Source organism: Ammospiza nelsoni, chromosome 2 (assembly GCF_027579445.1).
Source record: "Ammospiza nelsoni isolate bAmmNel1 chromosome 2, bAmmNel1.pri, whole genome shotgun sequence".
NCBI lineage: Eukaryota > Metazoa > Chordata > Aves > Passeriformes > Passerellidae > Ammospiza > Ammospiza nelsoni.
In genome coordinates, this window is record NC_080634.1 from 51,287,157 (window position 1) to 51,359,245 (window position 72,089).

The following is a 72,089-nucleotide window of genomic DNA, read 5'->3' on the forward strand; positions in this document are numbered from 1 at the left end:
TTAGCTGTGGAGTCTCTGGTGCCAAGGCTGTGCTCCAGGTCCCATGCCTGTACTCCATGCTGCACCCCATGTCCACACTCCTGGTCACACAGGTATTTTAGGAAAGGCTATCTGAAGGTGCCGTGCGCTCTCTTGGGTAAGGGTTTCTGAGGGTTGGTCTAGAGAAGAATTAGGTCCCTTGCTTTGGTGGATGAGGTTCCTGTTGGAGTGCTGGGTAACATTTCACAGAATAACAGAGCCAATTAAGTTGGAAGAGACCTCTGAGATCATTGAGTCCAACCCACGACTGAACACCACCATGTCAACCCCACCAGGGCAGTCTTTCATTAAGCACCTCCAAAGTCGGTGACTCCACCACCTCCCTGGCAGCCCGTTCCAACGGCTGGTTAAGAAGAGTTAATGGCTGAGGAGAGCTGTGCTTACTGTGCTTGTTTGGGGCAGGACGCCCCGTCCCGGTCCCGGCGGCCGTCCCATGACGAGCGCCCCGGGAGCGCGGGAGCCGCGGGAGCGCGGGGCGCTGCCTGTCCCGCTGCTGCCGCCAGAGGGCGCCGCGGCCGCCGAGCGCCTCCCCCCGCTGCCGGCGCTGGCGGCCGGTCCTGCCGGGAGGAGGGAACGGGAAAGCGGCAGCAGCAGCAGGAGGAGGAGAAGGGCGGGCAGGCAGGCGGCGACCGCGGCACCGCCACCAGCCGGAGGCCGCTCGCCCGCGCTCCTGCGGCAGAGGCGGGCAGCCGGGCGCACCGTGCCCTCCGCCTCCGACCGCGCCGTGCGGCTCCGCGGCCCCCGCCAAGATGTCTCGGGAGCCCGGCTGCAGCCGCTGGCTCCTCTTCGCTGCCTGCGCCCACCTCGTCTTCCTTCTCCCGCCGCTCCGCGCCCGGGGTGAGTGGCGGGGGCCGGGCCGGGACGCCATGGCGAGGTGAAGGGAGGAGACCCGGGACGCTCGGCCCCTCCGAGGAGGGGATGGCAGGGAGGAGGGTACGGAGAGCTCGGAGTGGCGCCGGAGCCGCTTCCCGGCGGCCGTGTCCCGGCCGGCGCGGAGGCGAGCTGGGAGGCGAGGTGCCCCGTTCCCGAAGTTTGTTGGCGATCCGGGCTGGAGCGCGGCCGGGCGGCGCGGGGTCCCTGAGCGGCCCCGGCTGCGGGGGCAGCGCCGGGAGCGCCTCCCGCCCCCGGGGCGGCGTGCGGGGCCAGGGTGCGGGCAGGGACAGCCCGCTCCGGGAAACCGGCCCTGGGAGCCGGAACAGCTGCGCGGGGAGCACCCGGGCTTGTGACTGCGCCGCACGGACGGACTGCTCTGCTCAGGGCGGGGGAAAGGTAAAACCGCCCGCCCAAAATGCCAGCCGAGAGCAAGGAAATACATTACTGTGTTGTAGAGATGTTCTTCATGTGTCTAGTCAGCGGGGAGAAGATGAAAGGAGGAGGATTATTAGAATGTCAGAGACTGGGTTGCTACAGGCTCCTGCAGTTGGGAGCTGTTGGCGTGAGTGTAAGCGGCAGAAGTAAATGTTTACATCTGTTCTATGTCTCATTATTTCTATTCCTGAATATTTCCATCTCTTTCAGCATAGGCTTGTCAGCTTATTGTGAGCCTTTGGATTTGATTCTCTTCCACTGCTATGGCTTGTGCATCAAAATCATGCCGGGGAAAACTGGTGCTAATAAATCACATTTCCAGCAAAGTAAAACTGTGATATTTTGGTTTTCCTTCTGCTAAACACTTTTCCTTTCACAGACACAGCTTAGTTTTTGGAGAGTGCTAATACTCTACAGCTCTTCCTTAAGCTGCATTTCATTCTTTCCAGGATGGGTAATTTTGCTCCAGTAAGGTACTATAGCATTTCTGATGGCAAACAGATTGTAATCACAGTCAGAGAATAGCAGATTCAGTTTTTCCTTTATCTGTATTTAATGTACATGCATAGATACCTACCTACGTGCAGGTAGAAAGCAGAAATGGAAACCTTTGTGTTCTTGTTAGTAGGTCTTGATTAATCCTTGTATGGGATTTATTCACCAGAAGCTTCCTGCAGTATCATGGTTTTCTTTTGGTTTTTTAATACCCATTTTTGTTACTGATCTGTCCTTTCCCAAATATCCCATGCTTTTGAGATGGCCTGGATAGTAAATTTGTTCTTCGAAAACAGAAATAATTGGAATTGCCTTCCACAGAAGCAAACAGTTTGTCTGTCAGTAGTTAGGTAATTTCATAAATTCCAACTTGCAAGTGGCAGCTTACAGAATGGGAAAATGTATTCAGATGATTTTGTATGGACTAACTTCTAGGCAATCAGAAGAGATCATGATGATGCTTTTTCTTCTACTGTTTTTGCTTGCCTTTTATAAAGACAGTGGTGTACACAGTACTCATTTAGCCATTCCAGTGGTTCAAAGTGGTGATTTCAGCTGCCTTCTTCCCATATGTGCCATTTGTGTAAAGAAATATAAGTAGTTGCTTTTATTTTATGAAAAGCTTCAGATGCTGCAAATTTGCTTGCATCAGCCTCTCCTCTTCCTCCTCCCCCTGCTCTCTCCCCATTTTGTGCTGATGAATCTGTAATACATTCTTATCTGGCTAGACCAGAGTCTTTGATGCTGATAGGGTGGCAACAGTGAAGAAATATTATAAAAGCTTGCATATAAATACACAGAACTAATTTATAGTGCTCACAGGCTGTCTCATAATGGAAGATCCCATCTCTTTGACTGACAATATCAGTGCCGATTGTGTCTGCAATCATGTCAATTCATATAACCTTATGTTCTTTGAAAACTTGTAAGGGGAAAGAAACCCAACCAAAACAAAAATAGGCCTTTCATTAAGTTATTATTAGGAGTGTAAAGAAATTCTGTTTTAAATATTTTCTCTACTGCATACAATGTAATCACTGGCTGTCATTATTTGAAGTGGTTTTTATTATCGCAGTTTTGCCATACATTGTCGTAGAATTGTTACTTCTTTGTAGCTCATTGAAACTGACCCACAGCTCAGCGAGGTGGTTGGAACAACACTGGGGTCAGTCAACCTTGAATCAGACTGTGAAAGAGGAATATAACAGAGGTATTGCTTTTCTGTCTCAGGTGGATTAGTCTGTGAAAGCAAAGAGTTAACTCCTCAGTTTTAACATCCTTGGTACTTCAAGGACATATAATTTTAAACATTTGGAAGTTGTTTATGCATGAGAGTATTACCAAAGAGAGGATTGCTTCTACATATAAAATGTGACATTGTATAATTGTATGTATTTATACAGTGTATTGTGTTTTAATGCTGCAGTGTTTACATCCATTTTTCTATCCTGCACATATTCCTGCTGAACAATGAAAATAATTGCTGAGTTTTACATTCCAGTGTTATAAGCAAATCTATTTACCTATTAAAATTTTAATGGAAATAATGGAACACTTGACAAAAATAAATAAGAATTGAAGGAATTGAACAGGAAATCTCATATTACATGTCTGGGTTTTGAATGGATCAAAAAATGTTGTCTAGCTCTTCCAGTGGATTCTAGTCATGCTCTCAAAAGACATAAAGATAAAATCGGTAGTAGTATAGAACTTTAAAGTCCGTCTAAAATTTCTGTCCTTTTCTTATCCTCAGTTCTTGGCCATTTAGCAAAAGGAGGGGAGGGCTGGTGATTGACACGTTCTGCTTCTGTCTGCTTGTGCCAGATGACACGATGTTAATGCACAACATGTGTCAACCTTCAGAGTACACAATGCATTAAATAATGAAGTGGCAAATACAAGATTACAGTTGCATTTAAGATGGTGCCTTGCTGTTCTTTTCCTGCTTTGGATAGCTTTGTTTGCAAGAAACTGTATAGTTAATCACCCTGGTCTTTTGGTTACTGTGGTAGCTACAGGGCTTGAACTTTTACCAGCTTGAACTTTTACCAGTTTCTTCCAATGAATTGGAAGAATTCTTTCTTGCAATGAATTTTCTCTGTGCTCTGTGGCAAGTCCAACTGAGGTATGCTTACTTTGTATTACGAAACACAAAAGGGGCTTGGGGAAATTCTGGATTTTTCAAAGGTACCTCTAGTTCCAGAGATTGATATATGCTTTAGGGAGTTATACTGAAAGAAATCCATTACAATTGTCTGAATTAATAATGATGTTTGGGCATGAAAAGTTACTGGTTTGTTATAGTAGCATCTGATAGCTCCTAGACATAGGTCATCCTTCTTTGTGCATGTATGCCTTGCACACAACAAAAATGTATCCTTATCACAAAGAATTTAAAGTTTCTGCCTGTGTTGTGCAAGTGACCTGGCCATGAGCTGCATCTGGAGTTACAATTTTTCTATCAGTGGTCCACTCCTGGGAACATCTTTTTCAGAAACCTCTTGAAAGTGAATTGCATGTGAATGAATTAATCTTGGAGTTGTCCATTTGTTCCAAGGCACTGTATTTTCTACCTACCCTGTGGTCCCTTTGTTGATGTGTTGTAGGCCAGATAAATTTACCATGTTCTTTTCCTGCTGCCCTTTTCCCAGTAAATCCTTAGAAGAGGATATTTATTTCCATTCTGAGAGAACAGGTTGCTTAGCCAGAAGAGTCTTGGCCACAGCTGACTGCTGAAGACTGCTTTATCAAATTAGATGTGCAAAACAGATTTGCCAATCAGGTGGAAGAGTGTTGCTAAGATAAATTCATACAGTCTCTGTGCATGAAAAACTTCATTACTGTTGGGTGAAAACTCTGGAGGCTTTTTTGGTGGTGTCTTCAGGGGTTTGTTAGTCTCTTTTGTGAATCGTTCTTCAGTAGTTTAAAAATAGTCTGAACAGTTCTTGTCTTATTAAAATGTATTAGCTGGAAAGAGTCTTCCTGATATACTTAATGTAAAAGATACCAAGTCATTTTAATGTGTTTAATTGTTGAAAAAGGAGGGGAAGCTGCCTTAGTGAAGTCACAGGGAATAAGAATAATGATATAGCAAGGGACTTTAGCATTCATTGCCTGTATTGGTTTGTTGGATAAATTATATGTGTGAGTGTTGAAATTGCACTGTGTGATAGGGTCAGAGCTGGTTGGTTTTCAAGGCTCTTCTCCTACAATAATGATCCATCCCCACATGCAGGAGGCCCACATGCACAAACAGGAGCTCCTGACAAAGCTCAAACATAAAAAAGGAAGTGCACAAGAGATGGAAATACAATCAGGTAACATGGAGACACTGTCTGAGAGTGCAGTTATGCGATTAGGAAAGCCAGGGCCCACCAGGAGTTGAACCTGGTGAGAAATTCAACTTGTGAAATATAAGAAGAAGGGCTCCTGCAAGTGTATCAGTAAAAGGGAGACTAGTGAAAATAATAATGGGCCTTCTTGTGAATGGAGGACAGGGTTAAAAAAAAGAGGGCAAGGAACATGGAACCTTCTTTGCCTTGACCGATATTATTAAGACTCACCTTCAGCAAACCCAGGCCACTGAAACTCATGAGAAAGTCTGGAGTTAAGAAGAGTTATTCTCTCTGGGGGAGGACTGGTTTAGGGAACATTTAAACAAACTGGACATGCAGAAGTCCACAGGACCTGATGGCAGGCACATACAAGTGCTGGTGGAGTTTGATGATGCCAGTGCAAGACTTGATAATCTTTGAAAGGTGATGGTTGCTGGGGGAGATTCCTCAGGACTGGAAGAACATTGCCCTGGTCTTCTAGGAGGGCAAGGATAAGTTGGCTAGTGGTACCTCAGTCTCTGGGAGCAAATAATCCTCAGTATCACTGCCAAACAAGGAAGAACAAGACAAACATGTGAAGGACAAGAGGGTGACTGGGAGAAGTCACCATGTTTTTATGAATGGACAGTCGTGTTTAACCAACCCAAAGGACTTCTGTGATGACATGACTGCCTTCATGAATGTGGGGAAAACAGTGGATGTTGTTCATCTCAACTTCAGCAAGGAGTTTGAGCTCAATCCTGTCTCCTGTAATGTCACAACAAACTGATGGAAGTATGGGCTATGTCTGTGGACAGTGAAGTAGATAGAAAGCTGGCTGACTTGGTGGCTCTGATGAGCAGCATGGTGGCTCCAGTAGTGTTTAACCTTTCATTAATGACAACAGGATGTGCACCCTCAGGCAGTTTGCAGAGGATACACAATGTGCAGGGGGAGTTGATGCACCAGCTGGTGGTGCTGCCATTCAGAGGAAGCTCAGCAGGCTGGAGAAGCAGGCAGACAGGAAACTTGGGAAACTGAGTTCAGTGAAGGGAAATACAAAGCCCAGCCCCTGACAAGGAAGCACTCCATGCTGCATTGCACACGGGGGGCACGTTGTCTGGGAAACAGCTTTGCAGGGAAGGACTTGAGAGTCCAGGCATTCAGCAAACTGCTCATGCACCAGCAGTGTGCCATCGCAGCAAAAATGGCCAGCAGCCCCCTGAGCTGCAGGGGAAAAGTCTTGGCAGCAGGGCAAGGGAGGTGACCCCTCCTGTCTGCTCAGCACTGGTGTGACACATCTGGGGTGCTGCATCCACATCTGGGCTCTCCAGTACAAGAGAGACACGGACATACTGGAGTGAGTCCTGCAAAGGACCATGAACATCATTAATGGATGACAAGGAGAGGCTGAAGGAGCTGGGGCTGTTTAGCTTGGAGAAAAAAGGTTCAAGGAGAAGTTCCAATATGTAAATACCTGGTGGGATGCAATAAAGAAGACAGAGCCAGAGTGTGGTACTTAACAGGACATGAATCAATTTACACAAATTGAAATACAGGAAATTCTGTTTGAACATAATTACTTCTTTCTTTGGTTTTTGTTTATTTTGTTGTTTGGGGTTTTTTTTTTTTTGTTTTGTTTTTGGTTTTTTTTTTTTTTTTTTTAATCTAAGAATGAACACCGGAAGAGGTTGCTCAGAGAGTTTATGCAGTCTGTTGTAGGAAATAATCAAAACCTAACTAGACAAGGTCCTGAGGATCCAGTTCTGGAGGGTTGAACTAAATGACCATTAGGGATCCTTTCCAACCTCAACAAATCTTTGGTTCTGTAATACCAGGATGAATAGGTTGTTTAATTAATTCCCTGAAGAGCTTTATCTGTGCTCTCAAAGATGTGCTGTGAAATAGGCAATCTGATTATTGTTTGATTTGTTTGAAGGATCATGTGTGTTAATATTTTATAAAGCTTAGGAGCAGTGTGCATGGGTTATTGAATGCACTGTGGTGACAGAGGCAGCATCTCTTGTCAGTCACAGTTGTCTTAGGCTTCATGTGTCTTTCCTCAGGAGCATATTAAAAACTGAAAATAGGCTTGTGAATAAGCTGAATTTATGAGGTGACACTTCTTCAGGTTAATACTACTTAATTAATACATTTGCTGGAATAAGGATGTTATGTGTTAATCTTATAATTAGAATTGTGCCAAGAAGAAGGTGTGGATCTGGTTTGTGTAGGGGAGGTTATTCCTTGTCTGAATCTGTAAATACTGCTATATTGGGAGGCAAGGAGGAAAATGACCTTGAGGTTTGCTCAGTTGGTTAGTTCCTGGTGCTCATAAGATGGATTCAATCCCTGTACTGGCCATTCCTTTGAGAGTTGTGGGTCCCTTCCAGTGCTGAATATTTTGTGATTCTGATTTATGACCACCATGAGTCTGCTGTGTTAGGATGATTTTTGGGATGTCTGGATCTAGCTGTGTGGTTTGAGATGCAGGGTAATCAGGACCTGAGATGTCACTGTGAACCTCAGCTCCTGGACACTTGATGAAATTTGATCTCCACCTGGAAGAGCATAAGGATGTAGATGTTCAGAGATGGGGCACCCTAGACCCAGGACAATCTTGTCTTGCTGTCCTATAGTGTAGGTTTCTAGTGCATCAAGGGAATGATAATGGCTAACAATTCGCTCTGAAGTCAATTTCAAGCAATAAATAATTTAAATTTTGTTGCAGACATTTCTCCACAGAAATCCTTTCTTTCAGATTTCTGCGTCTTCGGGAGGCCAGAGGCCCCCGAAGAGAAGGTAAACAATTATTATCAGCTGCTGGGGAATGCAACAGGAACACCTTGATTGGCTCATTTTCTATGTTTATAATTAAGGGCCAATCACCAGTGCAAGCTAGGGGACTGAGTCCTTGAGCACAACTTTGTTGTAGATTCTTTTCTATCTCTTGCTAGCTAGCCTAGCTGCTCTGCAAAACCTCTCTCTATATTCTTTTTAGTATAACTATAATGTATTATATCTTATATTAATAAATCAAGCCTTCTGATTCAAGAAACAAGATTCACCGTCTCTCTCTCACCAGCTGTGCCCACTCAGGTGCGGTAATAAAATTTGTCGTGAGACAATCCACTTGAATCTGTTTTCTGCCCCAGTTTTTAAGAAAGCCGTCAATTTGACCATGAAGAATAGTGTCTTGAATTCCTTCCAAATTGCAACAATTTGCTTTCATTTGCATCTCTTTAGTGCTTTTAAGAAAAGGATTTCTTAAGAAGAATCTTAGCAAGGCTTTCTTATGTTAAATGGAACTTTTACAAATGAACAGGCTGAAACAAATTAAGTGACTACATCATCAACAAAAAAGTAGCACCAGAACCGATTTTATTATTATTTTTCCTAATACAAACCAGTGTATGCAAAGGGTGGTGTTGCTATAAATAGTTTAAGATAAAGCTACTTCTGTGCAGATTAGTTCTGTGGGGTCCCTCTTCTTTTTGTAAACATTTATTTGGGTCTCATACCTTTACAAGTTTGAATGTTGTTTAAAGGTGACATTCAAAGCCTGTGATGGGCATCTTTACTTTTGATAGAAATTTCTGTCAGCTGCTCTAAGTTTCTGTGGTTCCAAGAGAAGCTTTGGTAATCCAAACTTTAACCTAAAACCAGTGCACTGCAGGTCTCCCGTGTGGTAGCACATTAGGCTGTTACCAAGTGAGCTACTGGACTGAACAGATTTTATTTTTATAAGGGATTTATTTGCCTTGAAGCCAAGAAAAATTGGCTTCATATCAGAGTGATTTTTTTCAGTGATGGTGTGGGACTTGTCATGCAGCAAATATATAAATTCTATGAGAACAGACTCTCATGTTCACAAAGATTATTACAAATACAGTATGATTTAATGTGAAAAATCTGCCTAAATGTTGGGAAGAGAGGGAGGTTGTTGTTTTTTTTTTTTTGCTGCAGAACTTTATCAGTTGTGAAAGTGAGCTCCTGTAATATGAAAGAAGTCTGTTTTTTCTTTCAGCTTTTGCTGTAAGTGTAGTTTCTGAAGGTGCAGAAGATGAGACTGAACTTCCAGTGCTGCAGGTAATAAATTTTAGTTGCTAGAGCAGGAACATTTTACAGACATTATAAAATAAACTGGAGTAGGCCTGAGCAAAAAGCCTAAAATCTGTAGCATTGATTATTTTAATTATTGACTTCAGTAGTACCAAATTTCATGTGTTGTCTTTCTGTTCTAGGTCATATAAGTTCTTAGTGCTATTGCTGTTGAGAAAAGTTTATGAGTATATAACCTTTATTAATTCAAAGTTTTTGAGTATATAAACTTTATTAATTCAAATTAATTCATCTTCCTTCTTTCTTGGTTTTGTTAAATATAGCATATATGGAGAGGGAAATGGCTGCCTCTCTGCCAAATTAGCATTATTATATATTACCACTCAGGTCACGGCTCTAGCAAAGCTTGTGTATGAAATTTCAAATTAACCACATGAGGAGAACTAATGGTCAGAGCTAGCCCTGGCTTTCAATAGCATCCTGAGTGTTAGGTGTGTGTGCATGCATGTCCTTTCACAGACTTCTGACTACCATTTTTATATGAGTACATATTTGTAACAGATATTTGTGTATGTATAAAAGAAATGTAAGGGAGGAAAATAAAAAGAAATTGAATGAATCAATAGTTAGAATCTATAGCTGCCATTTAGATCTAGTGATTTTGACATCAAGTGCAACAGCAGTATAGTCAGAGGTATATATTTTGAAATAATTTTTGGTTTTGATGATGATTGCTTTAACTACAGTAATTTTTCTAGGTGAAAAATATCCCTATTGCAAACTGCTGATCTGCCACAGTGTCTGGGAGACTCTGTTGTCATTCTGTTGTCATTACTGATAGATTGCTGTTTGTTAAATTCCATTACTGTCTCAATCCAGCTGTTACCTTCTTATATAGGATATAATTTATGAAGGCTTCCCTAATATTTTAGAGTTTCAAAACCTCCCTTCAGATGAGATCAGAGGTGCTTCCTAGACCTCTTCAGGCCAAAATACCTTTTTTTCCTTTTTAAAAAAAATAATATTAACAGGACTATAACAGGCAACAATTGTTTTGTGTTTTAATAAAAGTAATTTTAAATATGGCTTATTCTTCACACAGTGTACCACAAAACACAAAGGTTTTTGTTTGCATGGAAAATCAATCTTCCTGTGTTTTTTTCTGATACAGGTTAGCTTTGAATGTTAACTGTGCTATATAACGACAGTGTTGTATATAAGTTAATATTATAACACATCTTTTAAACTTTTTTGACCCAGGCAGCAGGAAAAGGATCATAAGAATGGATGCAGTTGCAGTAATTTTTGGAAAGGTTTAACAGATGGCTACCAGGGAAGTTGGAGCTTATTCATTTCAATGTAAAAGTCAGAGGAAAGATCATCTGATGCAAGTAAAGCTAAAAGGATTACATATATCTGATATTTAAAAAAAGGAAGAGGGCTCAGTATTTAGAAATAGAACTTGTCTCAAGGGTAGGAAAACTTGTATGAGGTTATTACTAAGGAAGTGTTTGGCATTTCTGTCTGAAAGCCTTAAAACACTGGAACCGAGATAGATCCTGCAATATTCTTATGCAATTAGTAAAGATGAGTTTGATTTTCATATGGCCAAACAAAAGCACTGGGGTTCTGTCACCTGGGATAAATTGTGCAACAAATGAAGGCTCTGTTTTCCTTCCTAAAACTTTCTAAGGCAGTGCAGAGATACCTGATGTTTGTCATACCTGAGTAAATTCCAGTGGAGTTATGTGCTACAACCTGTTGATATTTGACTTGATATGAATTGCATTTGAGTCTTCCTTTAAGAATTGGCAGAAGATAGATTTGATAGCTAGAATTGATAGGTTCCTTTAGTTTTGAGAGAAGCTGGATAGTAGATTAAATTAATAGAGTGTGTTAGGTTTTTTTTCCCACACTGAACAGGTGTGTTTTTATTGCAGAACTCCATATTCCAAACCTAGTGCTCAGGAGATACATTATAAAGAAAAAAAAGACACTGTTAGTACTAATTTAAAGAGCTCTGGTATAAATTGATTAATGGAAAAGCATTTTCTCTTTTCTTACTCTTACTGTATTTTCTGAGTAATAGTATGCAAGCATATAGGGTATCTCCTGCAATTCTTGATGATGAATAACATTTTACTTTATTTTTCATATTAGTTTTTGAGTTAAAGCCTCTGTGTATACATTTATAATCTGATGAGTGCTTTGACTCCCCGTGTGTTTCTGTAGAAATATTTGAGGCTTTGTGTATATTCTTACTTGGTTTTTTTCCTTTCTTTCTTCTAGAACTCTGAAAAAAGTAGAACAATTAGTAAAATAGGCAGAGGTAAGTAGAGTATAGGGCTGTTTCACAAATACTTTTTTTTTTCTTTGTTCATGTAGTCTCATCAAACAGAAAATTCTAAATCTTTAATTGTACTTGCAGTTCTTGTAGTTGTTTTCTGTGAACATGTGCACTTGCACTGTGAAAAGAATGAATTGCTTTTTATAGTGCACTGTAGTTTAAAATAAAATTTTTTGATACTTAACTGTTCTTGTAACACTTTAAGATGAAACTGAATTTTACCATTCTGCTAGGCTCTAACTGTAGTTGTAATAACTAAGGTTATTGTAAATTGCTTGTAACAAAATATAATTACTTTGTAATATCTAGAAGCAAGTATTTAAGAAACACATCAAACATTAATAGGTAGAATAGTGGTAAAACCATTTCTTGCTGCTGGACAAGTGATAAATAATGAAAATAAAAATTCTGCAAGGTCCTGCCTTCTCTGAAGACCAGTCTGATGTCCTTCTGGCAAAAAGTTAACAGACCTGACTTGCACTGTAACTGTGGACTTTTCACCCTGTTAAACCCTCAGGACTTGGCTCTGCCTGTTCTAAAAGGACCCAGCTTAATTATGACTGTCTTCTGGCATTTCCTAATGTAATATTTGTCAGTACTGTGAGGGTATGAGGAGCACTGGAGAAAGTGAAGGTTTTGTGGTTTCTTTCCTGTTACTACTGTTAAAAAATGTAGTGGATTAGATGGACTGCTGGTCTGATGCAATACATCATTTTTTTGCCTCTTTGTAATAAAGTTATTTTGGTTTGAGGTTTGTTTTTTGGATTGTTTTTTGTTTTTTAGGTCTTTAACCCATTTCTTAGGTAAAATGTAAGGGCTTGAAACAGAATGTAGTTCTTGAGGGCTCTTAGTTCCTCTGATATTTCATTCTTCTCTTTTGAACTGTTATATACAGATCAGTAGCACTTTTGGAAATTAATCTTTCAAAAGACTGTTCTTTCTTTTGCTTCATTGGGTGTTTCTCAGTTTGGGAAACAATTGAGGTGTTCAATATTGTAACTATTCTCTGTTGACATTTTCATACATTGAATATGTCTTTTTATTAAGTACTTTAAACTACCTATAGCACAGGAAACTATTTCCATTTGATTTAATCATCAAAGTAGGTTTTATCTCACTCCTAGAAAGTATGCTGTTGTGGAATATCACAGGTGTTGTTAAATGTACCATAAGTGAAACTGAGTGTAGTTCAGATGCTTCCATATCTGTAAATATATTGGTACTAAAACAGCAATTACTAAAAACAAGGTAGTGTTTGCTTTTTGTCTCTGTTGGTGTTTTTGGAGTTGTGCATGTAGATTTAGCCCTTTGACTCTCATTAGCATCAACAAAGTGTAGTTTCAGTTTTCACACAGATTTTAATTTTTGCACAGGAAATCTAGCAAAGATCTTGCTAGGTAGCAATTAGTTGCTATTCAGAAGTTTTTATTATGCATGGGATTTTTAAGCAGTTTGTTTGGTGGTTCAGAGCATGAACACTGTGGATTCCTACACTGTGTAGGAAAAATGTGAAATGAATACTGCTATCTAAACCAATACTTTTTCCACCTCTGTAATATATCACCAGAAACCTCATACAATTTGACAATTGTCTTGATGAATAAGCTAATGAATTGATGGAAAATAATATTGAAGGAAAAGTAGTAAAATATCTAACTGCAGCTCTGAGCTGTCACAGGTCTAAATTAACAAATAACTGTTCAGAGCAACAAAGCAATGTAATCAATCCTCAGGTGTTGGACATAGCAATCTTCTCATAAGCTTAGTGCAGATATTTGTGGTTACTACTCTTTCTTTTCACAATGTTTTCCTTGTGATCCTTCTTTATGGGCTCAGTTTTACTCTTTTTCCTTGTGATTACTTGAAAGTCCTTCTTTGGACTTTCCTTCTTTCCTGCTTCCTTTTTTTTTTTTTTCCTTTTTTTTTTTTTTTTTGGTGAACTTTGTTCCCTCTCCACAATTTTCAACATTCTGTACAGATCTCCTGGGCATTAGTTCAGCCTTTTGTGACCAAGCAATTCTCCTCATTGATTGATGCTTAGTTAATGCCTTGAGTGGGTTAAACAGCATAGATCAAACTTGGTAAGAATTCTGGAAAAAGCATCTGTCCTCTTCCTTTTATTGTCTCATCCTCTGTTGTTGTCAGCTGTGCTCTGCTTCTGAATGAGGTCATATCTTCCTGTTTTCTAAGATTTCCAAGTATTGAGGGATTATTGTATCTCCTATTATCAAGAAAATTTGGCTACCTGCTTCATCATCTGCTTGTATTTTACAATAGGCACTTTTATAATCCATTAATGTTTGCAAAGCTATTTCACTATTTTCTTTTAAATTTCTTAGTCTTCTCTCCTGTTAAAAGTTTTTAGTTGTGATGCCTTTAAACCCTGTGAAGACACCTGTGAGATATTAGTGCTGACAGATAAGAGTATCAGCTCAGTATTCTTGTGCGTGTGTCTCTCCACCTGATGTTTGTTTCTAGGTAGGGTTTTAATCTCTTTGTTTGGGAAGCAGCTGTTTTGTTTCATGTTCATGTGTTTTCTGGTGAGGGGAGATGCTGGTCTGTGACAAACACCTTTTAACTCTGGTGACAAGGAGTGCTGGTGTATTGGAGAAAAAGCAACCTCATGAATGTGGCTGCTGTTAAACTGCTGCACATCTTCCAGTCATGCCTTGCTCTTTTTAAATGAATCTGGTAAAGGACTGGTTTGGATTTTTGTGTGTGTGTGTTTAATAATGAGTTTTACTATTTAGAGAAAATATTTATGTAACTAAAGGAATAGCTTACTATGTAATAGATTCCTACATACACCTGGGTTCTCACTAGCTTTGGAGCAAATCAGAAAATAATTTTTTTTATCTTTAAATCTTCTTATTTTCCTGCTTACAGAATTAAAAGGAATTGTATTTGTCATCCAGAGTCAAAGTAATTCTTTTCATTCCAAGAGAGCAGAAGATCTAAAAAGAGATATTTTGAAACAGGCTGTAGATCTTGGAAAGGTAAGTTGTGATAATATTAAGTGCGCCTTGTTATATATTCTGTTGCTGCATTTTACTAAAAATATTGGGATTTGTTGTGCCTTTTTTCAAATCCATTCTATTTCTTTTCTAATTGCTTTTTGTGTGCTTATAGAAAACTATTTCAGTGGTTATTTGCTGATTGTACACTGTGATTTATCACTACTTTAATTTCCACTATCCACCTTTTTGTGTTACGGCTGCTTTTGTTTGGACGGCATTTGATGCAAAAGTGATAAGAAAGACTTGCAAGAAGGCAATTTTTCAATATGACTGTAGTGTGTTTGCAAAGAAAAAAAGATGCATTCTTTATGAAGTGAAAAACATAACAATTTCATTATTAGTTTGAATAATTTTCATTGAGTATTTTAATAGAGCCAGTGAATGTGCTGTAAGGTAGATTTTGTCAGAATTCCATTGCACGGTTGTGACATGATGGCAGTAGAATGGAAATGTGTGTGGACATGAAATTCCTAAGGCAGGATTCCCACTTCCTGCAGCAGCAGTCCCCCACACCTCTCTTTACCCTGTCCCTGCATGATGCAGTGCCTTCCCTAACTATTCCTTGTTCCTCTGCCACCCCTCTGCAGACTGAGCACTGTCCCCTTGACCTGCTGAGGGGTCACACTGACCGGGGAGCTGCATGTACTTTACATTCTAATGGGAAATTTGATTTCTAAAGCATAACTCTAGAGAGAAGAGGTTTTTAAGAAACTTACACTGAAAGTTCAGTGTGCATAAACAATGCTTAATTTTCTTTGTGTTTTATAAAATAAAGAAAAAATTAAGAGTGGCATACATCCCCTCATTTTAAATAGCTTCCTGTGAGATTATTTGACCTATTTTTCATTTCCACCTCCTTTGTTGTAAAGGAAAAAGAAATCTGATGTAAATTGTCTTATGTACATTAGTCTTGTAGTGCCTAAATCAGATTGCTGGATATTTTAGGCTTCATTTATCCAAGCTTATCAAACCTGTTGTAATTAAATCCATTCTAAATGCAATTTTTAATCCCTTAATGAAATCAGTAATGTGAACAGCCTTTGTTCTGCAGAGTTCTGCTCTTTCAGAGTCCTCTGCGGAATTGAGACAAGTGTTCAGATCCAATGTGTGCAGAGAGGATTATGGTGTCAGTTGTTAAACCCAAGGATTTTAGTTCTGTAATTGATGTTGCAGAATATGAGTAATAAAAAGTTCAGTAAGTAGAAGTACAAATGGTTTCAGTGGGGCTGGAATATAAGCATGTTTTGTGGGAAAGACGTGAAATCATTTTGTAATCAGAGTTGTACCTGAAACTGACCTGGCTTCTAAAAACCTTTATTGCCTATTTGAGAAGATGCCTTTATGGAAATGCTGAAATGATGATGCTTTTCCAGTATTAACAGTTACCTCTTGAACAGCAGTCGTGGTGTCTTAAGAGAAGCAGTGATGGAAAACCCACCAATAATCTCATATCTGAAATTTGGGAAAAGGGGAAAGCCATCAGTGTATAGGAAAAATAAACAGGCATAATCAGCAAGTTCTTGGTACATCTTGATTGTTTTGGTCAACTCACAATGCCACTGTGAGACACTCCCCAGCAATGCTGATTGTGGACTTGGGGCAGATCATCTCTGCAATCCTGCATATCAACATTTGAAGTTGGCATTTTTCACTGCAGAGAATACAAATGAAATTATTAGTTTCAGGCAAAAAAAGTAAAATCCTTGTGTTTTCAAAGACAACTGCTGTATGAAAACAAAAGACTGAATCATCAGGTTCACTCCTCTGTTGTTATAGGCCCAAACAATAGATGTTTAGTCCATAAGTTAGTCATTAGTTATTTTCTGCTAGTCTGAAATGAGAAATGGAATCCAACTGGAATTAAACCAGCACATATGCCTCACTTCAAAATGGATTAAGTAACTGTCATTAATCTTAACAAGTGATTTGTCCATTTATTTTCTTTTATGGTGCACTTAAAACATTTTTTTTAAAGTGAAACAATCTGTAATTCTGGTCACCAGTAGATGTCAGTATTTTGTTCTTGCTCAAAAATATTTTCCCTGGCGATTTATTAAATATTAGCCAAAACTCTTCAGTTAGAATTCAGCAATGGCAAAAATTCAGTTCAGTTTCTACCAATCTTCTTAATTTTCTGAGATTATGGAACACTTAACCTCTGTAAACTAGACCTTCGTAAGAAGCACCAAATAACAACAAGGAGACTGTTGGGAGTGTAAAATGGTAATGTTTTGGACTGTGCCCTTTCTGTCTAAAAAATTCAAAATCAGGATTACTTTTTTGCTATTACTTTCAAAATGAGAAAAGAGGTAAAATAAAGTTTTTGAAAAGTTACCAGTTTGGGTGCACTCAGTGGTTTTTAATTGCCTGTGATTGTGACACTGTTTAGAAGACAAAATCTGTATATTTCCATATGAAAACTGGTCTAGTAGAGTAGGAGATTTTTTTGCTTTGGGTCCTGCAGGGTTCTTGCATTGAACACCCTTGGCCGATTCAAAAAACTATAATTTTCCTGAAAAGTCTAAAGATCAAACGGGGTCCTATTAATAGTGTTGTGGTTAGAGGATTCAGTGGAAGAGCTGCTTTTTCAAGGCAACTGAGTTATTTTTAAATAACTGATGATGATTTGTATATTTACATAATTTGCTTGATACTTTCCAAAATTAATGCCATAAATTCAAGGCAATCTGTAATATACCTCTTGCTTCAATTTTCAGTTACTTGCTCAAATCCAGGATTCTAGTATGAAAATCCTGTTTACTTCTCTCCCTCCTGTAATGGCTTCCCATTTCATGGAAGCCTCTTTCCAGCCGAGACTGATCAGGCAATTCATGTTTTGGTCCTGCAGTTTTAACAAGGTTTAACAGATTATATTTAAGTGAGGTGTTGGGCTACATTCTGACCTGCCCCTCCATCTCCATCTCTACAGTAGTTTTTCTTCATGGCAAGGTTTTCCACCATATCAAAATCAACCCTATTTTTAAAATTAAAACAGGCATGTTTTAAGATCAAATTTTCTCAATATTAGTAGATTGATTCCCTTTGGTTTTTTGTGTAAAACAATAGTGTGCCCTTTATTTCCTTCCTAGCAACAACTTTATTATTTTTTTCTACAAGGATTTTTTCATTCTTTTGTTTGTAACATCATCCATAACTTTAATATTTACATTTATTTTCCAAATCTGTCCATAAAACTACACTTTTATTATGTGGGAGAGCTTGCAGTATAAAACCCTAATAAGAGTGTGCATTTAAGTGATTGGTGTATGAAGTTCCTATTTCTACTTTTTTATCCACGTTAGCACCTGTGTTTGTTTTATGTTGTGTTATTTATTCTGCTTGCATACATTGCCTACTATCAGTATGCTCTTGGTCACTTTTCTTTGTTTTTCTTTGTAATGCTTCATTCCTTTTAGGATTTGCATTTTAAAGTGCAGCTACTCATTCTGGGGTTTCAGTATTTGGGTGTTCCTGTTGTGAAATGCTTCTAAACTCTGTTCTTTATGTAGAAAGGTGAGGTGCATTCAAAATAAAACCTTTTGAAAGTGGTCCAGGAAAACTGTACAAAAGATACTGCTTAGTTTGGAAAATGTATTTTAGAGTTGTCTTAAATCTCTTCAAGGTCAGCTTGCAGGGCTTTACACATTTGAGTGACTTTTGTTTTATCTTTGCTTTCCTTCAGCTGTTCTCCTAGCTTTCTGTTTTAATTGTTTGATCTTTGACTTTTTAATATGCCCTTGCTTCTCATTCTGCAAAGGTACTGGCATCCTTTTGATAATTGCTAGGCTTTGTTATCAGCAGAATTGATGCCTTGCTCATTAGCTGCTGGAGCTGTAAAAGTTACCTACACTTTGTGCTGGAAGGTGAACAGGATCGTTTTCCTCTAATGGATGCTCAGCAGATTTGAAGGAATTTGTAGCAGTCAGATAATTCTGCACTAATGAGATCTTTTAAATGTTTTAGCAGTGATGAGTGGGCTGCCTTCAGCCCTGCCTTGCACATCACAGACCATTTTTATATCACTGCTTTTACCAATCATATGTGTGGTAGCTTCCTTCACTTTTTAAATGCAGAAAATAGACCTGTCACCTCACAGAGATGTCTTGACATGTCAGGGCAAAATATAAACAAGAAATTCTGAAGTTTAAAGTGCTTTGGGCTAAGTGTCTCTCTCAGCCCCTTCAGCAGCAATTTCTGCAAACTTAATAGGATTTGAACAAACCCATTTTACTAAGGTATTTCTTTTCCTAGTAAAGAATGAGAGATTGCTATAAAGAATAAGAGATTGCTTCTTCCTTCACTGCTGTTGGCTATATTGAAATTGCTCAGTCATCTTTGAATAGAATGCTCAAGTATACATGAGACTAGACTTACTAAATCATCAGATTAAAATCATTACCTAGTGACAGTTGTTTTGTTCTTGTATATTCTCCTGAGCATCTATACTGGTACTTGAAATACATTCACCAAATTTCTTGCCTTGTGGAAGCTTTTTTCTGCTTTCCTGTTCCTTCTCTTCTTCCCCAGTTAAAATAGGTACATTAGATTTACTGTTGTGGGGAAGGGACCTGCTCCACCATGGATCACACTGATTTACCTTGGGAGACAGACCACTGTCTCAATCTTGCTGTCAGTGAAATATGCTTCAGGCTTTCCATGAATATAAATCTACTTATACTGCTAATCTTGCTGATATTTAAAGAAGCATCTGAACCCCATAAATTGCTTAATTTCATTGCTTGAATCATAGAATCATTAAGGTTGAAAAAGATCTCCAAATCATCAAGTCTTTGACTGAATACCATCAAACCCACTAAACCATATCAGGAAGTGCCACATCTGCTCAATTTTTAGAATACTTCTGGGGATGGTGACTCCACCACTGCCCTAGGAAGTTTGTTCCAATGCTTAATCACTCTTCCAGTGAAGAAATCTGTCCCCATATCCAACCTGAAGTGTTTTTATGCACCAGTTGGAATTGACAAAGATTTTGCTTTTAAGTAAAAACTCACTTTACACATGAATATTATCAACTACAATACTAAAATGCTATCTTAAACCCGTTCTAAACAAAGACCTTACTCAGACCAGGCAACATAATTATAATGGTTCATCTTTAATATTGGCTTTCATGACTAATAGCTATGTACTGTATACCATACATCTGTCTTTTACATGATTGCATTTATTTAGAATTCTTGTAAACTGTGAGCTGTGGAGAAAGCATTCCTCACTGCTTTTTATTCACTCAAGTGAAGAGCAAACAAATGGCACTTTACTGCAATATGTTGTTGGCATCCTCAGCTACTGTCTTATTATACACATCTGTGGTAGCATTTATAATAAGCACTTCAAACTTTTCCAGATTTTTTCCACACATTTTTATTTGTCTGTTACAAAATAAGGTCTGATTTGTTAATTTGCACACAGCACTTGCTGTGGTTTTTTTGTACACAGTACTTGCATTGTTTTTTTTGCTCTTGATTTGTGAAAGCAGGGTATTTGTGAAATTTGTGAAAGCTATGGCCTTTCACTGAACTCTCTGAAATGACACATAATATATTATGAAAACTCGGTTCTTTTTTAAAATGATAACCAGGCATCTGAGATTAGAACAGAAGTAGAAATTCTCTCTAATGGAAAATACTGCATTATACTTTATTACTTTGGGCATCCTGAGGAGCAAAGATTATTAAAAACCGTGCCTTATTAGAATCATGGGTTTTGTTATTGTAGGAATTTTTTTACACCTTATTGTGGCCTTTCAGTACTTAAGGGGGCTTATAAAGAAAGAGGGGAACAGACTTTTTAGAGAGCCTGTAATAATAAGAAAAGGGTAAAGTTTTTAAATTAGAGTAGACTGAGACTCAGCATAAGGAAGATTTTTTTACAGTGATGTTGGTGAAACACTGACAGTTTGCCAGAGAGGTGGTCGATATCCCATCCCTGGAAACATTTAAGATAATTTCGGTTGGGGTTCTGAGCAACCTGATGTAGCTGAAGATGTTCCTGCTCACTGGAGGGGCCTGGACTAAGGCTTTAAATGTTCCTTCCAACTCAAAACTGTTCTAGGATTCTATGAATGAAGCCTAAAGGAAGAAATAGAGCAGAAAATTAGAAGGACTGGACAACTTTGGAGGAGTTCCTAAATAACAGATATGTTAAACAGAAGCAAAGTTCTTTTACAGTGTTAATGTATAATAGTACTTTAAATCATCCGTGAGTTTTATTTGAATGGGAATATTAAAATAATATTTTTTCTTGGATTCTTTGAAGCTCTGATAAAACTGATATTTATGTCTTTAAAACATGAAAAATAATTTAAACATGTATTGTCATTTTCAATATTTAAGGAAATTGTTAGAATATAGAGAAGATTAAGTGTTTGGTACAATATTTGAAGCTGGAAGTTCCCAGTAAATTGTCTGACCCACTGGGCTTAGAGGTAGGAGATTTGCTATTACTTTCTTTTACTATTGCTATTGGTATTGCTTTCTTTTAGAAATCCTTCAGGATGTCTGCAGAATTGGCATGTTTTTGAAAATAAAGCTGTAGGGAGACTTCAGTATGTATTCCACAGCTCTGCTTTGTCAAAGTAGTCACAACAGATGACTGTAAGAGCTTGGCTTATTTAACCTCCCAAGGGAAGGCTGAGAAGGTAGGCTAGCTCTGAATGTGTCTTAGGATTGATTACTGAAAAGAAGATAAGAGAGAAGGGAAAATGCTGTTATGTGCTTGAAGGGTGTGTAGAGATAGGAAGACATTTCCGAGTCTGGAGCTGTGCAGTTCAGCAGCAGTGCTCAGGGTTCAGGTCCCCACTCCTGCCCCTCAGCTCTGGGGGGAGTTTAAAAGACAGTTTAATGAGCTCACAAAGCACAGAGATAATATATGCAAGACACCTACAGATATGAGCAAACTGGACTCATTACGAGCAAATTCCTGCACACTACTTTATTTTTCTCTAGTGTATTACAAGATGGCTTTTTGCTCTGCTCAGGTGACTCAGTAATATAACAATGAGCTGATTACCATCGTGTTTTGCATTTCACTGCAGTTCTGGATCTGTTTCTATGCCTTACTTGCAAAATCATGTCACACGGGACGTATAATTATTAGTGCTGAGCAAGATCTAGTGTGAGTTGTGTTCTAATAAAGTGTGTTCTCACAAAAGAATTCACTAAGGGCAAGGTTTGGTTATGCTTAGATGAAATTCAGTGAGCTACTTTGTAGAAAAACAAAGCAAACACAGTTCTGCTAGAGGATCATAGAAGATGTGACCCAGCCTGGAAATCCCATTTTAGCTGGAGTGCATCTCTGCCATCCTGGGTGCATACAGAAGCCCATTTTGGCCTCATAGTCTATGAAACTGTAGCATTTCCTTTTGTTTTTACCCTGTACCGTTTTGTTCTCTATAAATTGCACATTTCTCATATAGGATTTGTTAGGTTGATATGAAATTCCACGTAGTGCAGAAAGAATAGAGAAACTTGTTTCAGGTTAACAATTCTCTTACTTACTTCTTAATTCTTGTATTCTGAATTACCTTTTCTTTATTGGATATGCTAGTCCTCCAAGTTTTTTCCATGTTAATGAAGAAAACTTTCAATATTTAGATTCAAAAACCAGAGCTCTCTTAATGATTTGGTATGAAATTGATTGTGTCATTAGCATCTTCATACTTCAACTTGCATAAAAAATACTACATTATTTCAAGGTACAAATGATGCTGTGTGAGTCTGTGTCTTTGGAATTGGTTTGAAAATGTGGATCTAACCCCTTTATTCACACTTGGTTTTTCATTTCTGTAAAGTTTGCCATTGTCATCTGTGGCAGGTATTGCTGATCTCACTGTGCTGATAGAGTAGGTGGTATTTGGAGTAAAAATGTCTCATACTGAATTTCAGACCACAAGCAATTCCATGTCTTGGTTTTGCCCTTTAAACTCAGCTCAGTTGTCTTAGTGGGGAGAGTAGTTTCTCAGTCTTCAAAAAGTGGTAAAATTAAGTTATTTAGATTATAAGATACTTTATTTCTGTCATATGTAGAATGTTGGTATGTGTGAAGACATGTTTTGTAACTGTGGAAACAACAGTTTGAAGCTAGAACAACCAGTGAATGCAGTACAGGCTGTGGATGCATTTGTAGGAGAGTTTTATGAGATAGGCACAGTGTGCAAGTTACATTTCATTACCTTGACAGCACGTGCCCTTCCAGTCCTCAAAGCTGACACCAGATACATTTTTCTTTTTTGTTCTGTCCTTGTACTGAAGATGGAATAAATAAAATGAGTAGATCAGACCAGTTCCACTAGGTTCAGAGTAAAAATGAGAAAGAAAAAGCAGCAGAAATGCTCCTGTGTTTTTGAAAGTGGCTGTTTTAGACCTATAGAGTGTGTTTAAAGCATTTCCTTTATTATATTAGAATTAATGCATGGTTAGAGGTGAGTGGAAGGAAAGGATCCTGCAGGACATGTATTTTCATGTTTTAGAGGAAGTTGGGTAGAGAAAGAGAGCAGGTTTATGAGAATGTCAAAGAGAAAAGATACCTTGTAAGAGGTATCTGGATTAGCTCAAGAGAGAGTGCTTTTTCTTTATCATCATTTCTTTGCTCTGCGCGAAGGAAATAGAGCATAATGGTACAGCTACTTAGATTATGTAATTTACTTAAATCTTTTGCATGGGTAAATGCTGCTTTTATCTAAAATTATTCCAGTTTCAGCCTTTAGTGTGATAGAGACACTGATTATATTATTATTAACTACTATTTTCTTTGTCTTTTGTACATGAAATACATGCTTCCTACAAATACTAGCAGGTTTTTTATGTGTGTAAAAATAAATGTTCTTGTAAAGACAGAGGTCTTCCCTTTTATCTTCCTATCTGCATTCCCTTAAGTGAGCATAATTTTGTGGTTTTACCATAAACTTATACTAAAAATAAAACTAAATAAATAAATCTAAGTAAATAAAATCAATAAGGATAAAACTATACTGACGAAGTGAAGGGAGCCGACCCACCCTAATTGATCAGCATCGAACTCTGATTTATTGATCCAGTATGCACACTTTTATAATCGTGTTAATTAAGTTCATACATATTGCAAAACCCGAGCTCATCATTGGCTACAGATTACACACCAACCCCTCCTTTTGTTTTCAATAGCTGTGGTTTCTTATTGAGACCAAAACTTGTTTTTCTCATCCTGTTATTAACTGTTCTCAAGGCCTCCATGTTTGTCACTCTGCTTTCCCATCACTATCCAAGGACAAGGTATTTACTTGTTATTAAAAAACAAGCCTGAGAACTTTGCTGTTTACAGGAACGTGTCTGAGAACTTTGCTGTTTACAGCTGCCTTTTACTTTTCAATCAGCTGTATATTTTCATGGCCTTTTTTACTTCAAGCCATGTCTGAGGAAAATTCTCCAACACTATACCCAAGTAAATTTTACCATTTTCACATTTTAGTGAAACAAAAGGTATTGAGAATACCATGACTAAGATTTTCCACTTCCACTAAAAGCTCTGAACTTCTGGTTTTTCAGTAAATTGAAAACAAGCAGAAACATATTTGTTAGGTTAGTTTGAACTAACCATAAATCAGAAATGCTGATTTCTGAGATGCAGGTGAATATCCTGTTACAAATTGGAGTTTTGGCATTGTTTCTTTTCAATTTGGGTCATTCCAATAGCATAAATCCTTATTTTTGCATAAGATTAATGCACTCCTGAGAGACACAGTTATTCCTTAGAGCAGCAGAGGTTTTGGGTTTTTTTAGTATATGAAATTTGGAGGTTTTATGTATTTCTAGATGCTGTGCTTAACTGCCCTTAAAAAGGATTTGAACTTGTAAGGGTCAACAAATAGTGCCAAGTTTATCTTAGAGCTTTTCTTAGAAAAGAAATTATTTTTGTGTTCAAGTGTGAATTTTATGGTAATAGCATCATTCACAAAAAGCATTCATCAAGAAGGACGGTTTGGCACTTGCAAGCTGTAAACAGAAAAGGATTAGGGTCTGGAGAGACAGGTGCACCCCTACAACTCATGGTCCTTTCTCTGGTTGTGGGAACACAGACCTCCAAATACAGACAGACAAAGCCTCCTGCCCAGGAATTAGAAATGTGTCACCGTCATATTTCCTGGAAAAATCTGTTTGCCTAGGATTCTTCTCCTGGGAAGCTGAGAAGTCTCAGAGAAAAAGGAAAACAATATTATCTCATTTGCTTCACCTGTGTTTTGCTGCTTTGGAATGTGGTTGGAGATTGTTTATCCAACAGATGGTTATTTCATTGGTTTCATGTGAGTTGTTTTGACTTAATGACCAGTCAGGTCAAGCTCTGGAAAGAGTTACAAGTTTTTCTTTAGTATCTTTCTACCCTTCTGTCTGTATCATTTTAGTATTCTTTAGTGTAGTTTAGTTTAGTATTCTTTAATATATCCTAGTATCATAAAATAATAAATTAGCCTTCTAAGAGCATGAAGCCAGATTCATCATTTCCTTCCTGCCGTTGGGCACCCTGCTAATAGAAGAGAAATGGAATTTAAGGAGAAGACAGGACAGACTGCAGTGATCAGTGCAGGCCGTGATGGCAAGACAAGTGTCCTGCCCAGCAAATTGTTACAAGTGACCATCTCCCTTTTTTCCCTGTACTTGCCAATGATTTTTTCCTCCTTGGCCTGGTTTCAGCTAGGATAGGGGAAGAGGGGGTTGACTGAGCAGCTGTATGGTGCTTAAGCTGGGCTTAAACGACTCCTCAAACACCATGATCCCTCTTTTGCTGACTTTGTGCTCTTTAGTAAGCATCTCATGTGAGGTTTTGTGCCAACCCAAAGTGCTGTTCCCCTGAAAGCTGTGGTGAGTCCCATGCTCCTATGGGCAGTGAGACCTTGTCAGGTGAGCAGGGAGCCTCTCTCCCTTCTCTTTAGCTGGTGTCACACCTGGACACAATGATGCTGCAGTGGGGGATTGGACTCACTGATGGAGTAGGGTACTGCCTGTGTATTGAGGGATGTATCTGCATCCAGCTTTCCACATGTATTACAAATTGTGCACTTTGGTTTATCAGAAGGCTGTGTTAAATGGTGTTTTCTTGGAAAGTACTCCAGAATTCTAGGTTATCTGCTAGACACTGGGATCTGCCACATCAAAGAGGTTTTGAGTAACAAAAGAGCAAAGGAATTTTTGAGTACTTTCCTTTGTAGGAAAGCTTCTTTGATCTTTCAGGAAGAAAAAAATGCTAACTCCTCATTTTGATTTTTCTGTAAAGCCATTGGATTTTGTGATGATGTTAGTGTGACAAGTCAAAGCTCAGCTCAAAGTAAGGAGTGTTGGAACTCTCACTTAAGCTGTGTGTAATGTGATTGACCAATGGAAGCCTTTGTAGAACACCCTTCATTATTTATAAGTATTTCTTCATGGCATTTTATAGTATGGCAAGGAGATTACTATGATCTATTGATTACATGGGTTCTTATGCTAAGCATTGAACTCGAAGTCTGTTAGCTTTATAACAATTAAGACAATTAAGAAATTACAGGTTGGAAGAAGCACTAACCTTAACTTGCAGTTCACCTTGTTTCATGCCATCCTAAGTCATCCATTTTTCACGGCTACTTGCCAGTCAAAACCTAGTAACCAACTGGAAAACCAATTAGTTTTGGTTTTCCATTAATTGTTCTGGAACAATTAGTTGTTCCAGGATAATTTTTTAAAGACTGATTGATGTTTAGGAAGAAAGTACATATAATTGAAGTTTAATGGGAATATTTTTATTTTTCTCAAAGGAATTGCCTACGGTTCTGCTTATTCATCAGATCGACAGGCATGAAGGTGCATGGACAATATTGCCATTAATGAGAGAGTAAGTGTAATGAATGCCAGTCGTTTTCAGAAGATTTTGTAAGCAAGAATATATATATTAGTTACTCAGACCTTTTTTGCTTTTTTTAAAAAGCAGAAATTTTTAATGAGAGCTGCAACTTTGTATTTTAACTTTCTTACTGTACTTTTCTTTGTTTTATAAAGTAATTTTCCAATAAATTTAAATCAGAGAAGCCTATTTAAAATAAAAGAACAGTAATAATAGAATTTAACTGAGCAACAACCTTCTTCAAATCATGGTGCATTTTAAAATTATTAGGGAAGTAAACTAGTCTAAAGAAATGGCATTTTTAAATGTGTATTTTTCTATTTGGTCCCTACTTCTCACAGTGTTAAGGTATGAGTTATTACAGAAATTTTGATCTTTCAGATTACTTGACTGAATGAAGTGGAATAAATTAAAAAAAATAGATCATAATACTTTTTTTGGGGTTTTTATTGCTTATAGAGTCGTATGTCTCTGTAGTGAGAAGTTTTAGGTTTCAGAATCTTTGTAAATGCTTATATGGCAAATTTTCATATTATTATGATCAGAAAAGAGAAGTAGTCTCAAATATCTTTTCTTAGCTTATGCAGATGGCTCCAAGGAGGACATGCTGCATTTACATGGTAGTATCTTGCAAACTGTCAGGAAATTGTTTTAGTAATCCTGAAGCTCCATGGTACTGAAGACTATCTTTTGCCTGAAGCTTGCATTTGAAATCTGCAGCCTATTGAGTTTTAACTTAGTTAATATAATTTATTAGATGTATTCAGGGTGAGGTTTTTATGTCAGAGTGGTTGCAGGACAGGATACTTTTCCTTTTGCTTTCCATTACTTTATGTGTAGAAAAATGTAAATAGTGCTTGTATAGCAGCTGCCTGTGAGATATATGTAAACTGTGAAAAATAGCAGAAGAGATTTGAAGTAAATTGAAAACTGGAAGATGATGTTCAAGCTATCAATCATCTTCCCTGCTTAGCTCCTGTTTCAATGACCTTGTGGATCCTCATCTGAATTATTTATGTCATGGTGACAGGGTTTACAGATACAGCTCTTATAAGATAGCAAAACTAAAAGAAAAAATACAAATGCTCATTTGTGTGAGAAAGCAGAAAAAAATTCTTTAGAAATCAGAAGAGGAATCTTAAGTAGAGGATTTCCATCTTGAGATTTCTGGAATATGAGTTTCTTTGTGTGTACTGTTCCACTTAGTACTTTTGGCAAATGAAGACATGGAGTAGTTTAGAAGTATGTTGCTATTTTGAAGCTTCTATAGTTTTGTTTTCTCAATGGACAAAAGAGAAAGAAGGGAGTTCAGCCCATCCTGTAGCAGCTAATGATGCTTTTAATTGTGATATAAGATGCATCTGCATCAGAAAACTGCTTCCAAAGAATAGATTTCTCAGTCCTGTAGCTGTCAGCATTTTTAAGGAGGTCTCTAAGCAGTTGTGAAAATTCTTAATTTTTAGTTCTTGGGCACAGGTTAAGTTGGACAAAATACTTAATTTTAGAAGATACAATCAGCAGAGATCTTACCACTCATTATTCTTACTGTGCCCCAAAGGCCTGCTACATTTCATCTCAGTAATCATGTTCATTCAGCAGAGAAGAAATCCCTTTTTTAAAAATTATCCAAAACAGGATCTTACAATGGTACCTCAAAGATCTCCTTGCAGTCTGAACTCCAAGCTTTTGTGCTCTGAGGTCTCCATAAAACTCTCTTGGAGACCTTACCTACTTAGCCTTGGGAATCATTCCCAAAAGCCATGCAAAGGAAATTGGAAAAATAAATATAGTAGGGGGTTTTTCCATTAGGATGTTATTAATTAATATGGCTGTTTTGATTAATAGAGGAAGAATTAAGGCTAGAGGAACAGAGAAATAGGGGATGTCATTTTTCTGAAGGAGTCAGGAATCCTGCATTGAGATTATTGCTATCTTTGAGGAGTCCCTTCAGTCTGTACAGTTTCACTGTACTGGAAAAGCTAATGAAGTTTTTAGGTTGGGAATGATCAGTGTCCAACAGCTGTGAGAAAACTTGTCATTAGGCATTTTGGTGATGATTGCAGTACTGTTAGATTTTAGATGGCCAATGGTGAGGCACCTTGGAAGAACGGGAAGGTAACTTAAACTGCTGTCTATGGACTTCTGAATTCATAGGTGGCTGTTAGACCTGTACATTTCTGAATGGAAATTCTTTATGTATATCTGTTCCCTTCTTTCTGGAATAACTGTTTTTTATAAATGAATAGAATAACTGTTTTTTTATAAGTAGATAGCAGCAGAGTCAGTATCTTTATCCATTCACAATAGTCCTTGGATGTGTAATTCTAAATCAGTAGTAAAGTTTTCCATTTCTGTGTGAATGAAGAATTGATGGCAAATTATTTATATCTGGGGAATGTGCCTTGAATTTGCAATTTTTGTTCATAAGCCACCTTATTAATGAAATGTTTTTTTTCTTTTTTAGCTTCTCTGTTACCTATGGTAGGAACTCCTCATGGATTTTCTTCTGTGAAGAAGACACAAGAATACAGGTCGTAAAACTGGTAGAAGCACTCAGAAGATTTGACAAGTCTAAGGTGAAATAAAAATTTAGATTTGACTTTCTTTTTGAATGTGATTGAGTGTGTTTTGCCAAATATTGGAAAAGATGTGTCTAAACACCTTAAAACGGGGATAGATTTCTGTTGCTGAGGCTGAGAGCCAGGTATTTAACATGAAGCAGTACAAATGCCTGTATAGCTATTGAAGAACTGTTAAAATTGAGCAGAGAAACCAATTTTTTCTGTGAATAGCCTGAAAATTATGTAGCATAAATAAAAAGATTAATGTAGTCTGTTTTGCGGTCCCTTCTCCCCATTTTCCTCTCTGTTATTAAATCTGATTATCATCAGACTGGATGACTGATGTTAGTTTGCCTCTGATCTAAAATAGCAGGGTTTCTTCCTTGCATTCTGTTTCTGATCTGTCTTGGTGATAAATATTCTGTACCTACTGGGAAAAAAAAAAACGCCAAAAGACTTGCAGAACAAAATAGAAGTACAGTCACCAAGGAGCAAAGCAAATTTGGCAATGCAACTGACATGAAAGGTGCTAATATTTAGAGTTTTTACTGTTCAGAAAAAAACCCCACCTTGGTGTCAGTCCTTTGCCTGTAACAAGAGAAGCCAAAATCTCCTGTGTGAAATATGTTTTGCTTCTTTATTGTAATTCTGCTTCAGGACTCACTTTAGCGTACTTACTTCTTTTTCAGCCACATGGCCATGTGTTTTCTCACAGTTCTTTTCTAAAATGGCAATAAAAATAACAATTTCGAGCTCTTACCTTTTGAAACACTTGGTCTTCAAAATGGAGGACTGAATATATTGAGACCTTTGGAGTATTCTTTTTTTTTTGTTTCAGAAACATCTGCTTGTAATTGATATTCTCAGAATAAAAACATGAACATTTTTGTTCTAGATACTGCACTTTTGCCAGTTTTACTCTCTCCTTTGCACTACATACAGATTCTAATAAAATAACAAACTATGTTCCAACCCACAATAAAAGGAAAATAGAACACTTTGGTTTTCTACATAGCAATTGTCATCTTAGTTTAACAGTCCATCCCTGGTTGCTTGTATACACTGTAGTCCATCAGATACAAAATTCAAAGTGATTTATATCAGAGCTCCTTCAATATTCATTTTAAAGTCTCAGCAGTCTGCCTAATAATAAAAAGTTGGTGTACAGATTGCTGTGGAATGTATTCAAAACATGACTGGACAGAGTCCTGGGCAGCCTGCATTGGGTGATCCTGCTTGATTCCCGGGGAATTGGAGGTGATCTCAAGAGGCCTCTTCCTGCCTCAGCCATTCTGTGACTCTGGGATTCAGTGTTCTTTGAACAGGTAGAAGCCAAGGCTGTTCTGGAGTTTGAAAATGCAGCCTGTATTTGATTTCAGAGAACAATTTTTAGTTTCATTTCTCACCAAGTACAGTTTTTGTCCAGATTATATATTGTGAACAATGTGCTTCCCTTGTTTTTGTTTTCAGGTTTGCTTTATTCAGCATGAATACAGTCATCAGCTTCACTAAAGGGATGCTGTAGATGAACAAAATTGTTTCCTATATTCCTTTACAGGAGTGGTTTTTAGGTAAAGCATTATATGATGAAGAATCTACAATAATTCACCATTATGCCTTTGCTGAAAATCCTACAGTCTTTAAATTTCCAGATTTTGCTGCTGGTTGGGCTCTTAGCATTCCACTTGTTAACAAGTAAGAATTGAATTTTAAGTCGCTTCCCGTTTATTTGCCATTATTCTACACATTCCAAGAATAATTATTATAAACATTTCAAAATTAAACAAGAATGTAGAAATAGACTTCTGTATCATTGCTGTGCATGTGATTTATTTTGCTTCACTCTGCCTACATCAAGTAGCTGATAGTTGTCCAATAGTAAATGTTTAAGTAGTTCAATTCCATATTGTAATTTTAAGAATGTATTCTCCCCCAGACAGTGGTTTTATTCTTGGGTTGTAGAGTGGCTGCATTGCCCTCTAGAAGTGTTTATCATGCTGTACAGACAAACTACATATTTATTTCTGCTTAGACTCTTAGGTGCTTTCAGATGAGATTTGAAAAGTTCATAAATTTCAGGAGTTGAATGAGTCTTACCATAGCAAGGATCAATGTCCTCATGCATTGAAAATCCTTAAACACTATGCTTTGAAATACACAGACAGAGAATATTGTCTGTAGTTTGAGATGTTGATCAATACTGAGCTTCAAATGTGCTGCTGCTTTTAATCTCTTGCAAATTTTACGCTAGACTCTCTGCCATCTCCAGATGAGAACTTTCTTCTTGTGTAGGAAGAATGTATCAAAGTGTGTGTGTTGAAAATTAATGTTAACATCAGATTATTTTAAAAAAAGGATTTATATGATAAATATAAGTTGCTTTTCAAGGCAATAAATACAGAAATGTGATTTATTATTATTTTTCCCCTTATAAGATGGTCAGTAGTACCAGCCACACTTTCCTGCACGCACTAGTGATTGGGGTTTTTTTAATATGTTTGATTAAGTTTCTTCATCTCTAATTGCACAGGCTTGCAAAGAAGTTGAAGAGCGAACCACTCAAATCAGACTTTACAATAGATTTAAAGCATGAGGTAAGCAGTGGTGTGATGAAAGAAAAAATTATCTCAAAGTTATATATTTGAATGGTCTTAAATCATAATGGAAATAAGAGATTATTCTTAAACATTGCTAAAAAGTTTGACTGCAATGGCATGTTAGATTTCTTTTCCTTCCTTTAGACTATTGCAATACTTTAGAACTACATTTTAAGCATTGAAAAAATTTATAAGTAAGCTTGCACTCATATAAGAATGCATGCATGATTGCATACATTGAGGTGTCTTCTAAGGGTTGCTCTGTAAGGAAGGAGAGAGACTTCCAATTAATGAACCGTAAGTTGAGGTGAGTAGTAGCTCAATTCCAGCCAGTCTCACTTTCTGAATCAGACTCTCAGTGCTAAATATGGTGGGGTTTGCATTAAATACTCTGAGGAATCTATCTTTGTGTGAACAAGCAGTGCTGCAACTTGCAGCTGGGAAGTCTGGAAGGACTTCTTTTTGTCTCTGGTATGTCGCACCTTCAGAATGTTGGCTGAAGGTATTTCAGACAGTGAGCGACCTGACTGAAAGCAACATGAGAAGGAGGCTCTGAAAGAGTATCTGTGCTACTTTTTTGGGGGCCTTTTTTATTTTTTCTGCACTTAAAGTGTTTGTGCTGTCCAGGGGTTTGTACTGTTACCAAAGTGAAGTTCTGAAGCAGGCGTTCAAAAGTAAGTGGGGATACGTCTGGAATACGCTTCTGGCCTGAAATAAGAATATGATTAAGATTCGGGTAAGGAATGGGAAGAAGAAGGAAGGAAGAATGGGATTAAGATTTTGGCCTGAAATTGAGTGACCCTGAAGTAGTTGTAATTATTTTAACACTCCTGAAAAGCATCTATAAATTGTTGTTCTGGTCCAGAAAAAAAACCAAACACTTTTATATAACACTACTGCTGCTTTTTCAGATCTCATAATGGTCATAAACCTCCTCATTTACAATATAAATCTATGGTGTATTTATTGAATATAGATATGTAGCATATTTAAATAAATTTGGTTTTATGCAAAACCATTCTTTTATATGGTTTCCCCTCATTTTCTCAAAAACAATTGAATGCCTCTCAGCTTTCATTTTCCTGTGAGAAACAAGACAGGAAGGTGTTTTCTTCCTCTTGTTAATTTTTCTCAATGCAAGACCTTGGGCTTCACAATGTTATTTTATTTTAACTTTATTTTTAAGACAAAATCGTTTATATATTCCCAGTATGACAGTCTACCTCAGCATTAAAAAAGTATCTAAACATATTGTCATAAAAAAAAGATCATTAAGAGCCACTCCTTTATGTGCCACAGATTGCTTAGTAAGAAACAGTTAATCACCCGACCAACAAAATTACTTCCATCCACTTATTATTCTGTTAGCAGGTCTTTGCATATGTTTTATTTCAAATTTATTGCCATTAATAACCTACTTCAGCCCTGGAGTTATTCTTTCTGCACAGTCTCATGTCTCCCTAGAGACAGTTTCACTCCCTCTCATTTATTTAATAATCACCGTCTTCTCTGTCTTAAGTAATTTTTTGTCTACGCTCTTCTTGTGTGAATCAAGATTGACAGCAAATCAAAGAATATAATCTGTTGGTTTTTATGATTGTGTATAATGTTAAAGTTTATAAGGAATATTTTAGTTTGAGGGACTCCTAATAACATATGCCTCTAGTCTTTGGTATTTTATTGTGCTCTGCATCGTTTTTATTATTTCTTTTTTGTGTCACCTTATTACTTTTCAAGTACCTATTCTTTATATCCATAACATTTATATCACTTTCGTATCTTGCAGATGTGGTGAAGTGTTTTTGTCATGCTGCTGCTCATTTGTAGGTTGTTGCTTAGACTTTTTGTAACTGTACAATATATGGCATATTCCCTGATGCCTATTCAAAGCTGGAATTGAATAATGGAATTTTGTGTACATCTAGCATTAGGTCTGAACTAGGACTAAGACTGTTTTTGTCTTCTTATTGTAAATCAGGAGCAGAAGTACTATTCTCTGTCCTTCCACTTGGAGGGAGTGACAGGAAGAGCCAGCAACCAATACCTGGCTCTAAGCATGGTGCCACGGGCAGAATATGAATTAGTTTATCAACTCAGGGACAAATCTGCTACACCATGCCACATCTTTCACTTTTCTTGTTAATATGATTTCTTTGTATGCTCTGAAAATTTTTATTTAGAATAATTACTGATATAGATGTTTCCAATTTTGATAGATTGCCCTGTACATTTGGCAGAAAGGGGAAGGACCACATCTTACTCCAGTGCCCGAGTTCTGCACAGATGATGTGAATTCATATATGGTTGATCACTGTGCAACAACCTTCAGTAATTTTCTACCACTTTGTGTAAGTACAATATTTTAAATACCATTTGGTTAGTAAAAGTAAAACTCTTACTAAAACAATACTTGACTTCAAAAATCTCAAAACTTGAGAAAATATTTTTAAGTAAGCTAAAAAAAAAGCCCAACAAAATAGTTTGTTCTGACATTTATCTAGGATGTAATTTGGATATGCTTTCAGGCTTCTGTGGCACAGAATATTTCCTGGCAACTAATATTGTGTATGCTTTAATGAGTCTTTATACCACAATGTTTGGTTGGCGCATGATCTATAAATTATTTATCCTTACACTCCTTACACAGTGAGATACTGAAGTATAGATGATCTTTTTTTGTTTTTTCTCCACAGATGGGAATCTAAAACTTGTTGAGGTTAAAGATAAAATGTAATATAGTAATTGGTGCCTTAAAGTACAACCCATCTCTTCCACCTCTGGGAGGATTACATTTATTATATTATGAGTTAAGTATAGCTAGTGGCCAGAATGTGTTCCATGCTCCCAGAAGAGCAAAATTCTAGGTGCCAAAATGGATAACAAATCAAAGTGGTCAAATGATTTATTACAGTTGAGGAAATTCAAAGATTTCTAGTGTGTATCATTTAAGCTGGTTTTTCCTAGTGTGATACGATTTGTGTTCTCATAGTGACTGATTTCAAAGAAACATTCTTTTTCAGATTAATCATTCTTAGTTCAACAAGTTTTTCTACTCGTGGTCTTTTCCTAATGATAGGTGTTTTAGTTCTTGTCAGAGTACTACATCAATGGAAAAAATTTTCCAAGAATGTTATTTCAGGAATTTTGAACAACCAATGCCTTTTTTTTCAAAAGATAAAAATTTACTTCCTGGTGTATCACGAGGACACTGTTCTGCTTGATAGGCTATATAATGAAAAGCTGTTTCCTGTTTTATTATATGTAAGGACATACATATCCTATAAAATATTACAGGCACAGCCTGCACTTAAAAGATTATTTTTTGTTTTGTTCATATAGGGAGAGCCAGTGAATAAGGAAGATGTTTTTGTTGCTGTAAAAACATGTCGAAAATTTCATGGTGACAGAAGTAAGTTGTTGGCTGGTCAAGGTAGTAGTTCTATGCAATATAGTTTATAAAATGAATATTTTAAAAGCAAGCTGATATATGCTGTCTCTGCAGCTCTTGGGACTAAATGTTTGCAAAATCAACTCAGAAACAGGAAAGTTTTGGAATTTTAAACAGCTTATCCTTCAGGTGGAATCTTTTTGCTATTCAGAGTCCTCAGGAGTGCTGTTAAACATTTAAGATTAAAAATGGTTTCATCATTAGTGACTGTTGCCAAAAAACTTGGAATTAAATACCTAAATTAAAACATGCACAGGATTATCTGATATTCTTGTAAATTGGAACTGTTGCAATATGAATTAATACAGCAGCTATTAATATCCTTCAGTGAGTTTCCCAGATAATTGCTTCACTTTTCTTTGTGCCAGCAGTGACAGTTGTGCAGCTCTTTGGTGGCTAACTTAGAAATTTGAACAAGCTGAAAGGGCCCTCATCTCCTCCTTCCTTTTGTCCTGCCCTCCTCTCCAGTGAAAGATTGAGCAGCTTATACTGTCATGTTCCTTCTTAGCTGTTCCATGTGCATGTGTCCTTTATAATGGTTGGAATGGGAAAATCTGTCCCTTCTAGAAATCTGGTCATATGAGGTGCTTTGTCCAACCAGTAGCCCAGATCAAGAGTGTGTGAAACACTATAGCATGTTTCATCTGGAAGTTCATCTGAAAACTGTAGAGTTACACAAGCAGCTGCAGTCACCATGATAAAAACAACAAACAAAAACCCCTTAGTGCATCCCAACAAGATACACACAGTGAGCATTAACTTCCTCCTCAGAGGCACAGAAAACAGACACAGAGAGACTCTCAGCTTCTGCTGACACATAGTAATGCTCAGCTAACTTGAGGGAGATCAAGTCTCAACAAAGCTTGGAAGGAAAAATTCCAAATCCAGCTATTGAACAGAAGACATTCCACCTACTTGATGCCACCTACCAGTCTGTTCTAGTTTGCTTTTAGCCATTTTGTTACTAAGGAAGAGATTTGTTTCCAGGAATTTGCTTGAATTTTGTGTGCTCTTTAATACTCCAAACTAAGCCTCTATTAGGCTTAGTTTGTTTATAAGCATAATTTAAAGGGATTATAATTGGCAAAAAAAAAATTTGAAAATCAAGTAGTTGCTTAGTAGTTGTACCAAATTCTAAGAGGTTTTTGCCATATGTGTTGTCAGAGGACAGGATGAAAGTAAAATCTCTTTTCTTAAATAAGTCTAGTTAAAAACAGGTGGGATTTTTGAATAATGAGATTTATGGAATTATTCTTTAATGCTACTGCACCTGATAAAAGCACATTTGTAGTGTTTTAGTCACATAATTTTTAGGGTTTTTTAAGTAACTTTTGATAAAACAAAATTGACTGTCCTGTAACTGGAGTTCACTGAAGAGTTCTTCTTCCTGGATCCATGTTAATTTTTTAACATTAAGATTTAAAAAAAGAAGAAAAAGAAAAAAAACCCCTAGAAAGTCAGAAAGAAACATAAGGCCTCAAAAAGATAGCATAAACATCCTTCAAGAAACACCTGTTGAAGACTGAGGAAAATTCTTGAACTTTCCTCACAGCTTCCAGTGTTATGCAATAGAGGATAATCTTACTCCAGATTTTGAAAGATAAATGGATGCCAGCTTCAGAGAGCTCTTTTTACCTGGTAAGTCATTCTTTATTGTATGCCAAAAACTACATTAATGCAGCACTAAGCCTTGGAAATTGATGTGCTTTTAAAAGCAGCTAAATTTTACCTCAGAAGTTACTTCAGATACAGCTCTCCTTCTTGCACATACCATCTGTAGTTATAAAAGAAATTTTCAAGACTGCAAACATGCATCAGAGTTCTAGAAAGAGCAGAAATAAAATGTCATTAAGAGCTTAGAGCTGACCTTTAAATATCTCTAGTGGTATTCAAACCTTGGTGTGATCAGAAGTATTAATACATATTGATAAATATTTGCATCATCATCTAGTCCAAAATTTCAGGTAGTTTTCTTTGGAAGGTGCCATTTGCCAGAAATTACAAAGTATTGTGGGATTCACTTTACAGCTGACATTAGTCTGCATGGTGACACTTCCATCAAGACAAACAAGGGAAGGAGGAGGACACTTCAGCCAGCTACCCCCTTGCTAGAGCTCTCTTGAGATGAGACTCAAGTCCTTGCTTCAGGAAACTTTTCTTCATTTATAGAAAGAAGGGGGGGCTCCACCAAAGGAATTGAGAGGCTCAGTCTATAATTGCAAATGTTTCTGTGTGTTAAAGGACCCTGCTGAGTTTCAGGTCCTTGTTTGGAGAAAGATAAAACAACCTTCACAGGTGCAGCTCTTCTGCCAGGGGAAGTTTGGATGCTGTTGTGTATTTGTGATTCTTCTGTTCTGAAGCCTTGTTTTCAGAAACCTTTCTGGTTTTGTTCTGCTTAGAAACATTTTTAACAAAATAGGAAAATAATTCAACAAAATAGGAAAATAATTTCCTGCCTATACATTTTTTGTACATAGTTCCTTTTGAATTTTTTATGAAAAAATGAGAATGCTTTTAAGAACTTTTAAAAGTAATATGGACCATTGCAATATGCTACAAAAGTGGGGTTTTTTATTTTCAAAATATTAAAGTCTTTCTGTTAGTGCATTGAGTTCTTACTACTCTGTCTTAACACCAAAAGGTAACTGTTACCAAACTGAGTGTTGATCAATCAAGATTAATAAATTCTGTGTGTTCAGAGTAGAGGGAAGTGAGCAACTAGGTAGGCAAAAAACATCAAATTAGGTGATGGATGATTCTAGCAAGGGGCTAAAGGGAGTTGTTCACAAGCATCAGGGTTGTACAGCAGCAAAGGGAAGTTATGGAAATATTTCCTCCATTTGAAGCACTACTTCCTACTGGTGAGACCTCCTGGATGGTGTCAGAGAGCATAGAGCAGAGAAGCAGTAACAGCAGAATGCAGAGTACTTGCTCATCTCAGGCCTGACCTCCTCATTTTTAAGAATGAAGAGGCATCATTATTTCAATCTGATGGTTTTCCTCTGAACACCCTGCAGATGGTTGGATTGTTTTTGTGTTACCCATAATTTATTCACTTCTCAATGTAATGTAAACACTGATGGCATCATTATTAGAATTTTGTGTGATCAACTTTAAATCCTGATGTGAAATGGCAAGCTGGTAAGAAAAAGGTGTTTTTTTTAGAGAAGCATTAAGCAATCCTCCTTTGAATAGAATCTCCATGGGATTAAAATTGATTGTGTGATATTTATAAACTGCACTATAGAAATACTTCTTATTTATAAATGAAACATAAATATTTATATCTATTTATGTATTATAACAGGAATGGTTATAAAATGTCTCGTGAGTGTGTCTCCAGAGACACACTCTGGAGCATTAATATGATGTTACTGTCAGATAGGATGTGTATAATACCAGTAAAGTATTTCAAAAGGTACATTTGGTCTGTTTCTGATTCAGAATATGTTACAGACTTTACAATTGGATTAAAATATGCCATTTCAATACTGGAAAAATGACTAATTTCTGATAGTGTTTGTGCTGATGTATTCTATGAATCATACAATAGCAAGTGTAAAAGCAGAATTCCATACTTTGGTTATGCTTTGGTTGGAAAATGTAAATATGACAGTTTACAGTTATTAATATTAATAATAAAATCATGAAAATATAGTAATATTTTAATAATTTTAAAATAATTTAAATAAAATTGTTCTGACTGGCTTTCATAAAATTTAAAACTATTTTTTCTCTCTAAATATTATAGGAAAGAAAATAGAATGGACATTTAGAATCATGATGCTCTATTTGAAGCAGCATTTTTATTACCATGTGAAGAAATGTAGCTAACAAAACGTGGTTAACATGAATATTTGGATCAAGTATCTATTTTAATCAAGTTCCTTGTGTTTGAATGCCAATCATTGTTTTGCAGTACCAGTTGTAAAACAGACCTGGGAAAGAGAAGCTGCCCTTATTGAATACTACAGTGATTATGCAGACATCTCCATTCCTACTATAGATTTAGGCATACCTAACACTGACAGAGGTGAGCTTTTGTCAGTTTTGCAGAAATGACTGAATGAATAAGTGGAGTTTTATGGATGATATGTTTTTCATGTCAAGCATGTCATGTAGAAATTCTGTTTTTTTCTAGCACATATGTGCAGCCTAAACTGCACAACTGAATGCTCTTCACACAGGAAATGGATGGAGAGTACATTCAGAGTCCCCCTGTGTAGACAACATGTTCTTTTAAGCAGAAACCCAAATACTGAGACTATGGAAGCGTGGTATACTGATATACTCCCAGAGAAAAAAAAATGGTTTTATTACTTGGGGTAAGAGTAATACCTCTACAGTTATTTATGATTTTCAGTAGGGTCATTAACAGTGAAGAAGACATAAATTTACTTCAAAAGACCTCAGGCAGTACCAAGTGGTTACTAAGCATAAACTGCTTGCCATATGGTGTTAATATATTATATCCATGTGCCTTGCAGGTCTCAATTTAAGCACAAAACCTGAATGTTAGGATTGAAACACCTTTCTATAGGAAATAACAGGCATTTAAATCAGTTTACTTTGTGTTTGAATATAAAAAAGGCTATGGGCATGATGACTTTCTTGAGGTATTTTTTTTTTCTTTCATTTGATATATTGTTCTTAGGCTGATATTTTATATCTATTACCTTCTGAATTACTGGCGTCCAGGCAGTGGCCTGTTAGCCTTATTTGGCCCACTAGGTCAGGTGTTCTGACCTCTGGGTTATTTCTGCCCCTTTGTTTTGTCTGTTAGAGGCACGGAGAGCACAGGCAGGGATTTCTGTGTGCACAGGTGGAGTGGAACATTAGCAAGCAGTGAGAGTTGTCAGGGGCCAGCAAGGCTGCTGGGCACACATGGATCAGTGCTAGGAGCCATGCCCAGTAGTTCTAGTGGTGCCAGGAAGCTTCCACGTTTTTTTATAGAGTATAATATAGAAATCTTGGGTTTAATTTTGGAAACGTTCAGATATCAGTCTGTGTTAAATTCACAGTCTCACAAAATCACCAGAGCAAGGACTTCCTTCATGTCTTTAGCATAGAATTACTGCATTTTTTCAGAGAATATTTTAACTAAAAGTGTCTTCAAATATAATGTTGTTATTTTGAGTGGTTGTTTACTAAATGTAATATTCATAGTAGTAATTACTTTAGACAATCAACTGTGATGAGTAAAGACTGACTGAAATGAGGTTTGTCCAAGATCTAAAAAAGACTCAACAGAAGTCTGAAACTTCTTGTTTCTCAGGTTCTGCTTATTCTGAACAAGGGTGTTTCACTTCTGCACTCCTAGCAAAGGGTGTCTTACCTCCTGAACTTCCTGATAATCTTGTGATAAATGTTCAGACCTTTCCTTGGAGGCAGTGATCAGGACCTGAATTGCCAGTGAGGAGTACAGTAGATTAAAATAGATTTCAATATTTCTGTAAAAGCAATGGATCTGCCTGATGCATCTTGAAATGCTGTGACAGTGACTTGGAGTATTTTGCAGAACATTTGCTTCTATCATAGTCTCCTCATTTTTACAGCTCTTTAAATTAAGAATAGCAGTTAGTCCAGTATTGTTCAACAGCTTGACAGATAGTTGGAATAAATCTTGTTTTTAATTTAATTCCTGTTTTATTTAAGTATATGTTCTGTTAATTTATCTTCTTTTTAGGTCATTGTGGGAAAACTTTTGCCATTTTGGAAAGGTTTTTGAATCATACTTCTCCCAGAACCCCTTGGTTAGTTGTAGTGGATGATGACACACTGATAAGGTATATATTCCATTGCTTCATAAACCACTGTTTACGTCAGTAAGAGATTTAGCAATATTCACCTATCCTTTTTTTTAAGAGATACAGCTATTTTATTAGTCATATGGCTTTATATTACTTGAAGAAAAATAATTGTCACTTTCCATCAGTATTCTTTTGACAGATATTAAAAACAATGTTGTAGCCTGGTTAAAACTGTGCATATCAGTGTTATTGTGTGATCACATAGTCTGAATACACCACATTTTGTCATTCCTCTGTGTAGGTACGTTTGAGCTGATAGGGTTTAGTCATTTGCTAATAACCTTCCTAAGATGTGTTCCTCAGACAAATGTGTCAGAAGAAAGGTTTCATAAGCTCAGGTCAGTTGTCCAAGCTGCCCAGAATGGTGTTTTTGAACTTGCATTTGTTGGAAAATTAGATCTCATTCTCATAAAACTGCAACATAAGCAAAAAAAAAGGCACAGTGAGCAATGTGCAGGATCATGTGGTCATGAACAGTGGCTCAAGACTTTACATTAAATCATGTGACAGAAGAAGAAACAGTGAGAGGATGTAACTGTGGGTAATGGAACATTCATAACACTGAATCTCCCTTTTCAGTTTTCAATTTGTAAATGTTCATAGATGATTTGCAAAGATCATATTGCTCAGAAAGTGTAATTTCATGTTTTCTATGAGATGATATGCAGTTTTGCTGACAAACTGCCAACTTTAAAAAATACTTCAAGCTAATTTGTTCATCATTTGACCAAATTGCACAGTCATATCTCATAGTAAATCATCCATCATAAGTTTCTCTTTAGCAGTTTATATCTCTGGGGCAGGTTTTTTTGGGTGGAATTTCAGAATTTCTCCTGTCATCTTTGTGCTATTTAACAGAATGCTGTTGAGGGTAGCAATGTCTGTTCCAAAGAGAATGTTTACAAGATTTTTTTTTAATGGCTTTTTGTATTGTAGTATATTCAGACTCCGAAAATTGCTCAGCTGCTATGATCCAAATGAACCAGTATTCCTTGGAGAGCGTTATGGCTACGGCTTGGGAACAGGAGGATACAGTTATATCACTGGTGGAGGAGGGTAATTTATTTTAGTTCCTACTGAGATCTGCATTAGTTCCTGGTTTGAGTTTTGCAAATGTTTTAAATTACAACACAAATCAGTTTCAACAGAAACAGTGATGTTTTCCTCAAATGTGTGTAATTTACCTCACACCTTCTGTGTAGTGACACATGCTGGTCGCAAGTCCTCAACTCTTCTCCCTTACATTTGAGTAAGATTGAGGAGAACACCCTTTTTTGAGTCCAGGCCAATTTTAGGAGGAATTCTAAACTGTAGTAAAAATGGTTTGTAGCTAAATTATTGTTGGAATAACAACAATGGATATAATTGGTATAATTAGTTTCCAGTATAAAAACTAATTATCTTTCAGAAAATGCTTCTTGCACTATTTGTCAGTTCTGACCTCTTAAATTTTGAATTTCAAATGTGCTGTATCAGAGGGCTACATTCAGTCGTGCAGTTTTAAATAATTTAGCCGTATTTATTAATTACAGATATTTGGTGTCTTTAGAAGTTTTTACACATTTCATGTGCTTTTTTTTTTATTCAGGATGGTTTTCAGCAGAACAGCTGTTCAGAAGCTACTTGCTAGCAAGTGCCGGTGTTACAGCATGGATGCACCCGATGATATGGTCCTTGGGATGTGTTTCAGTGGCTTAGGAATCCCTATAACACACAGCCCTCTCTTTCATCAGGTCTGAGAGCTATTTCTGAGTACTAAAAATGTATTTCACTTTTTAAGTGTACACATAAAACAGTCATAAATATTCAAATTCCATCAATATGTAATAACACGAACCAAGATGCTGCTGCTGCTGCTTTACCTTGATTCTCAGCAGAACAAGACTGATAAAATAAGAACATTCTCTTACCATGTATTGCTACAATGCTTTGCTAGTTTATGTAATATTTTAGCTAATCTATAACTACATTTAATTAGAAATGCAGTCAGAGGTGAGGATTTTGAAAAAGAAATAGAATTAGGAGCCACATGCTTTGAATAGTTGTCATATGTCCTTTAAGGGAGGAAACCTACAACACAATGCTTTTTTATGCAGATAATGGAGAACTGAGTGTAAAATTTTTCAATAAATCCACCTGCTCTACTTACCTGACTTTTCTATTGATTCAGTATTTACTATTCTGAAATACCTCATTAGTGAAGGTTTAAAATATTAAATTATTACTTTTATGGTGGATTCTGAAGAATGGTATAAGTACGATAAATTGCTCTATGCTAGCACATGGGAAAGAGATCTTACAAAACATAATTTTCATGTGAGTTTGGGAGAAAAGGGCTGGAGTAGATTTGAATCTTGTTTCTGTCTCCCACATTATTTAACAAGCTAACTGTAGTGTCACAGTGGAAAGCATGATGCATTGAGGCCTATAGAGATTTTCTTCCTTGTAAGCCAAGTAAACCAAATCCTTCCATGGTATGAACAAGAAGCACTAAAGATTTTTTTTCCCAAACAGTGCACAACTTTTTTAAAAGTCAGTGTTTAAATCAGTGTAGCAATTGATGTTTTTCAGGTGTCGATCTAGTTGAAAAACTAGGAAGACCTATCTGAATATGAGCTGAGAATAGGATAATAAGCTGCTTGAGAATTAGTAAATTACTCTGTAGTTGAAAGCAGCTGTCAATGGAGAGGGGGAGTTTCTTATTTGAATGATCAGCTTTTTCTATGTTAAGATTCCATTTCTGATTACATTTACTATTTAGAGAAATTGGAAGATGAGAACATACTATTCAATATTTTAATTCCTTGTCCATATAAAAAAAATTATGTTTGTTTACTCTCCTGTTTTGTTTATCATTGCTTACTCTGTTCAATATAGAAAGAAAACAAGTCATGCATATTATAAATTCAACAGTTACTGAATAAATTTGCTTGCACAGCTGCTGAAAAAACCCAAAAGAACAAACCAGCCTAATTAAAGGAGAGTCAGAACAGAACTCACTCTCCACAATTGTAAGAATTATTCTTATTGAAAAAAAAGGACCTCCTTGTAATCCTTAATAGTGTGCATTTGATACTGAATCACTTTGAAAGTGAAATCCTAGCAGTTTGATTTTCCACACAGAAAATTGCACTTGACTTCTAATTCATCTTTACTGTTGCTTGTAACAAATTCTAATTCAACGTCCCTTGAACAAAAATTAACCTGTGAGGGAAAACCACTGAATAAAAATTGAATGTTCGTAATCTACTAAATCCACTATTGTGCAAAAAAAAATTTTAAATGAGAAAACCAATTTTGGATTTTCCATCAACCAGAAAAGAACTTTCTAAGGACTTGACTGAAATATTATGATGTGTGATGTTCCTTGAAGTATGTGAATCTAAAATTGTACTGACACAAAGATTATGAAACAGAAGCAAAGATATCTTCATTCTTGGAGTGTCTATGATGTGTTTGCTCAGTCTTACTGGTTTCCTGCTGCCTGCTTGCTGAGGTAGATACATATTCTGTAACCTGTTCCAGAGGTTTTCAACATGATCAGACTCTTAAAGAGAGCAGGAACCTTTCCATGCTGAGTAGCAGCCAGAATTGTGGTCTTAAATAAAAATCTGGGCTAAAGCAATATATTTGACTTTTCTAGAACACCAAATACAAATGTTAGCCCAAAAAATTACAGTTATTAGAGTTGGTATCATTATTTTAGAATTATTGAAACACCAGAATTTTGTCTATAGCTTAATAAAAAGCTGATTCATTTTCAAACAGCAAAAATCCTTGGATCAGATATGTAAAAACTGTCTCTATCCAAAATAAATTGTTCAGGTTCTTGAAGCCTAAATGTTCTTCAAAGTGTTTTTCAAAAGTCATGAAGGATACAGATTCCCTCTTGCTTTCTTCAGTGGAATTTTTAAAAATAAGCACTCTGTGTTTTAAATATCAGAATTAAAAGACCCAAAATACTAACAACACATACTTAGATTTCATAATGTCAAATTCTGTTGCCTAATTTTACGACTGTAATGTATACAGAACTGCATGAAGAATTCATAAATACCACCATAAGTAGGTGAAGCGTGCAGTATTGATTCAGTTACCAGCTTAGGCATCAAATCAATTATTTGTCATCCCAATAATTCCATTTTCTTCTTGTTTGGGGTTTTTTTCTCCTAGATGTAAAACACAAATGTTTGCCTTCCATGCATTTTTCTTCCAAAAACTCTAATAGCAAAATGTAGTTATTTTACCAGAGACCACTACAGGTGGGAATTTTACATGTAATGATGCACTCAGTGTCATTGAACTGCCAGAGAAAATGAAATATATGTGGAGCATCATGACAGCAGCTGCGTCTTTTAGCTGTGTTGTAATTCTGTCTGGTTTGATATAGCCTGATAAAGAATAACAACACAGTTTTCTGGCACCACAGTGTATCCCATGTTTGGAACCTTTACCTGTCATAAACTCTATATTTTGGCTGCCTATGCCCTTATTAGAATCCCAAAATCACAGTGCCAGTGCTGACAACTCTCATTAGAAGAGCAAGAGAATATAGTTTAAAATAATTTTGTCATTATTGAGCCAAAACTGCATATTTAAAAAGATTTCATACCAGCTACACTGTTTATCACTTGACTTCTGAGATGGTGGCCATTTCATCCTGAGAAATAGGGCATATTTAGTGTCAGTGTACTTCATTCCTAGCATGATGACTGCAGTGTGAGTTGAGGATTTAATCTAATGGTGTGTCAGTTGATTTAACAGAATGATGTAAAAACCCCTTTGTTACCATCTTGTGTATTTTGTCAGCGCCACATTGTTGTGTCACAGGGGCCATTGAGCAGTGATATCTTTTTAAAATTATTACTGATCATTAATACTGGTACTTTTGCTTTATTCTTCCATCTTAGGCAAGGCCAATGGACTACCCAAAAGACTACCTTTCTCACCAAATTCCAGTATCATTTCACAAGCATTGGAATATTGATCCAGTGAAGGTGTATTTCACATGGCTGGCACCAAACACAGAAGTGTCAAGCAATGGGAAAAAAGTTGGATATAACAGAGAGGATTTATAAGCAGTAGAAGAATGTAAGTGTTGATTACTGTTCTACAGCTGAGAGACAGTCACTACTGTGATTTTTGTTATGTTTTCACGTTCATCTGTTCGTGACATAGGAAGACAGTGTTTTGTTCCTGTTGGTTGAATCCCTTCAGAACAATGGAAGAAGGCACTTAAATGACTTTTGCATTCTTTTCCTCCACTTGCTTTCTTTTTAGAATTATTTTGGGCTTTGTATACCAATGAATTTGACTCACATTTAAGAATCTTGTACAACTTTACCTGTTCTGCTTTGGACTTGGTTCAGGCAGCATCAATTTACATTCTGTTCCTTTGCTTTCTCAAAAGCTGAATTTATGTATTTGGGAGCCTAATATTGAATAAGAGTTGAACATCTATTCAACATCATCTCTCACTGTCTTACAGAAAACAGTTCTCTAAAAGGTTCTGGAACAGTTTCTTCATAAATCATGGAGGACACTTCACTTTTTTTCTGCGACCAGGAACTAGATTGTGTGAAGGCTGTGCTCCTTATGCTCATTTCTGATAGAAATACTGTCCTTTGCTGGAGTAGCTGGACCAGGCATGAAACCACTGTCATACCTTATAAGTTTATTGGCATTTGTGTGGAATGTCATGTACAAAATGGAAAAGAAGGTTAAGGACCGGGATCTCTTAGTGGCCACGGGAGGTCACTGTGGCTCTTTTAGAAACCCAAGTCACCATGCATCAATTTGGCAAACATAAAAGTGACTCTTAAGGATTTTTGCAGAACTAACATTTCAGTATTTCTGAAATGCACACATCATTATTTCTGATGTGTGCATTTCAATAGTATATGAATGCCTGCTTTAAAAATTTTGTAGTATCCCTAATGTATATCATCAAGATAAGTAATTTTATGCATACAACATGTAAAGTGTGATTCATATTTAAAACATTCTTGAATTTTTTTTTAGTAATTCAGTTTTGTAAAAATGTTTGTACAAAAACTGGCTTTAGTATGTTCTAAACTAATTTTTATATTGTAAAACTGCTTCTTTTAAAATGATAGTATATGGCACTTGTATGCTGTTATTTAACTTGGCTTGCTATATTGTAACCAAGTACAGGGTCTTAAAGCCATACTGCTGAAGTAATTCGTGTTTTGGTTCCTTTTAGTAGGTTAAAATTTATTCCACTCCAAAGAAAAGCAATACTTGTTCTAAAGTTGAAGTAGGGGAGCCACTGATTCCTGTCTTGGTAATCACCAAACTTGTATAAACATTTGTTGGTCAATGTAGCTTGTGGGTTTCTAAGCATTGAATAGCAAGCACATCTTCATAGTACATTCAAATTCCAATTAAGAAAGAGCAATCCATGTTATGTCTTTCTTTCTTCCCACTACCAGTGCCTTAAACAGTAGACATTTTACTGATACCAGGATTGTGTTCTCTGATACCGTTGGTGAATTGTTAATTATGTTTACTGTTTAGAACTGTGAAAAATGAAAGCTGAATAAAAGCATTCTTTAACCTTTTGTGCTTTCTGGCTCTTTGCAAACCAAGTACAGAATTCCTTAAGCACCAGTGAAATAAGTTCATCACCTTAATTGTAATTACTGTCAATTTTATTAAAAGGCAGCATAATCTTTGGGGTTTTTTCATGTCCTGTCCTGACCTCCATATTAGGTCAGTTTTCAGCCTCTATTCTATTTTGTGCAAATGGAAAATGCTGTTTCAATGAACACCTTGTGATTGGGAGCCTTGATGTTGTCACAAAACATATTTCACTTTCAAATTCTCCAAAGGTCTTGCAACTCAGTCCAGTCTGGTCCAATTTCCAACTGGTAATATTTAATATCTCCTTGGGCCCTGTGGAGGCAGACTAGATCAACAAAAGATTATTAGATTTGAGTCCTGGCTGTGTTGTACCGCTAGACTGGTTATTTAGATGTGGGAAGTCATTGACTCATTGATTGATTGCTGACTTGACTTTTATTTCTGGTTTGACAAATGTAGTAGTAGCTGTCCTGAAGTCCATCTTTTCCCTTGCTGTTAGCTCTGGGTTTTACTGCAAGGTTTCTGGAGGTATTTGTAAGCATCATACTTCTGATTTTAGTCTCCATAGTTTTGAAGGCAACAAAGCCATAATTTGCTCAAGTATTTTTCTCCCAAAACTCTGACTTTTGAGACACTGCAGCAGCATGACACAAATGACCTTTTAGTTCACCACCTAAATAAGTTTTTTTTTCAAGCAAAGGATCACAAAGAGTTTATATAAACAAGACATGAAGCCTTCTATGTGAACTTGAGTTTTAGAATGGATGACTGTTACTAGCTGAAACCTAAGGATAAAACTGTGTGTTAATGAGCCTGAGCAGTACTAATGTTTCTAATGAAAATCAAGTGGATTATAAATGGTGTAGTGTTAAAGAAAATTAACAGAAGAGACATTCACAACTCACTTGGTAACAGGCATATTTAAACAGGTCTGCAAAGTTGACTGGTTGAAGTTTCCTTTTCTGGGACATTGCAAGGTTGTGGCATGAAAAAGAAAATCTGGAAATCATTACTGACTATTTGTTTTTAATGTTTATAGCATGAAATTTTTCCATTTATTAAGATCTTTCTTTTACAAAATTATTTTGATAATTTGCTTGGTTGGCTCATCTGCCAGGAGCCAAAAAATCCCTTGTGCCTTCAATAGAGCAGATGTGTAAATGAAGAGTGATGAAGTATTTGAGACCCACATTTGATCATGAGCAAGAAAGAGAGCTGTGAATCTCTTTTGATTTCCCTGCATCTGCAGATGGCCCAGCGATGGAGAGACCTGAAGGGATCTGATTTTTGTCTCTTCCTCTGTGGTTTGGAAAATGGGCAGGAGTCTTGAGGCAGCTTGCAAGCTGGGTAACTTTGTGCAGGAACACTCTGCCCTGACACCAGCTCTGATGGCTGCTGCTGCTCCTCCCTCTGATGGCTGGAGGGAGGAGTCCAAATTACCTTATTTTAAATTCTTTAATTTCTCATGGATTTTATTATCAGGGCTGGAACTAGAATGTCTCAGCTGGAGGCCTGAGACACCATTCAATGAGATTCCTGGAAGCTGAGATCAACACTGTGTAAGACTGCCATAATTATTTCCTGTGAGCACCTCCAGATCCAACAGTGCCAGTGCATTACCAGGAAACATGGAGAAGTAGTAAAAGATTTGTTTTTTGCAACATTGTAAAACTCTGAATGCTTTTGTGCATTGGACACCATGATAATAAATATATTTGAGTTTGCTTCAATGCAATTGCGTCTTCTTGTTGTTCATGTGAAACTAAAGGAAAAAATTGGAATTCTGAGCAAAATGCTCCCTGAGAGTGTCACATCATCACACATTGGCTGAAGAATCTAAGAGCACTTGACTCTGCTCCATTAGTGCTGGCTGGTGTAGCTCTGGCTCTGAGGTCCCAGCTCACATCAGCATGGTGGCTTCACTCTCTGTACCGCCCCTGTACACTCATCTACTGTGTCAGTACAGGGCAAATTCACCTCCCCAGTCACACTGAGGGCTTTTTCTTTAATTAATTGTTTCATTCAGCAAAGAAATCAATTTAATATTGATTTGTAGGCAACTAATTTATCTGTTTCAGTTTGTGATGCACAATGTGCAAGTGTAAAAAATAGCTTTTTAAATATACAGTCTCATACTGGTAGCCACTGTGTAACTACTTGATTTAAATTCTATCCTGAGAAGAAAAGTCCTCATGCTTTTCAGATCTCAGCCTGTTGTTTACAGGAGGAGACCTGTGGGACTAGAGGAAGTAGAGAAAGGTGAACAATGTGTTTTTATCTACCTGCTTTTGCAGATTCCCTTGACTTGTTTATTTGTGCCCTTGTCAGCCAGGAGGCAGAAATACCTCCACTGAAATCAGTTAATGAAATTTCTTCTGCTAGGACCTGCATTTGCATGGCAAGAATGAAACAGTTTTGGTGGAGTGTATGTGCACTGGTTAGTTCTGGGTTAGTTCTGAATACAAGGGGAATAGACACAGTAGAAATAATTTATTTAAAGATGAAAAGGTAAGTAAGCATTATGCAAATGCATACAGAGGCCTAAAGGACTCACTGTCAAAGAAAGGAAGAAGTGGTTTGAAAAACAGGCTATGGAGAGGAGTGATAGGAAATCACATCAATGGAGTTTAATGAAACATTCTTTATGGAAAAGCTATAGGCATGCTGCTTCTATAAGCCAAAAATAACAATGCTAAGCTATTCCTGTGAGAAATAAAATTTTAAAGCAATGCTTTTGTAATTCTGAAGGCTTAAGAACCTGACTGTTAAACAGAACAACTCCAAAAAAGTTAAAAGCACTAGGCTGTTAATATTTTACAGGCTCAACTTACAAAAATACCCCAGTGTAAGCAGATTGTTAATTAATAAGAAGCCATTAAAGAAAATTATCTGGGAAGATTACTGAGCATCATCAACTGATTTGTGCCCACTTCTCATTTATGTGTTTCTAGCTGGGACATCCTCCGGATGAAGGTCTAATCAGACAGTTTATAATGTACCCCATCAAGGCCCTCATAGCAGGAGCTCATGTGTTGCCCTGGTTCTACAGGCACTGCACCCCATCTTCACAGGGCTGTGTGACACTGTGTGACACCTGCTCCCAAAAGCCTGGGAGAATGGCAAGAAATACAGCACATGTTCCTCAGGAAGGAGGGAAGCTGTAGGACTGAAGACTTGTGAGTTCCTCAGTTGTCTTAAGGAGAGCTCTCACTGGTCCTCCTTCAAAGTAGCCATTCCCTGGCTAGCAAGGCAGCAGAAATGATGTGGGGTGCAACCCTCAGTAAAGACAATTCTGCAGTAATAGCCTGGAGCAGGTCAAGCCTGTTTGTAGCTCTGGAGGCATTGGTGGCTTTAAGGACAGTCAGAAGTGCTGATGGGTAATGTTGGCTAATTCATCAGCCTTTTTTTCCAGAGACTTCTTAAGATTTCTTATGTTGCTAAGATTGTTTGCAAGTTCCTTGAGGGAGCCCTTTACACAGAGCAAGGTGCTCCAGTTGCAGTGCTTTGATGCAGCCTGTGCTGTGGCTCATGGCCTCATTCTGCCCAGTCATGAAGCTCTGCTGAAAAGTTCTCAGTATATCTCTTGTCCTGACAAACCAAGTTATTAATTGTTCCTCTTTCTGTTGCTGCTTCTTCAGGCTAGAATTTTCCTGTGGATGGATTTTATGTTAACTAAAACATCTGATCCTACAAATGCAAGTTCTGGAATGACTTTACACTTAATAAACAGTGTACAATTTTAATAGTGAAACAGTGAACAGTGAAACATTTTTAAAAAAATAAAATGTGGGTAATTGTCCATAGTTACCAGGTTATTATATTTGTGTGAAAAACTCTGTCAAGTTCCATTTCAATGTCGGAAAAAGATACAATTTTGTTTCATAACAGCTGGCTTACCTCTACCATGGTTTGCCCCTTGTTCAGTTAAGTGATATGATTAACATGTAAAAAAATCCTTGCTTTAGAAGCTCATATTTGTCCTGCCACTATTGTCCAAACCCTGCTATTGGGCACTTGGTGCTTGAAAGCTGAAGCTCCAAGCAGGGAAGTTTCTTTCTTGTCTACCATTTTCTCTTGTGCTGTGTATATCTGCAAAATCTGTGTAATGCTGGACCTGTGAACTGAGCCATACCACTGTTCCTGGCTTGAGAAAAGGAAGATGGAGCCCAGCTCTGGCTAGGCTGAAATGCCTGCTCCAGGTGAGTATTTAATTGACTCTCATCAGCATTAATCACAGTCGGTCCCTGAGAGGACTGGTGTCAGTGCTGCACCAGCTTCTTCTGGGTGAGCCGATCCCTCGTACTTCATGCCCCTCAGGCAGTGCCTCTCAGAGCTGTTTCTCAACAGGAAAAGCACATTTGCAACACAGAAACTCAGAACTGCAAAACAGCCCAGGCTCCTCTGGAGGTCACCTGGTCCAGCCCCCCTGCTCAAGTAGGAACACGTCCAGCTGAAAGCTCAGGACATGTCCAGGTGGCTTTTGAGTACCACCAAGGATGCAGACCCCACCACTTCTCTAGGCAACCTGTGACAGTGTTTGACCATCCTCACAGTACAGAAGGATTTCCGTATGTTCACTTGAAATTCCCTGTATTTCAGTTTGTTCCCACTGTCTCTTGTCCTGTCATTGGACTCCACTTGGATGACTTCAGCTCAATCTAATCTACGCCTTCTCATCCTGTACTTACTGATAAGATCCTACCTGAGCCTCTGCCTCTGAGAAGTCTCTGAAGCTGCCTAAGTGGGGTACAGATTCAATTTGGTTTTGTTTATCTGACAGTTTCTCTTTAACATGGCAAGGTGACTCCAGGCACTTTCCACCAGAGCCTGTTTACAGGTTTTTAATAACTGTCACGGTGCCAGGCGTTTGCTGCGTGGTGAGAAGCTGCTGGGAATAATTAGCACTGAGGGGAAAATGTCAAAGAGATTCAAATGTAACATTTGTACAAAATGCTGCTGCTTTTTAAAATTCTGATCAGCAGCAGCACAAAGCCTCTGTGATTCCCTGTGCCCTGAGGTTCATGCCACCCACACAGCTATGCAAAGCAAGTTCTCCCCTCAGAGTTCCATTTCTCTTCCCTGTAGGAATGGTGCCAGCAGTGCTGTGAGCTGGAGAGACCCATGAGCTCCTCAGTGCCCCGGCACCCTGAACGTGGCACCTTTCTGCCAGCCCTGTTATCCACAGATCATGGCCCTGAAGGAAGTTGCCCAATCTGTCTGCATCACTTACATCACTGCTCAGGCCTTCTCTCCTGTTGCCTCCCTTCCCTGCTTGGTTTTGCCTCCAGCCACCTGTGACTGTGCCAAGCTTTCCCGTTCTGCACATCAACCCCCCAGTACCAGCCATGGGTTATGTGACATGTTCCTCCTGCTGCCCTCATCCCACTAAAAATCAATGGTAGTTACTGTAATCTGCAGGTTTTGAATGGTTTGTGTGTGAAGGAGAGTCAGTTTTCCATTAACCCTTTGCCCCCTTGCAGGGTTCATTACCAGTATCCAGCATAAGGTGTTACTGCATCCTCCCTAAGGATTGTACTGCTTCTCCTGAAGGTGCTGGGGAAGAGATTTCCTCCAAAACCCACTTGCTCTGTGCCTTCCCTCATACTCGAGTGTGGAAGTGCCCTCATTTTGCCAGCACAAATGTGACCTGCTCCTAAAAGTGCATGCTTTGTTGTGTTGGTATTTAGGGAGCCAGATTGAGGCTTCTCCTTCCAGAGCTTCTCTCCCAGTGCGAAGAATGGAGGAAAAATGTTTGCTGCTGAGGCTGAGTGGAGGGTTTAAAACATTTGAGGGATTGGTGCTGGCATCTATTTCCCTAAATGTGGACATGGAATTGCTTCCATGGTGAGAAGAAAATGAATACATTTCTCCAGAGATGCCCCAGTAGGACTGAAGTGCCAGTTTATATCTTCAAAGCAGGTTTGTATCTTCAGGAGCAGACATTTAGCTCCACAGCAGCCCCACCACTGAGTGCAGAGCAATATAACTACTTTTATTCAGCTCTTGGGGATCTGACCTATGGGTGGTAACTTGGAAATACAAGGTGTTTGGATTGGTAAGATACAAATACTGTCTTCTGTAACATCCCCAGGCCTGTAAAATGTTTTCTTTCCCCCATGAAGTCCTTCTGATTAATGAAAAAACAATTATTATTGCAGATTTCCAGATAATCATGATTTATTCTTCTCCCATCCACAAATCAAAAAGAAAATTAAAAAAAAATTTGCAGCAATCTCTTTGGATTGTATGCCTAAAGAGAATTTATAGGTATGTGTTCTACAGTATATATGTACTTTTATAGGACCTCTTTTAAAGATCCACGATTCTGTTAAACCTCAGTGTTAATAGCTCCCAGGAACTGATTTTATGCAGTCACCACCATTAAAATCCTGTGTTTACATTTCATTATCCCTGGGCTAGGAAATAATGGCACAATACAAGGGAGCATATATATACAGGTAATGATTTTTACTGTCCTGTGTAATTTTCTCAGGTGCTCCTCATGCCTTGGTTGGCCAAATCTTTTCTGAAATGCCCATTTCACCTGTGCTGAAATGGAGCTGGAGTGCCCATCTCTAAGTTTTAAGCAGAAACACTGCATGCTCCCTGGAGCCACTGGACTTCTGGGCAGGTTGCTGTTGCAGATATTTCATTTTAGGCAGAGCACATACACACCCAGAGGAGCAGTCCACAGATCTCAGGTCTTGCCCTGCAGTGGCTGAGTGGCTGCAGGATCTGTTGAGATAAAGAAAGGTAAGGGGTCCCTGTTCAGGTGACAAGGCCACAGTTACCTATTTTTATACTGAGAAATGTCTAGTAAAGTTGTATTTGTATTGCTGCGGATGCAGAGCACCTCTCTGCAGTTGAGAGCAATTTATCAGCTCCCAGTAATTGTGAGCCAGAAATAAAAAAAATACATGTGGTGTACGCTAGTGAATATTGGGCTTTTACCTCTCAGGTGCTGTGAGGAATGTAGCAAGGCTTTCTTAATTCTGTATTTTAAGAATTTAATTTAAAATGCATTCTTTCTAATTCATCTCATGCAAAGACTATTGTACAGATGGAAATATCCCACATTAGACAAAAAACAAATCATGTTTGAGTTGACCAAATCATCCCTTTGGCCAAAGGGATGAAATTAATTATTCAAGAAGTGCATATCCAAATGTTACATAAGAGCTCCTTTCCCTGTGAAATTACCAAATATAATTAAAAATGTATAAAGGAGGAGACAAGTAGCTTCAAATAACTCTGGGAACTTTTAATTGTTTTCAAAATATATTCAAAGCCAGTATAAAGGTTCCTTGTTTAACCCTCATGCCTCTGACATCTGTGTGCCACCACTCTGCCCAGGCAGCACCAGCCACAGCTCATCTAAAACCCTGGTCTGATTACAAATTAAACCAGGGCAAGCCTTACATTTAAATCATTTGCTAGAAGAGATTATTGTATAGAAAATTATGGGAGTTTGTTTTTCCTAGCAGCAGGAAACAGGAATTTTCAACAGTAAACTGTTGAATAACAAACATCATCTTTGCTGGGCAAGTGGTTCAATTTTATTTATGAATAAGGGAGATTAAAAAAAGGAGATTTACTTATGGGTTGAAAAACATTACAATCTTTCCTTTCTCTGGTTATTTCTCAGGGGTTGTGGATCAGCCCTGCCAGACAGGCAAAGGGAAATGCTCTGTTAAAGCAACAGAGGCAGATTAACCTGGTGGGGTTTCTTCACAGACATGCTGCAGAGCTCCACACACTTCATCAGTCCTGCAGGGATAATTACAAGTGTGTCAGTTCCTCCTGAAACACTTGAAACTTGAAACTCAGCTCTCAGAGTCAGTATTGCTTAACAAATCCCAAGGCCTGTAAGGCTCTTAGAAACTTCATGCAGTCCTAAATTTTACCTGCTCTTTTCTATTTCTTCCTTTCTTTTGCTCTGTTTTCTCCCTCTGGTCTCCAGCTTGTTTGGGTTTTTTTTTTTTTCTTTTGCCTCATGAACCTGCCACTCAAATAGATTTTGTAGGGAGGCTGAGGGCACTTTAGTCACCCACCCCAGCCCAACTAGTCTGGTGTACCCTTGACATGGACACAGCCATCTTGTTTAAACCAAGGCTGCCTGTGAAGTAGAAAATGCTCAAGCACCTCAGATTTATTGTCCTGCTTGCCATTTTTGCCAGTCTGTGCCCTCACATACAAGCAAATTTTACTACACTTGGTTCCCACAGAGGAGACAGATTTGCCATTGGTTGACAGTCAATGCAGAGAAGCACCCCAGGACTATTGTAAGTGCTCCCATCAGTGCCTGCTGCAAGGAATCCTCTGGAAAAAAAAAAAAAAAAGTGGTCTTTTCCAGCTTGCCAGTGTTCATCCACCTTGGGCCCTTGGCAGCATCTTTGTCAATCTGCCTCCTGTATTTTGAATAACCCACCCCATACCTGAGGTTAAGGTGCCTATATGTAAATGCTGAATGCAATTAGGAGATTTTGTCCAAGCATTACCATGAAGAAAGAATTATCAACTCATGGTGGACACACTCAAAGCTGAAGAGCTTTACAGGAGGAGGCAGAACTCAGTGCTATACAAACCCAGAAAAAGAGGAAGTTTTGCAGGCTTTTAAAGACTAATACATAGTTGCTATTTTGTCTTTCCTCTGCACCCAGTACCTGTGAACACTACAGTGGTATCATTTCCCTTCAGAACTGGAAGAAAAATTCTCCATGGCCAGTGTGATTCCTTTCAAAATACTTTTCCCAGGAAAAGAGGCTGTTTTTCTTTCTGCTATGACTAAGTCTCCAGCTCAGTGCACCAAGTGCCTGTCTTGTTCACGAGAGCCAAAAAGGACTACACAGCCCCCTGGTCATCCTGCTCAGGCTTGAGCCTGCATCAGCCCGTCTTATCCCGGTACCACAGCAGCAGCTTTGGGTACTCAAAGGCACATGAAATTCCTGTCTTCAGCTGCCTTCTCCCTGTGGATATCATGGATATATGGCCCTGTATTTGGCCATAGGTTTTAAGGCTGAAAGGACCTAGTTACTGTCTGATCCATTGTGCTGCAGAGTGAGAGCCCAATACCTGACTGAAGGCTTGGCTGCACAGTCTGGGGAAGGGTGGGGTGGGTGAGGTGGGACCTCGCTGGGAGGAGACATGGCAAGGTCCTTGGGAAGGGGTGAATGGCGCACATGAGCTCTGTGGGGCTGTGTGGTCATGGAAAGCAGGGAACAGAAAGGAAATGTGCATTAGGGGCAGGAGGAGCTCTAACATTTGCAGTGAAAAGGAAAGGAGATGCAGGCAAATTGTGTGAGACCAGCTTCTCTGTTGCTATATAGCCCTCTTAAGGGCTAACTAGCAAAAAAACAAAAACGCAACAGCAGAGGGACCAATTTGTTGAATTTTTAAAAAGTAAAACCAGTTCTCTTCATGTCTTGGAGTGCATGGCTTTCCTTGACATTTATAAGCCAAATGTTACTTTATAGAAATATGGATCTTTACTCTAAATCATGCTTGAATATTATAAAAATTTTACATAAGGTCAAGTGTTCAAGGACTGATGTACAACTGACTCAGTTGTATTTCATCATGTCCACTGAAATCCCTTTTTTGTGATGATTTAGTTTTGACTCTCAGCAAAATTTCATTCAAAATCAGGCCCTGATATTGGTCTATCATTGGTCAATGTTTCTAAATGTGGTCACACATAAAAATTTCTACTTCTCTCCACTTTCAGATTTCCAGATTTCCAGTGTCTATATCCTTCTTGTTTTGGCTCATCCCATGAAATACCTTCTCAGCTGATTTTCAAGGCCTGTAGCAAATTTTCCTGCATGTGCCTATTGCTCAGGGAAATCTAATCTCCTTCTTCCAGAGCACTGCTCCATGCTGCACTCCTGGCAAAGGTGATGAAAATCCACAGAGACTGAGAAAATGTGAATCACATAAGTTTTGGGGTTTTTTTGAAAAACCCTGCATGACCTCAGGCAAGTTACTTTGTGTCTGGTGAGACGGGATAGCTGTAGATGTCAATTGGTACTTCAGTTTCATGTCTGTAAGTCCATGGAAAGTCCTGGATTGCAGTACCTTTGAAAGTAAAGCCACAGACACCTAAATCTAGACATATAAAACCAAATAACCTTCAGTGAAATGTGGGTCTGTGTTTTATTTTTACCTTATTTTTCTGGACTGTGGAATAATCTGTAGCTTCAGAAAACTATACATTTGGTTGCATTAAATTTTATTTCTATATGATAGATGAGTCCTCAGGACTTGTTTGGTACACCTATACCTCTGTGTATACATGAGCGAGGTAATTGCACAACTCCTGCAGAAAAAGCTTTTTGATAACCCTTTTTGAATTAAATTCCCAGAGAGACACTTTCTATCACAGACTACTTTTGGCTGGTAAATGTATTTTAAATACTGCTCTCTATATCATCTCTGACAGTCCTTCTTAGCTAGTAAATTTGTGGTTTGGGAATCAAGACAAACTGAATGTACATAAATGAAAACCTCTGTGATATAAACAGTGTCAGTCACCAAGCCATAAAGCTTAATGTATTGTAACCCATTAGTGGTAATTCTGGCTATATCTGGCACTTGGATAGGACTAGATTAAAATATTTTACAAGACTAAGGAAAGTCAAATTTACACTCAAGATTCAAAGCTGAGGTGAATTGTTTGCCTTCAAAGCCAAGGAAAAAAGGAAGATGAATGGGAGCTGCATGCTCAGCAGTGTGTGAGGCAGCACTGCCCGTGGTCTGGTCTCACACCATTCATGTGAGGCTGTTTGCCATGGCCAGCACCCTGACTGCCTCACGGCCTGTGGCAGACTAAAATCAGGCTCACAGGATGATTTCCTTTGAGGAGGTGCTGGGGAGGGATCCACCACAAATGTAACAAGCTCAAATCCATCCCTGGGGCTCAGATTTGGGTTCAAAGGGAAGGGTACTGTCTGTTCAGTCCATCTCTTAGAGGCCATGCAAGCTAAGCTTCTGCCTAAATGGACATTTCTGTGAATGCTGTACTTGTATGGCCACCTTCTGCCCTCACTGGGATAAAGGGAATGGGTCAGAACCCCTCAAGGAAGCCCTCTTGAGACCTCCTTTGTGCCTATGGGTGTCTTTGAAAGTGGATTAGTAAAATCTTGGAATTATTTTGAAACAAGCCTTTTATCAAGTAACAGAGAGCAGAGTACCTATGGCCTGGTAGCTCTGGAGTTCTTTTTTTTTTCTCTGAATGCTGTCCAATCTCAGTGTTATGCAGTCCCTCTTATGCTTTATGGGAAGAAACTGGATCTCACAACAGTTCCTCAGGTTTCTTGCAAGTTTCAAGAAAAGCAAGGGAGTTTTGGTGATTTTCACTGAAAAATTTCACCCAGCTCTACAGAGTCCTGCAAGGTTAAATCCTTGTATAAGGTTCTGCTGGAAACTAAGTGATGCATTAGCAGCTCACTGCTCCCACTCATTTTTGTCCATTTATCTTGTCCTAAGGGGGAAGATGATGCTTCATCAAAGGAAGCAACAGAGTTGCTATTCTTATATAAATATAAAATTAATAATTTGAAAATAGGCATGCATTTACTTATGTTTCTGTTTTTGAAAAGCTTTTCCTACCTTATGAAGATTTTGAAAAACTGATTTTCTTATTATACTTTTTTAAAATTCAGAATTAGAGTTGACTAGTACACTTTGATTACAAAGGCATTTTAAAGAAAAATCATTGTTAGGAAACTCCCAGTGTTTTCCTGGGGAATATTTCTTTTTCCTTACAGATTTGAAGCAAGTCACAATATTATGTGAACTGCTGTGAATTGTCTGGACTTTTCTTTTCTTTTCCTCTTCTCTTCTCTTCTCCTTTTTTCCCCTCTTTCTTTTCTTTCCCTTTTTTTTCTCATGGGTTTATAGAAAATGGTTATCCCATTGAGTGTGTTTGGAGGTCACAGCACCCTGAATTTGTTCCATCCTTTTGCTCATAAAGATCAATAATGCAATCACCAACTCTGAGCTGCAAATTATCAAATGGACTAAGCAACAAGATCAATTAATTGTGCCAAAACCAGGTACTCTGATTCTGTAAATGCTGAAGTGGTTCATTCTGATATTGCTCAAAATTATACATCCCAATTTTGCCCTGGAATGGGATGAGAAACATGGGTTTAAGGGCAGCATTTGCTGCAGTCTGGATCTTCTGGACTCAGCTCAGTTTGGTTTGGGAGAGCAGCCCATGAAGGAGTGTCCATGCAACATCCTCTCTCACCTTTGCAGTGCAGACTGGAGTGAATCCAAACCTCTAAAGGTCACTGAGCTTTGCTCAGTGCTCAGTTATAGAAGAACATGTAACTTCTGTGGTTTCATAGTGAGAAGTGATGCCTTTTGTATATCAGGGTGATAAATGCCTGTGCCTGGGGCCACTGGAACTGTACTTCAGCTTGTACATGGCCACGCGAGAAATATTCTCTCTCAAGACCCCTACAGGGATCAGCCCTTCTCCTGCTCACTGGAGTGATGGCTGGGTCTCCAATTCCCCTCCAAAAATGGAACAGAAATGGTCACTGGTTTTCAGTGAGCAATTACCCAAATAGCAGTGCCTTGGGCATGGAGACCTGAACAGATTTTTGCTTTTCTAAAACAGCACACAAAGAGCTCCCCTTTGGAGCTTTCATCAGGATCATGTCAGTGGTACTTCTAGAGCTTCTCCTAGTGCTTTTTTCCCAATCTTCTGCCTCTTGGCAGTGTGTGTCTGCTGTGTATTTTGCTCTGATATGCTGCTGAGAGCCACTCAGCTTGCTGCCTCTGCATTGTCATTATATCTGCAGTGAGAAACCCTGTGACTGAATGAATCAATATCACATGTGGCCTGATTCCAGGGAGGTAGAATTAGTTATACAAGCCACCACTGATAACATGCTTTTCCATTGTTTGGCCAAATCTGTCCAAAATTGTCATTGTCCATTGTCTGGGACTCAGTCTGTGTGGTGAGATCTTTCTCAAGCACTCAGAAAAATTTGTTGATCCAAATCTGCACCAGTCTGTCTCTCAGTGAAAAAATTCCCAGGGCTGATCCAAACAGAGGGAAGCAAGGGTGGAAACTGAGTTTTGAACTGCAAAACAATAGAACCATTGGATGTTCTTAGTCCCATTAGGCTAACGGGGTCTTAGGGTTACATCCACAGAGATTTCTGTGAAGATGTGGTGCTTAGGGTTTGTGGCTCTGTTATTATTTGCACACAGTCATTACTGCAGCAGCTGTCTTTAAATAATGCATGTCTGTTTGCATGTTTTATGGGCTTCTTTTGAATATGTGGATCTCTCTTAAAGCAGTTAATAGAGGTATGCACAACAGAGTTTGACTGTTACCTTCGGAGGAAAATCAAGGAAAATACTCCAAAGCTCTCCAAGATCTGCAAAGCTGGTGCTTGTTTCCTCAAGGCAAAGTGAGCCCAGCAAGGGAACACCAGACAGAGGCAGTCCCGATGAAGATGTGCTGCCCCTCATCCAAATCTGAGCAATGTTGAACACTCTTCTCAGCCTGCTTATGTCCCCACGGTCCTGGTACCAGCACCAGTGGCACATGTGGGTTTTCATGAGGGCCCAGATGGGTTGAAATCTTTGAAAAAATCTCTGCTCAGAAACATCATCTAAAATGGAATTGTTTTATTTTGTAGGCTTCATCTTACTATATTACACCTTCACATGATAAAGGAATCAATGGATAGGACTCATGAGATTCTAGCTTACTTGCTATAGAATGTTTCAAATTAACTAATGTTAATTAACTAATGTTGTTTGGTTTGATTCCTGGAGTAATCCTGGGCACATGCATAAAAGAATTGATTACTCTAAGTGGAGATGATGCCAGTCTTGTTCCTGCCTCAAGGCTCAGCAAAGCTCCAGGGCAGCCCATCCCATACCCGCCCAGTTCCTGGTGCCTCAGGAAGGATCCCTATGGGACAGGAGGTGTCTTTCAGGGCAGAGATCAGACTCAGGGGGCAGGCAGCATGGTAGAAGTGTGTCTTTAGTCCCAGTTGCCCCTGAGACACAGAACAGTTTTGTCTTATGCCCTGGGCATACACACAGCAGCAACAACCCAGCCAGAGCCCTGGGAAGCCCTGTCCCTCCCAAGCCACCAGCCAAGCAGATGGATCTGACAGGGAAGGGTTTAAAGGAAGAAGAGAAACCTTCAGGGGAGCACAGACTCATGTGCAAGGCGGGCACTGACTGCTGTGTGCACCCTCCCTTGGGAAGTGCAGAGGCACCAGGGTTTCTTGCCACATCTGAGGCCTCCAATCCATGCAGAGCTGCCCCACTATGGACTGGTGCTTGCTGGTGCATGCAGACACCACGGGCCAGCAGGGACCACCACACCCAGGACAAGCTGTACACCTGGATGGAGGTGGTCACTGCAAAGGCCAGGTGCAAAGGCCTCATTTGAGAAGAGGGAGATCACCATCACACAGTCCCAAAGAAACTGAAGGCTGGTTGAAAAGGACCCTACCTGGAGTCCATCCATCAACCTTGAGGCAAAGTGAAAATTTTCCAGGATAGAAATCCATTTTAATTTAGGTGAAATGTACATTTTTGAGTTGAGTTCTGGTTAGAAACCATAGTTATTAGCCAGACTGCAAGGCCTAAGCTCAGTGAAGTTACTTCAGCGAAGGACAGAGATAAAGGGTAGGAGACAGAAGATGATAGAGAGAGACAGGGACTGCTGTAAGGGCAAGTCAACCTTACCTCGGAATTCTTTCTGATAAAAAGGAACTAGTGGTAAAAGTCACAGGAAACCCATAAAAATGAATATGTATGAACCTATTGTGAAACTGTATGCATATGTATTTGAGAGGGGGATAAAAGGAGACCTGAAGTTCTCAGAGGTATGCATGCCTTTTTTGAGGAGAGCAATCTCTCTACATGCGTTCAGCGCTGTAATAAACATACCAAGCTTTACAACTTTTACAAAGTTGTGAGGTTTCTTCTTTTCTCCGCAAAACAACCTTTGGATGCTTTGGAATCCAGCTCCTGCACCTCTCTGCCTGTGTGTGCTGTACCCCTTTGCCAGAGGAGCAGTAAAATATGTGCAGTAAAATTACTTGTGAGAGTCCTGCAAGAGTTCATGTGCAGGAATTTCTTTAGTGAGAAGCTGTAGTATTACCCAAAAAAATCCTCACTAAGGGCTATAGATCAACTCAAGTGAATTTCACATCCAGGGAACCAAATGGCTGTAAACTCAAGTGCAACAAGCAGGGTCCTCACCCCTGGTGTGGAGGGCAGACATCCCACCCACAGGGTGAGTGGGAGGAAGAAGAAACAAGGAGAGCAACTGAATCAAAACCTTTTCTTCCATAACTAGGCAGCAAAATGAGAAAATGAGTTTTCTGAATCATGTTAAAGTATTACTCCTGGAAATGCAGGGTCTTTTTAACATGTAATGCAGGAATAGCCTCTAGAATTTGTTTCTCTTTCAGAGAAGTCTAAAATTAGCTGCTAAATTATTCTCCTCTCTGCTGGCTAAAAAAAAAAAACAACAAACTGTCCAGAGATTACTCACATTTGACTTAATTTGAATAAATGTACTATCACGGACATGATTGCTAATTATCCTTGTGCTCAGTTACTCAAATTAGCATCCTATGAATTGATCAAAATGGATAGGCTGTGTCAGGGAAAATATGTTTATTTGCATAAACCTGCAGTCTTACACAGATAGAAGCATATAACAGAGCTTCAGCCTTTGACAAGGTGAGACCATGCTGCTGTTTCACAGTATTTAGCACTTTGCCTACATTGGGGTGAAGGGAACAAGGCTGGCTGCCCTCCCTTCACAGCAGATAGCAAAGAGATGATGGTACCCTTTTCATTGGGCCTGTCTGGAAAAAATGAGATGGACACACTCAGCTGCTCCAGCCCTGTGTTCTTCACTTTTTTCATCATGTCTTAATCCCATTATTACATTTCTTTGTGAAACAACATCACAGAGAAAGAAAGGAAGTTGGATGATGCAGAAAGAAACATCAGGACAAGAGCCCTGGGCATGTTTTCCCTTTGTCTGAGGAATATGGCAGTGTTTCCTCAGCAAGAAGAAATGCAGAAATGTGCTGAGACAAGTCAGGAGAAGAAAAAGAGGGAGAAATAATGGGGGGAAAATTTGCACTGGGGCTAGTGTAAATCTTCATCTCTTAATATAAGAGATGAAGGTGCAGATGGAGGTAATGTAAAAATGAAGAAGAATCTGCTTGTTGTGGGGTGGAAGTGACTAGTGACTTGGAGAAGGGGAAGAGGTAGGGAGTTAATAGTGGAGACAGTGTAATTTTGGACTCCTTGGAAATGCTGTAGCCCCTCACACAATCCAGCAGCTCTGTTTCCAATGTGCCTGATTTCCTTGGTGGGATCACTTAGCTGTGGGACACCATTTGTTGTTTTCCTTTTTTTTCCTCCCATCCTAAATGTATGAGATCATTTACTGCAGAGCTCTTCCAACAGGCATGAGACCTACATGGCTTTGACCATAGGAATACAGTCTCACAAGAGATTTATTCAAAGGTCAGTGAAATCATGAGTCACTGCTTGAAAGCAAGAATTTTAACATAAGAAAGGAAAAGACTTCCTATTTTTTGCCAGGAAGAGCAGGCCAATGACCATGTTAAGTCTAGCTAACTCCAGTGATCCCACGGCAAAGCCATTACTTGCAGCTTTCAAGATGTTAATGGAGCTGCAAATAGATGCTGAGCACCTCTGAAGACCATACCTTTAAAAATATCAGATCAAAAATGTTCCTACAAGTCTATTAAATTGGTTCTTCACTGGGTTTTTCTTTAGTTTTCATTTAACCTGCCAGAAGTGAGAATTTGGCCTGGTGTTCTTCAACTAGAGTTCAGATAAAGAATAATGTTTGATGTGAAGTAGGACTGAAATTAGCTCACTTTCACAGAGTATCTTGGCTATGTACTAATCAAAAGAATTAACACTTGCTCCTAATTGGCCAAAGGGGAAATGTCACTGAACATGTCATGAAGAGCATACTCTTTTTTAAGTAGTCTCAGTAAAAAAACTTCCAGCAGCTATGTTATAAAGGCATGGTGCCAGGTAAAACAGACTCAAGAGTTATAGAAGGCATCCTATAGATCCAAGTCTTAGAAATCATAAGTTACATCCTTTTCTACACAACTTTCCATCACCTGTTTTGGCTCTCTCTCAAAATTGCTGTAAAGAATTATTTTACTTCAGAAAATTAATATATTGCAATATTACAAAATGCTTTGATTATGTTCACCAACTATTTCTGGCTTCGCATAAATAAGCAATTATATCCAATCTCTAACAATCTTTCCCCCCTCCCTCCACTTTCACCTTTTCACTTTTAAAATAAGTAATTGTCCTTTGCAATATTTCGTGGTATAGATCTTAAAATATATCCCAGGCACAAAATGTACTCTCCCCCAGAACCCTTCTACACCCCAATGTGTTCTCACTAATGTATTCCATTAGTGAGAGGAGAAGCTGACTCATGCTCTGATGATTGATGCATCTCCTGTATCATACAAACAGTCAGGAAACTTGATGTACAGCATTGCTAAGAGATTGTTTACAATCTGTTTACTCCATTTTTTGGCTAATCCAGCTAAATTTACTGATCCTCTTGAAGTGCATAAAGCCCTTTGCTTGAGTTACCTTTAACATGAGTCTGAGTTATTCTTCGTTTTACTGTGAGCACAGTAATGTCGTTTAAGCCCCAGAGTGACATATTCTAGTGTCAAGTCAAAGGTGAGTCCCCATTTCTACATATAAATCTAAACATGCATAAACCAGGGCTCAGCTCTTAAGAGTTACTTCAGGCCTCCAAATAAAATCCCTGCCATTTACCTTTTGTAATTAATGTCCATTACTCTTTTTAATTAAAGGATTCAATTAAATTAATTCTATTAATGGCACTGTGTTTGTTACTCAATGTCATAAATAAAGTACACTTTCAGGGAATTACATCAGTGCTTTTTCCCACTAGCTTTTTTTATTCTCTAGAAAGCATTTATTCCTCAGCTGGCCTAAAACTGCCACTTTTCCCCCATTCTTGTCTGCTTTGGTGCTACCATTGTAACTACCCCAGGCGAGCCATAGAAGAGCTTGGGGGTGATGCACAGAATCACCACCCTTCTCCCCAAGCCCTCAGCATCTGTACTTCCAATTTAATCTTTGCCTTTCATGCTTTGCTGCTCTTGGCTGGGTTTGCCAGACACAAACAGGTTCATCACAATTCCCTTCCCTCCATCCCATTAACAGGCTTGTGGCAAAGGTTTGGTTCATACAGGATTTCACTGATGGTAAAAGCTGTTCTGCATCTCTCCTCAGGAAACACAAACCTTTTCTCTCAAAGCAAAGAAATTGAGCACTCATGAGAAACAACCCTTTCAGTACTATATGTTACAGTTTTAATTGAATCTCTCTCATTTCAACAGGGTCCTTCAACAGCTTTGTGGACTCAGCGAGCTGATGAAAACTTGAGCTGGAAAAAGAGATTAGTGTGGCTACTGGCCAGGACAGCTCTCCTGCATGATATGTGCCGCATCACTGTGTCAAGACAGGATTGATCCAAACAACAGCATCCTGCTTGTACAAGTGTGGCTATTGTGTAAAAAAGCCACATGACTACATTGAAGTGCAAGGTCGTGTTTGCATCTGGTGTAATTCTGAGTCCTGGAGCAAATCCCAGCTTATATGAGGAAGGTAAAGCTAATGCTGCATCTATATTAGCTCAGCAGGTAAAACTGCCAAAATCAAACCAGTTTTCAGGTCTGCTACTTCTCAAAACCATGAAGGGACAGGAAGGGCCACTTCAAACCCTAAAACAAGGTCTCTGTGCTTAAAATCTTCTTAGTCTTCCAATTCTCCCAATGGTCTCCTGAAGGACAGTTACCTACAACAATTTGATTCCCTAATGCTCCTGAGAATTGAGGTCTACAGCAGTATTGCTGATTCATTTGTGCCTCATCCTACCATCCCTTGGTCTTTGGAGCCTTCTGTCTGGAGCAGGAGGGACATGGCTCCAAGAAATGGCACCATCTTCCCCAACCTGGAGCAGATTCCCCCTCAGGAATGTGGGTCAGGGAGCTGTCCCTTAAACTTGCTTCATGGAAACATTGAAAGGTTATGGATCTAAATAAGGTTGAAACATTTATTTATTTCTTCAAACACTGACCAGTTTCTGAAATTAAATATACTGCAGTTGTGAATCAGATATCTAGACATTTTTACAAGGGCATGTAGTGACAGGAAGCAGGGATGGCTTTAAACTGAAAGGGAGCAGATTTAGATTAGATGTTGGGAAGAAATTCTTTACTGTGAATGAGGTGCACTCTTGGTTCAGGTCGCCTAGAGAAGTTGCGGATGTCCCAGCCCTGTAAGTGTTCAAGGCCAGGCTGGACGGGGCTTGGAGCAGCCTGGTCTAGTGGAAGGTGTCCCTGTCCATGGCCAGGCATTGGAAGCAGATGATCTGCAAGGTTTCTTCCAGCCCAAAGTGTTCTATGATTCTATCAGTGACACCTGTGGAGCTGAAAGAGTCTGCTCCTCACAGTGGCTGCTTTGGCTCCTGAGTGCCCAGGTGGGACAGGGCACTCCTTTCACTTTGTGACAGTCCAGGATTTCCCATAAACCTTACCTCACTACAGAGCAACCCGTAAATTTCTTCTTTCTTTTGCATGATCAAAACCCCCTCATTTTATTTAAATCTCCACTGAAAGACGTGATTTAACTCAATTTTTAATGTTTTTACACATTAAAAACATTTTTAATGTTTTATGCTCATACTTTCTGAATTCCGAGGAGCACTTCTTTGCAGGCTCACTTTATATTCTATTCTCTTTGAGGTGAGTATTCCCCCCATTGTGTAGTATTCACCTACAGTCAAGAGCTGCAGCTCTGATCTTACACGCATTTATCACCTCCTTGAGATGCAGGTTCCACTGTTATTTGTATTTTTGACCTGAACAAATGTCGAGTTCTGTCCACATTCAAGACCTTGATCCCTCTGCATGCATGGCTGATCTAAGGAGGTCCTTTCATTTCTCAGTACGTCTGCTGGTTGAGTCTTGAAAAATGACAGGCATTTACAATGTCAGGTTACTAAATTTTGAACATGGAAAAGCTCAGCATTAAGTCTGCCTCTGAATGAGTGAGTAGCAAAGGAGGAAGGTAGGAAAGAACTGTGGTTACAGGAGTCATTCTTTGTCTCTTTTCTGCTTGGTTTCCATTTATTGTTATTTCACCTACAGCAGAATTTAACAGTAGAGGGGAGTGAGGGAATATCAGGAGTATATCTATATTGCTTGAGCAGATCATCAAAACTTCTTAATACAATAGTTCCCCTGGGCAACAGAGTAGACACAATTGACTAGGGCTCCCAGGACAGCTGGAAACTCAGTGACTCAGGAGATCTATAGTTGAGGCTGCTAGAGGGGATGTTGTCCAGAACTTTATGAATGAGCTGAACAAGTTTCTCATCCTCCATCCACAGAAAGGTGGGATGAGGGGCACTGCTCATCTTGAAAAAGTGGTTTCCCCACTGCCTTCAGCGCTGTTTCTCTCCTGCCATGCCCTTGGTCTGCTGGTTGCCTCCCTCAGTGTGCCTTGGAGATTCAACCCTCTTTGAATTGGAGATTGAACCCTCTTTGACCCTCTTTGGCAGCCACTTCTGTTGGCACAGCTTCTCCAACAAACCTCATTAGGAATACAGCTTCCATGAGCATGTCTGTTACTGCTTTCCACCATAGTTAAATGCATTTTCCAGGTGCTTGTTGAAAATAAGGCTCTGGTCTTCCTTTCAGGCACCACTCTCAGCAGTTTAGTGCTCAGCTTGGGCTCTTCTCTGCCTTCTCTCAGCTGCTTCAGATAACTTTCAACCTGACTTTTTCTCAGGTTGAAACTGGGTGTGCACCCATGGTGCTGCCCTGCAGTGCTCTTACTCAGACTTTGACAAATTTGTTTTAGGTATCTATTTGGTTTTAGCCACAAAGAATGCTGATGTTAAAAATAATTTCTAAGCATGCCATTTCAACCATGCCAAGTCTTTCTGAACATCTGCCTACTAGGTAATTTTTATCTATTACATCCAGTGTCTTCAAACCTCTTTAGGATTTACCTTTACAGACACTGTAGCATTGTGGAAGTAAACATTCAGAGACAGAGCTCAAGCTGTGTTCATATGTGCATAAAAGGAGAAAATATCAAATTGAAACAACTCAGACCTTGAAAATGTGGAGAAATACCTTCAAAAAAATGCTGATTTTAACATTTTCTGAACAACAGACTGAGCTTTCTAGTGCAGAATACACTGGTAATCCCAGAAAGTAATAAAATAAACTATGCAGAACAATTTTCTTTGCAGAAGGCTATGTCAGGATGTGATGTCAAATGTCCTTAAAATAGCACATGCAATATCCATTTTCCTCCTGAGCTGGGAACTGCCTGCTCCTGGAGGGGAGAGGAAAGACTGTGCAGGGGGACTTCTTGCTGGAGATTGATGAAACAGTTGCCTAACTGCTGAATTGAGGAAAAACTACCTCAAACCATCCTAGCCAGAAAGAAAAAAAGGGGAAAAAAAAGAACATTTTTGGCTTGTATAAAGATACCTAAATATAAAAATGATGCTGTAAAAATTGATAAGTGAAGGCATCACAATGCCGAGGTACCCAGTCTTTATCAGAAAAACATGGGAAGCCCTCTGCTACAATTGTGCAAATTAAAGCTTTAATTTTTCTTATTTTGTCCTTCCTGATGCTGAACAAATCCTGAAAATCAGCCATTTACAGTGATTCACAAGCTGGGGAAGAGCAGTGCAACTGGAACCCCATATACACAGAATATTTGGTTGAAGAAGCACTAGAAGGAAACACAGATAAGAGGTCTTTTGTTTGAGAGAATATTTTCTTAAAGATATTTGTCTAGCTGCAGTTGCTAGAGATGTTCTTTATTACGTAAACATGCCTAAAAATCTGCTAGAAATGTTAGACAGCTGTCACAGTGTTCAGATTTAGGATGTGAGAGTGTAGCATGGGTTTTATTTTCATCTGAGCGAAATGGCTGAATAACATTCTGCAGTAGTACAGCATATAAATAATTCAGCTGCTCAGAGGGTTTTATAAATAAAAATAGAAATTATTTAACACCACTTTTTAAATTATAATTAGACCAGCTAGCCACTCTTAAAGTCCTATATTTTTTCCTTGTATCTCTCTTTTTCCATCAATGATAAATGCAGGATTTTCCTTCAGGTGTTAGTGTGTTTGTTTTGACATTGATAAAACCAAACTCTTTTGTTAATTTTTAATTAAATGGGCAGAATATGTCCTTCTGTCTTCTTTGCTGCATTTCCTCCAGCATTCACTGTATGATAACAGAGGAAGAAAAATTACTCTGTGTCAGAAATGCAGGTAATGAGTATTTACCAATGTCACCAGACAGTTTGAGTTCTAATTTTCTTTGCTTAAATGTTTAGACTCTTAGATAGTGGGCACTATATTTAGATAAAATACTGCTTCCCATCTATTTTTGTGGGGTGCCAGCCTAAATTTACCCCTCTGATTTATTAAGTTGTTAAACACCAGCTGGTGTTAAAAATCATGTTCACACAGCTCTACCAGAAGTGATTCAAATGGCTATTGTCACCTGGAAGCCGTTTCCTCCAGAGCTGGAAACATTAAATTTGTGTGAGCACTCCAGGCTGCTTCACAGCAAAGTAACCATAAATTAATTTAAATCACCTTCAGTGTCAGAGGTCAGGGAGCATTGGCATAAGGTGAGAACTGCCAAAAGGCAAGATAAATATCAGCTGCAATTACCTTACATTTTTTTAAGTTACATTGAATAGAAAGTGCTTTTTGAGCCATAGCAATTAAAAGACAAAAACAAAAGCTATAGGGTCATCAGTATGGGGAGAGAGGGGCAGCTTGAAAACATTCCAGGCATGGTCCCTGCCTAAATGCTTAAGATGTGTTTTTTTAGTGGAATACATCTGGACTAAGATGATAAAGGCAGGGTGAATGGTCAGAAGAAAGCTATGGAAAGAGAAATCTGAGGACAGACTAAAAATCATCTTCATGAGGAAGGGCATTAATCCAGTTTGTGGAAACAACTGGATTCAGAAATGGTGGATGTGATAGCAAAAATCTCAAGTAAATTTCTTGTGCTGGGAGACGTAATTGAGAAAGTGTGCCAGGCAACTGAAAGTGCAGCTTAATATTCCTGTAAAAGTGGCTGTGGACATTATTTATTAGCGCACAGCCAGTCTGCATCGCTCTGCTGTGCTGAGGGTGACCCAGCTGTGTCCCTGCCTTTGCACAGGCTCAGCAAAAGGCTGCTGGGGGTATGGGGTATCCTTAGTCCATGGGATCCTTGTGGGCATCCTGCTGTTGTCTAAAGGATGCACTGGCATGGAATGATGGGCCAGGAGCATACGGCAACTGTGGTGCCACAGAGCAGACTGAATTTGCCGCTAGGAGAAAAAGGCAATGAGGAGGAAATGAGGATAGCTGCCAAATCTACTGACTAGACTGAGCGCAGGAAAACACCCCAACAAATGTCCTTTTTGTGGTTAATAATGTCCCACTAGATAAGCTTTTGCAGTTCCATTGCAGAAATGTTAAATATCAATTTATTTGTATAATGCACTCACCAAGGTACCACATGTATTTCCTGAGAAGCTGAGGTTCAGCCTGCAGCATGGCGTCTTGGGGCTGTCATGGACCAGTCTTGTGTTTTCCATTTGTGACCATGTATCATAAACCAGAGAGACCAACATTACCCTGGCAATGCCTTGTATAACTGACAATATTATGACACGTTGGAAAATAAGAATTTCAGTGTTTAACTGTAAGGTTTTAGTTACCAGGGCAAGATGCATAGCACACAAACCACTCCTGATCTCCTTTCTTTCTCTTTCTTTGTTCTGCTCAGTTTTTCATGCACAATGAGTATGCCTGCAGCCCAGCCTCAGCTGTCATGGGACCTCCTGTGCTATTTGTAGGAGTAACTATTGATTTTAGGATCATAGAAGATTGATTACTGCTGAGTTTGTGTGTGGGACTGAGGCAACAAAATCTAATTTAGGGACATTCCAGGCAACCTGTGATGGGATCCTTTAGTTATTAGTGAAAAGCAGTATTTTGTTTCCATTTTTCAGGTAATCACTTTGATCTATCACAGAGTTTGTTTTCATTTATGCCACTCCCAGAGGAGAGTTGTGTTTAGTCTCTTATGCTGGCTAATAAACATGTATGTATATATATATATATATATATATATATATATATGTATGTATATATATACATATGTATATGTATGTATACATGTATATTTATATATACATGTATTGGTTTTTTCCCATTAACTCAAAGCAATTTAGAAATGTGCTTTGTAGTTGGAACAAGAGATTGAAGAAATTCCTAGAGCAATATTCCTATAAAATTTCCTTTTTTACATAAACTGGTTTTACTCTTTTTCAACATGCATTTCAATGACATTTTAAAAGTCAGAATGTACCATTTTGAATACTTTTAATGACAAAAATATCAAATTTTGACCTTATTTTTCATTCAGATAAATTGCATTCAAATATAAATTTCAAAATACTTTTTTCCACACTG

General features: G+C 38.4%; 1 protein-coding gene across 3 annotated transcripts; it reads left to right on the top strand.

Annotated features, from left to right (window-relative positions):
• The first annotated feature begins 647 nt into the window (after positions 1-647).
• B3GLCT (beta 3-glucosyltransferase) lies at positions 648-47,447 on the top strand. Of its 3 annotated transcripts, XM_059466571.1 has the most exons (16): positions 653-876; positions 9,184-9,245; positions 11,508-11,547; positions 14,452-14,561; positions 26,365-26,441; positions 28,915-29,026; positions 30,570-30,706; positions 31,542-31,605; positions 33,825-33,956; positions 34,948-35,017; positions 38,976-39,089; positions 40,743-40,842; positions 41,803-41,922; positions 42,455-42,599; positions 45,777-45,957; positions 46,355-47,447. In XM_059466571.1, the coding sequence occupies exons 1-15, from the start codon at positions 789-791 to the stop codon at positions 45,942-45,944; spliced, it is 1,539 nt and encodes a 512-aa protein (XP_059322554.1). In that variant the 5' UTR covers positions 653-788; the 3' UTR covers positions 45,945-45,957; positions 46,355-47,447. The 3 variants fall into 3 exon arrangements, with proteins under 3 accessions (XP_059322555.1, XP_059322554.1, XP_059322552.1); XM_059466569.1 differs by having other exon boundaries at positions 656-876; positions 45,777-47,447; XM_059466572.1 differs by lacking the exons at positions 9,184-9,245; positions 11,508-11,547 and having other exon boundaries at positions 648-876; positions 45,777-47,447.
• Positions 47,448-72,089: the final 24,642 nt, after the last annotated feature.

What these genes read in the sequence shown, in the direction of transcription:
- B3GLCT (XM_059466571.1), top strand. Translation starts at nt 789, where the DNA reads ATGTCTCGGGAGCCCGGCTGCAGCCGCTGGCTCCTCTTCGCTGCCTGC. An exon ending in AGCATTCCACTTGTTAACAA is followed by an intron (nt 30,707 to 31,541) that starts GTAAGAATTGAA and finishes CTAATTGCACAG; the next exon opens with GCTTGCAAAGAAGTTGAAGA. An exon ending in GTAATTTTCTACCACTTTGT is followed by an intron (nt 33,957 to 34,947) that starts GTAAGTACAATA and finishes TTGTTCATATAG; the next exon opens with GGAGAGCCAGTGAATAAGGA.